This window comes from Hippoglossus stenolepis, chromosome 13 (assembly GCF_022539355.2).
Source record: "Hippoglossus stenolepis isolate QCI-W04-F060 chromosome 13, HSTE1.2, whole genome shotgun sequence".
NCBI lineage: Eukaryota > Metazoa > Chordata > Actinopteri > Pleuronectiformes > Pleuronectidae > Hippoglossus > Hippoglossus stenolepis.
The window spans coordinates 23,114,435-23,186,523 of record NC_061495.1 but is presented as its reverse complement, the minus strand read 5'-3'; positions in this window follow the sequence as shown (position 1 = coordinate 23,186,523).

Genomic DNA, 72,089 nt, shown 5'->3' with positions numbered 1-72,089 from the left:
TTTGACAGTAGGTTAACACTGCAGTACATTGGCTCTGTGTTGGTGAGTGGTGATGGATTGAGAGCCATAGCTTTGCAGTGCTTAAAGGATACAATATTTAAAGAATAAAGATCAGCAAGCTAACGTTTAAAAGATTACAATGTCTTTAGTTTTAGTCTCTGTCAGACTCAATGCCCACTTGACCTAGTGGCCATTTGCAGTATTGCAACACAAACAATCCACTGCTGCCTATAAAACTACTTTGTCCTGTGTACTGACATTATAAAAGGGATGCTCCTGAAACTGTTGACAGGACACCTCACAATGCATCTGTTATTACTGTAGGAAAAATTGTGACCATAAAATTATACTGAAGCGACTGCTGTCGTGTTGTGGCTGCTGGCTGAGACGATCTACTGGACAAGTATCATTAATTTACACAGTCACATTTATAAACACAGCACCCAGGAAATACCATGATTCCCCTTTAACAATATGAGGTATAAGCACATTTGGAAAGGGGGGGCCTCCGCCACGACCGTGGACCACGGAATTCCCATTCTCTTTGCGCTGCGCTTACACACGTCGTGCACATCCACGCTGGGCTGAGGCGGAACCGTCCAGCGAAGGAGGTGCCTGATCCAGTCTATGGACAGTAGCTAGTTAGCATCGTCGCAGGTCAGAATAGCATGCTGCAGGAGTATTTAAGGTGCGGGACCCTGGTGCAGACATCACGACTGCGAGCCGCTCAGGGCTGGCGAATTGGTACGAAGTGTTTCTGTGAATACGCGAGGGAGCATATCCCATAGTGAGACATCAAAACGAATGCTAAGAAAGAGAACCTTAGGGAAGCTGTATCGACTCACCACTTATTGGGAGTAATTGTTATGGGATCATAAATGTCTATACAAATTAAAATGGTGTTGACTTCACCCAGTTGTTGTTCAGACGAACTCCAATGCCTCAAGGGTAGAATGGGTAAAGAGAGAAATCACAACACTCCATTGTTTTTAATACATGCATCTCCGGATTTAAATTGTAAAGTGACCTAGAGACTTTCATCATGCATATGGATTATTATTTTCATACTGTTATTTTGCTCAATGCATTTAATTATTTTTGTTTATCCTCCATAGTTACCCACATTCATGAAAAGCCAGTGAAAATATGAAGTGGTTTTATCAAGATTTAAATGAACCTTGCTTACCTGTTTCTTTGAGTGAGGACGACGCATCAAATATTGTGTAGATGGCTGGATTTAAGATTGGATTCCAAAGAGTTATAACTCAATAATACCTAACACAATTTAAAGCACGTTCAATTTTTATGTCAGTTAGTCTGGGGTACATTGAATATTCTCTTTGCATTGACTGGATTCCCCTCTGCTTGCAGAACTGTGTGGGAAGGCAGGTGCAGCTCTGAAGAGAAAGAAGGATACCTCTCATAGAAGCCACCTGCACTGACCTCTGATTGTAGCTATTTCGCAACAGCATCTGTACTGCAGCTTCCTATTTCTATTCAATCTTGTCCCTCCTGTTTAAGAAGTAGAGAGCCAGGGGAACCAAGTGGCCTCCTCACATCAAAGCCTGTCTTAGGGTAATGAGACTCATCTTCCCCCAGTTTTCAGTTTGAGATGAACTTGTCCCACCACATCCATCATATCGCCGAGGTCTGCTGACATTTTATTCTGGATAGTAAAAAGAGGAAGGATAACAAAAACAATCACACACACGTACAATATCTCCATTTTATTTTCCATCCAAGTCAGAAAAACATCTAATACTCTCCTCCTATGATGGACCACAGTCTGTTGAGCTGAACCAGTGGCACTGGTTTCTGCTCTTTAATGCCTTGTTTTTATTTTAACATTACCACTGTAGCTTTATCTGTGGATGACAAAATACTCTGTTAGTGGCAGCTGTGAGAAAGTCTGTTGGTTATCAGTAATGTATGGTTAGGGGCTATAGTGGAGGCAGGTTTGATTTGAGGAGAGGGGAGTGTTGTAGCTTTAACTGTTTTTGTGAAAGGTTTTAAGGAATGTATGCATCCATTACAAATAAGCTGAACTCTATTGTAAACAAAAGCATTTAGCCTATATATTGTCGACTTGTGGTAGATTTAATTGATTGGACATATGCTACGTTCCATTATTCCTCAGAGCTCAGAATTGCCCTCCCATGAGTTTGAATTTGCAAGTGTAATGCTCGAAAGGTTGGAGGAACCTCACCAGCCCCACTTTGAAATCCAACATGGCTGCTCCGTGTATCAACAGTAAGTAAATGGTCTGGTAAATGGTCTGTATTTATAAAGTGCCTTTCCAGTCTTGATGACTACTCAAAGCACTTTACAGTACAGTTCCCATTCACACACATTCATACAGTGCATCTATGAGAATTAAGGGGCAATTTGTTCAGTATCTTGCCCCAGCACAATGGTGAAGCTGTAGTTATTACATTTCAGATGCTTCCCATCCAGTCTGAGGGAGCTTGAGGAGATCTGCCTGGAAGAAGGATATACACTGTTTTTTTTATAGCTGATATTCAAATCAAATATTGACAGCACTATTTTATTTATGTGTTCCAGCTCCTTCCTTTGATAAGTCGAAATGTCTTCCATGAAGATTCATACCAACTACCACAATATTATTCCTGATTTACATCTATTGTGTCTTAATATTGACAACTAAATAATGACAGTAACTCCTATACATAATGAGGGAGGAGAAAATGAGTCAATATGCCAGTTGTAAAGCATATGCTATTGATCAACCTGTTTTGTCCTTGATCAGGTTTAACAATTTGCTTTTTTACAGTTTTTCAAGGTTTCCTATTCATTGATATTTTATTTTTGTGGCCACTACTGCAATGTTAAATGATACATATAGATTTTTTATTTATTCCATTGTAGAGCTGCACATAGTACATTGCTTTGCCCCTTGTACTACGCTTTCTCTCTCTCGCACGCACGCACGCACGCACGCACACACACACACACACACACACACAGGTCTGTCTTACTTACATTGACTAACAATGACATCACTTTTGGTTTTTGTATTTAAGTATGAAGGGAAGGAAAGTAAGACCCAATCACAAGTGGTCAATTGTCTTGGTCGAATGTGAAGTGACGTTCTTAGAGCCGTCCACCATCAACCAAGACACATGGTGACGCCAGATATGGACAAGGCCTAAGAGAGTGCAGAATAACAAAGTCCGGGCATCAAAGGACAAACAAATGCAACCAAAGGACATGTTGAGGGCAGACTGAGTGAGAGAAGAGAAAAAAAGAAACAATGGAGAGAACAATTGAAAGGTCTGCGGGAGTTGGAGGTTTGAGAGACTGTAATAAAAAGTAAGTGGGTTAAAAGTGGGTCCTCTATGGAGACAGAGATATACAGACTGTGAAAGAGAAGGAGGGAGAGAGACAGGCTGAAGGAGCACGGGGTTCAACAGAGAGGGCCCAGGAGAGACTATCAAAAGGCATAAGTGGGCCCACTACAGAGAGCGAGGGAGAGACATAGAAAAACAGTGAGAGGGGCAGCATGAGAGAGCTAGAGCGTGAGACACAGAGAGTGTCGTGCAATGACACTAAAGAGAATAGGGAAGTCCTCACTGGAAAGACTTGTAACCTCACGACAGCCACGATCCATTGAGCAGAGCAGCCATTCTCTCCCTCTATGGCACCTTTGAGGCCCAAAAACAACCACCATCCTCACTATTTACAGCTTGTTTGTCTGTCTCAGCCCAAGAGAAAGTTAAATAATGGTGTTTTTATTATCAAATGTATTGCATTTGTCAGGCCTGATGATAGTGGTTGATTAGAAGCATGAAAAAGAGCAGTATAGGGTGAAAAGTTACATGTATGCATTGACTGTTTGTCAGCAGACAGCTTGTGGATGCTGGCAGCGTTTGTATGTGGCTGTCGGTCGTCTCTGTGGTAAGGTTGTAGCCCAACAGGTTTAGCACTGTATGGATATAGTTACCAAGCTCTCAAAGTTAGGCTACAAATTGAGTCCCTGTTGCAACAGATGTATCTGTACTGAAAGTATTGACTGGGAACTTAAGCTTTTTCTGAATTTGAACTGTAGTTGCTCATCTCGCTTCATCGCAGATCTGAGTGTAGGGAGTTCACAAGTTTGTCTGTCTGTGACAAAGGAGACCGGGGGTTGTCCTCAGTCCTCAAGGCCCATTGACATGCTGTGTTTGAGGACATGGAGGTCAGCGCTCATTAAAGTAATTAACACTTATCTATAAAGCATGATCGGTATTTAGAAGAGACTTGTTTCTTCCTATGAAAGAGGAAAAACTTTGTCTGTGGTCATGTCAGAGATTAAGTCCAGCAATGGAAAATCACAGCAGTGAGGAGTGAAAGATGACATATGATTTACGGAAGGTGATTATTTAAAAAAGGTGAAAAAATAGTAAAAGATGAGGAGACGAAAAGACATGATGTACTGGGAGAAAAACAGTATACGCTCTCTTAAGACAAAGCTGTGTAGATATTGCTGCAAGCGGCATCTATTGCACTTCTGTCCGTTCTGGAAGAGGGATCCCTCACATGTGGCTCTCTCTGAGGGTTCTACGTTTTTTTCCCCTGTCAATAAGGTTTAACTTGGTAGTTTTTCCTTACTCTTGTTGAGGGTTGAGAACAGAGGATGTCGTACCTTGTTAAACCCTATGAGACAAATTGTGATTTGTGAATATGGGCTATAAAAATAAAATTGTATTGATTGATTGATGAAAAATTCTTAGATTACCTGCTTAATGTACTTTTCCGTCACATTTCTTGAAAGTAGTAGATCCATCCTTTATTTTTAGAAAATTTGATGGAAAAGAAAGACACAAAATATAAACCTTAAGTAATACCCAAGAATTTAGGTATATAAACACAGACATTTTCTCTATAGTAAATTATTCACTCATGTTATTTGAACTCCAATTCTAGGCACAGGTTTCTAGTGATGTTGCTTCAAAGTCATTTATTTGCTCAGGAGTTGACAACAAAGCCCTCATCATGCAGCCTGATAGAATCCCGGCACTTGCAATATAATCGTTGAGAAAAAACGTTGTCAGATTCTATATTTAACCAGCTGATGGCTGAGTGCTTGAAGACAGGTTGTAGATAGATACAGTATGTGAAGACAGCAAAATACACAATATATATATATATATTTTTTTATTATTAGTATCACAGTTGAATGTAAAATTATGTAGGCCTATATGTACTTTTATTTACACCTGACATTGGCTCGCTGCCTTTATCATAAATTTGGGGTAGATCATTTTAAAACACAAACTCAATTTAAATTTATGTGATTGTTGAGAAGCTGCAAATAATGGAAATAGAATGAGAGAACAAAGTGGATGTTGTGTATATATAATTGTTCTTGTTCATTTCCCTCTTGTTTCATGCTACATATGTACTATTTTGTATCCAAATTATTTTCCTTTCTAATATATTGTATTTGCTCAGCTTTTTCTGTCATTTTTCTGATTTAAATCCCAGTCCCCGCCCAGATAAAACTGTTTCACATTTAAATATACAACAACGGTGAAGCTTAACCCTTAGGGCTCCTTTTAAAGAAAACTTCCTCTTAGCACCTCTCATGCAAAAAATATCCCCATCCCTGGAAATAGGCGCCAGGTTCTTCCCTATAGCTGCAACAATTCCTGATTCCCTCAGGAATCACATTCAAGGAGGTAATCTGTTGAGTCATTCTGCAGATATTCATAGATATGGGGGAAAAAAAGAGGGGGTTGAACGTAGTAAGTAAATGATTTTGCTCTAATTTTGACAAGCCGTGATGTTGATCTTATGAAGATTCTATTATGTGGTTCGGAAACTGCCGATAAAAGATTCATGGATTGCTGGGACTTTTCCGTTGTTCTCAAAGACAGCCACCCCAGACTGTCTAAAACACTAAGTGTGGCAGAATTCAACATCACCTTTGGTGTCTTCAGAGACACCATATGTGAAGCTTATCCACAACTTGACACTTCAATTCAGCCCTTGCACTCTCATATGGTGGATCACTGTTCTACAAAATATCATAATACTTTAAAGCCGCAATGTACATCCAGAAATTTAATCAGAGATTAAATTGGTCTGTAGTCGACCTGGCCCTAATCAGCCGTCATTTAACTGGCAATAAAGCCCTAGCCTGCTCCATCTGCAGTTATCCTTCCCATACCACCTCACTCTGTCCAAGAACTGCACTGCAAGAACTGTAACTCTCTCCTCAGGCTGTAAGTCATCAGTCTGCATTCATTGAAAAAGTTATAGCCAATCAGCTGTGCGAGTTTCTCCAGGAAAATAATATATATGAAGACTTTCAGTCGGGGTTTAGAGCTAATCATAGCACAGAGACAGCCTTGGCAAAAGTCACTAATGACCTTCTAATAGCTTCAGATCAGGGGTTTGTGTCTGTCCTCGTTCTGTTAGATCTTAGTGCAGCATTCGTCACAATTGACCATCAAATTTTATTACAGAGGCTAGAACAGTTAATTAGCATTAAAGGAACCGCCCTGAACTGGTTTAAATCATATTTTTCAGATCGATTCCAATTCGTGCCAATTAATGATGAATCATCTGTGCGCACCAAAGTTAACCACGGTGTTCCACAGGGCTCTGTGCTCGGCCCAATTTTATTCTCATTATATATGCTTCCACTAGGAAACATTATCAGGACACACTGGTAAATTTCCACTGCTATGCGGATGACACCTATACTTGTCAATAAAACCTGAACAGTGTAATCAATTAACTAAACTCCAAGCATGTCTCAAGGACATAAAAACCTGGATGACCCGCAATTTTCTCTTGTTAAACTCAGATAAAACAGAGGTTCTAATACTTGGCCCTAAACACCTTAGAGATACATTATCTAACGATATAGCTGCGCTAGACGACATTGCCCTTGCTTCCAATGAAACAGTCAGGAACTTGGGAGTGATCTTCGATCCTGATTTGTCCTTTAATTCACACTTAAAACAAATTTCTAGGACCGCCTTTTTCCACTTGCGTAATATCTCAAAAATCAGACATGTCCTTTCTCAAAAAGATGCAGAAAAACTAGTCCACGCCTTTGTTACATCCAGACTTGATTATTCTGACTAGTCCTGACAAGAACCAGGAAAAGAGACCACATTTCTCCTGTATTAACTTCACTACACTGGCTTCCGGTTAAATCTAGAATAGAATTTAAAATTCTCCTCCTCACCTTCAAGGCCCTTAATAATATGGCACCATTATACCTTAAAGAGTTGATAGTACCTTATCAACCCACTAGAGCACTGCGCTCCCAGAATTCAGGCTTACTTGTCGTCCCTAAAGTCTCTAAAAGTAGAGTAGGAGCCAGAGCTTTCAGCTATCAAGCTCCTCTCCTACGGAATCATCTCCCATTTTCAGTTCGGGAGGCAGACACCATCTGTACGTTTAAGAGTAGGCTTAAAACCTTCCTTTTTGATAAAGCTTATAGTTAGAGCTGGTCCAGGCTTGTCTTAGACCTGCTCCCAGTTGTGCTGCTATAGGTCTAGAAGGTCGGGGGACACATGACACTCGGAGCTTCTCTTTCCAGCTTCTCCTTCCTCTTCTCAATCGTTATCATATCAAAGAAATTCATATCTTGTCAATGCATATTACTGACTTGACTTCTTCCCCCGGAGTCCCTTTGCCTTATCGTCCGCAGATCCAGGGCCGCAGCTGTGGCCACATCGTGGATTATGATCTGTGGATCACGTATCAGAGATCGTAATGGTGGATCCAGTATAATGGATTCTGTATCGTGCTGGCTGATCGTGATAATAATGGCAGAGCCTTTGTCGTGTTGGCATCTGATAATGGTGGTGGACCACGACCGAGGTGGCAGCTGATGATGGATCCTAATGGCGGCAGTGGACAATGACTGTGGACTATAGTGGCATCTGATCTTGATGGTGGATCATGATCGTGCTGGCAGCTGACCATAGACTATGATTGCAGCAGGACTGCTTGATATATAGTATTTCTCATCAGATACTCGACCATTACTGACAATAATCCGTCAATTCATTGACCTTCAGTTATGCTTCAAAATGTTTACCCTAATCAATGCTGCTAAAACCTTTATCTTGATGATGTTCTCCTTTACACTTGACATCTATTCCCTCACATGTGGCTCTCTCTGAGGTTTCTACGTTTTTACCCTGTTAAAAGGGTTTTTAAGTAGTTTTTCCACACCCTGTTAAAGCCCTATGAGACAAACTGTGATTTGTGAATATGGGCTATACAAATAAAATTTGATTGATTGATTGATTGATTTCAATGAGAATGTTTATACATATCCCAACTGAAAATGCATGACAGTACAATCTGGCCAGAATGAACCCAGCCGACTCTGAGACTCGGCTGGGAGAGAGATGGCGGCACAAGCTAGTGCTCTGCACCAACTCTGCACCAACAATAGCAACAACTTACCGCCGTGGCTTTCCAGGAAGCTTCTGCACGTCACGACCAACATTTGGAGGCTCTCAACGACCAGTTCCAGCGGTTAGCACTGGCCCGTCAACCGCCGGCTGTTTCATGGCTGGTCAGTCCTCCCGCTCGTGCTATCCCCGGTCCGGAACCTCGCCTTAACGCTCCGGAACGGTTCTCCGGAGCCCCAGGTACCTGCCGGTCCTTCCTTACTCTCTGGTCATTGACTTTTGAACTGCAGCCTCTCACATATCCCACCGAGAGGTCGAGAGTGGCTTTTATGATCACCGAGCTTTGGGGCGGGCACGGGATTGGGGAACTGCCGAGTGGGAGAAGCAGTCGGCTATCTGTTCATCTGTGTCAGCCTTCTCTGATGGTCTCCGGAGGGTTTTTGACCATATTAAAAGGTTGTTTTTTTTGTAGTTTTTCCTTACTCTTGTTGAGGGTTAGGGCAGAGGATGCCACACCTTGTTAAAGCCCTATGAGACAAATTGTGATTTGTGAATATGGGCTATACAAATAAAATTTGATTGATTGATTGATGTTACCCCCGGTCAAGAGGCTGCTCGTGGACTTTTCAACCTGGTCCAGGGGAGCTGGCGAGTGGTTGATTATTCCATTGATTTCCGGATGCTCGCTGCTGAGAGCGATTGGAATTCCTCCTCGCTGACTGACGCTTTCTACAATGGTCTCTCTGACGTCATCAAGGATGAGCTGGCGGCACGGGATCCTCTGGTTGATTTGGACACGCTCATAGCAACGGCTATCCGCATCAACGGACATCTGCAGGAACGGAGGCGAGAGAGGGCGGTGACCAGTAGTCACCGTAGTCTTCCACCTTCATTACCTCCAGACTCCTCGTTTGCATCAAACACGAGCGGTCCCAGCGAACCAGCAGAGCCCATGCAACTCGACAGGACCCGGCTTTCATCAGCTGAACGACAGCGCCACCGTAGGGAGAACTGCTGCATTTACTGTGGGCAGGGAGGCCACTATGTGTCATCCTGTCCAGTAAAAGACCGGGCTCACCAGGAATTCCGAGGGGCGCTGTTGAGCCACATCACAAGTTCTGAAATGCCCTCTCGGCCCCTTCTCCACGCCCAGCTCTTCTGCCAAGGACAATCTACTACAGTCTCGGTTTTTATTGACTCTGGGGCCGACACCAATCTCCTGGACTGTACTCTTGCCGTGCAGCTGGGTATTGATCAGGAACCTTTGATCCAGCCCATCAAGGCCACTGCTCTGGATGGGCGCCTGCTCTGCACAGTAACCCACCGCACCATCCCTCTCCATCTGGGCATGTCAGGTAACCACACAGTTTCTTATGTTTCACCTGATACATGCACCACAACAACCGGTTATTCTGGGGCACTCTTGGTTACGCAGACATAATCCACATGTCGACTGGGTTACTGGTTCCATTTTACAATGGAGTAACCACCCTCTCCTCCTAATGAGTTTCCAGATCTTTCAGGAGTTCCATCAGAGTACCAGGACTTAAAGGAGGTGTTTAACAAGGCACGGGCCACTTCGCTTCCCCCACACCGCCCGTATGACTGCGCTGTCGATCTCCTCCCTGGTACCTCACCACCCAGGGGCGACTCTTCTCCCTGTCTACTCCTGAGACCAAGGCCATGGAGAGATACATAAATGACTGGCTGCCGGCATTATCCGTCCTTCTTCATCCCCTGCTGGAGCTGGATTCTTTTTTGTGGACAAGAAGGACAAGACCCTCCGGCCCTGCATTGATTACCGTGGTCTGAACAACATCACCATTAAAAACAGGTACCCCCTCCCACTAATCTCTTCTGCATTTGAACTATTGCAAGGGGTTACGGTGTTCACCAAGCTTGACCTCCGCAACGCCTATCACCTTGTTCGCATCAGGGAGGGGGATGAATGGAAGACTGCATTCAACACCCCTAGTGGTCACTATGAGTACCTGGTTATGCCTTTTGGACTTACTAACGCTCCTGCTGTTTTCCAGGCTATGGTGATTGATGTGCTCCGGGATTTTCTCTTACCTTGATGATATCCTCATCTTCTCCAAGTCTGAACTGGAGCATGTTCAGCATGTTCGCAGTGTTCTCCAGAGACTCCTGGAGAATCAGCTATTCGTGAAGGCAGAGAAGTGTGAATTTCATGCCACAGAGGTGTCGTTTTTGGGGTTTATCATCAGGGCTGGACGTATTCTGATGGACCCCACCAAGGTCCAAGCAGTGGCAGATTGGCCTAACTCCACCACTCGGAAGAAGCTTCAGCAGTTCTTGGGGTTCGCCAATTTCCTTGTCTGCTATCCTGTTTTCTGCTTTGCCATATATTAACTCTCATGTCGTTTCAGAACTCAGCCACTCCCCCCTGCTCTGCATCACCTCTTCCCACCGATTCCAATTACCTGGCCTGCCCCACCCCCAGACTCACTTGCTTTCCATCAGTCAATCAGTCACTCAGTATATATACTGGCCCATTTCCTGTGTTCTGTGCCAGATTGTCTAGTGTGTTTTCCTAGCTTTCCAGCGTTATCCCCTGTTTCTCTGCTCTGCCTGATTCCTGTTTCTGAACTGCCTTCTTGGACCCTAGATTCCCTTTTTGCCTGCTCCCTATTGGATTTGTTTGCCCTCGTCGACTGTCTGCCTGGTTTTGACCCCTGCTCATTCATTAAACCTGAACTCTTGCTACAGCTAAACTGCTCAAGTGTCGTGCTATTGGGTTCTCGTTTGCCATTTTGTGTATCCTGACAAGTTCGCAAAATCTCTGCAGTTAAAAATCTTTTCAGTAAGTTAAGTGTTCCTCTTTCAGAAGAGAAAACAATAGGCCTGTCCACCTGTCTGGAATTTCTCGGCATAATCCTTGACAGCATACTTATGCAAGCATCTCTGCCACAAGACAAGTTGTCTTGCATTAGATCAGCTATTATAATAACGAGTGGTTAGCAGATGTCTGGCCAACTGAAATTCATTGCCTCAATGACAATTCCAAATCCATTGTCCTTAATCAGCTTCACCCCATTGTTGTTGCTTGCACCCTGTGTGGCAATAGTTGGGCTAGGAAACAAATTACCAAATACTCAAAAACATTGATAATTAAAAATCTCATGCAATGTTTAACTTGGTCAAGTGTTATGTACTTCATTTTGCGAGCTATTTTCCTGTGCACCAAAATCATGTAGCTGACGTTTTTTCTCGTTTTAAATTACAGGAGTTCAAAGCTATGTGTCCCCAGGCCAAGCCCTCCAGCATCCCATGCCCGCCATTCAGTCAGATGGTCCTCAATTATACACGTCCAAGCCCTTGCAGGATCTGTTGCACTCTGCCTCAAACTACATGAGACTAAGTTTAGCCAAAAGCACTATTAAAGCATATGATGCACCTTGGTTTTTCTACTTTTTGTGCCAGCCTCCTCATCAGTCCTCACCACAGCAAATATTTCTATAGTTTCTGGTTGTATCGTATATTCGGTCGAATCTCGTAATTTGCAAAGTATTAAAGCCATGCTAGGAGGCATTCAGTTTCAAATGAGATGTCAAGATCCAGCTTCCCAAAGCCTCCTCGAGAATCCTTCCATCCAGCTGCTCCTCAATGGCCTTATAAAGGCACGTCTTCCAGGCAATGAACAAAGACTACCTCTCACTATTGCACTGGTGAATAAGTTGGTGTTAGGGCTAAGGCAGGGTTGTTTTTCACCATACATCGATATTATGCTGGAAGCTGTTCTGCTAATGTCCTTCTTTGATTTTCTCAGGTGTGGTGAATATACTACCAGGTCTCTTGCCTTTGATCCCCAGCATGACCTCACCCTCTCTGATTTTACCTGAGAAAAGCACACGTAGTCATTATTTTTAAAACACCCCAAAACGAATAGATCTTTTCAAGGTTCTCAAATTTAAATTGCTAAGAATAATACTTCTTTCTGCCCCTTCTCTTCCATGACGTAATTTGTAATCACCACTTCCAAACTCAGCGATCTGCACCTCTTTTCACCATCGATGGACACAAACCCATGACGAGATCCTGGTTTTCTTCGAAGCTTCATGATCTCTTCCTGAGCTCTGGACTACCACCCGAGCGCTATTCTCCTCACTCCTTAAGAATCGGCGCTGCCACAACTGCAGCTCTACATCTTGCTACCTCTACTCTCAAATCTCTGGGCTGCTGGTCATCCTCTGCATACCGACGCTACATCAGATTCCACAAAAAGGACATTCTGCATGCTTACACGGACTGGTAGTTAAGTTTATGTTCTGGTTGACTGCTATGTGGTTGTTCTTATGACTTATGTTCAGCTAAGTTACAATATGTTAAATAAGTACTGAAATGTCCTGAGTGTCAGTGAACAGGTTGGGGTGGGGCACGTGACAGTTCTAGTCCAATGGCTGTGGGGTTGTGTGGGATGGCAGGCTGTCATTGGCTGGTTAGTTGGCGGGTCAGGGGTGAATGAGGAAGTAGAGGAAGAAGATGAGTGTTGATGTGAGGAGTGTCGGAGTGATAAACAAGTGCGACATTTTCTTTTGGCTTTAATAAAGTTGCAAATAAGGAGAGAAGTTCCGTGTCGTCTCTGAAGCGAGGATGCTAAAAAATGTTAAATTTTATTTGTTGCATATCTGGTGGTCGCTGGGTTTAGAGCATTCAATCAGCTTGGTTATTCCCTGCAACATGCTTGCGGGAGATACACATTCACTAGGTAGCATATTTCCCCCATTGAGCTAATGTGACTCTGGGGGGGGGATGTCCTCACGGCAGCTGGAGCCAAGGCCCACATATAGCAGTTGCACTAGGTAGTATGTTCCCCTACGGCCGTGGCTATGGGGAACAGCTCACTGAGGCTGGTCCTAGGCCCAAACATAGCGGCTTCACTAGGTAGTATATCCTCCTGTAGGCCAATGCGCTTACGGAGAATGTTCACACTGCTGCGGTGCATGGCCCACACATAGAAGATACTCGATCAACGATGTCAGGCTCCAAACTTGTGCGGTTTTGAGATGGTTATAAGTAGTTTCTCATCACTCCCATCATATCTATGTAATCATATCTGGGGGAATGATGAACTTGAAGCCTAGACACCAAACACTAACATGTTCTACTGTTGCAATAAACATTTGCACGTGAGTTGGGTGACTGAAATACCAGATATTCATTCATTTTCATTATTACAAACCTTTGAATACTAGTATATAAAAACATAAATCCCTCCATCCCTTATCTATACCAAGGGTAAAGGGGGCTGGAGCCAATCGTAGCTGACACTGGGCGAGAGGTGGGGCACACTCTGGACAACTGCCAGGGTATTGCAGGGCCAGAATACAGAGATGAACAACCATTCACATCTGCAGTCAATTTAGAGTCTCCAATCAACCTGATCCTCAATCTGCATGTTTTTTGACTGTGGGAAGAAGCCAAAGTATCCAGAGAAAACCCACTCCGACACTGGGAGAACTTGAAAACTCCAAATATATGAAATAAACTCTTTCCTCTCAACACCTTCGTTGACGGTGTTACTGACACAATACAGTCATTGTTAGCATTAAGAAACAGCATTCTGCTTGCCAGCATAGTCTTTTTAGAAGCTGTGAATCAATGATGAAATGCATTCAGAATAAAAATTATGTGGGAAAGGTCAATTTTAGTCGTCCTCTCAGACGCCCTCATTTCAACCTGAGAGTTTAAAACCTCTGAGGAGATGTTGACCACATAGCCTGCAGCCATGCAGGACCTGCAGGTCAAGAAGATGGCGTGATTGTTTTCTCCTTCAGTAAACAAAACACAAATGTAAGCACACTGGGGCTCTCGGTGACCTTTTGATTAACACTTACCCTCCCTGTAATTATTTGGGATCTCTGGAAAAAAAATTCAAACATGAAACACTCATGTAGAGAGACTGTGTCAAAGAGAAAGCAAGTTCATTACTTGCTGACTTTGGATTCGCTAACACTAGTGCCCCTGAAGGTAGCACATGCACAGGCGAATTCCTCTCCCACTCAGTCCAGAGACAGGTCAAGTTGAGACTGAGAGCTTCTCTTAGGGAGGCGACATGGCGGTAGCAGCATCTGCCCATCAGCAAAGTAGGCGAGCACATGGACAGACAAACTTGGCTTGAAGGCAGCGATGAAGCTTACATGTTAAGAGTGTAAGAAAGCTAAGAGCTTGGTGGTCTCACTTCTATGAGGAATTGATAAATGAAGATGTCTTTCCTGATGCATGCAGGGAACCAAGGGAACATGTACACAAAGAAAAAAACGAGAAGAAGCAGAGCCTAGGCCTCTGTGCTCCATTGTTGTTTTCCAGGGAAGAGAGAATATATTTCAACCTATGTACAGTATGTTCACTGTGACAGAATTGTGATGGACCTACTGTGCATAAGGTGATTGTGTGTTTTTGGGTCTACATGTATGTATGTCAGGTTCCAGAGAGGGAGAGATATGAGTTTTCTGTGTGGACTGTAGCAGAGTTTTGTTGTTGTGTAAGCAGCCTTATTGTAACAATATTAGCCACCTGCATGAGTACAATGTGTGTAGCACAATTTGCATACGTGCATTGGCTTGAATCCATGTATTTTGCTTCAGCTTGACACTGGAGCACTAGGGGAACCCTCGATTTCCTCCCTGGTATTCCACACTGTCCTTGTGATCCTTTAAACAAAGTATCATGACCTGCCATTCATCATACTGGAACCATTTGCTCCTGGACTTTCAAAATAATATTTTCTGAAAGTGTTGTTACCAATCATTAAAACTGTGTGGTCATGAATGAGCCCATAACAAGGCTTAAAAGGACGTGTAAGAAAGCATGAAGTCTAATTTTTTTTATTACAATTGCTTTCAAATTGTAATCAACAGATTCACACTCCAGTATTATACCTTCCTTTGTAGGGATGAATTATGCCTAATGTGGCTACAGCAGTAAAAAGCAGTCAGTCCATTATTGTCTCTGAGAGCCATTGACTACGTTAGCAGTTTGCATGTTACAAGATGAACACATGTACTTACTGAACCCCAAAAACATGATTCATTTGTTTTTACTCTTTATGTTGCCTCATTTTTCAAAACCACTTTTGAACAAGCTACAACCATCAGGGTGAGTCGTAGCATATGCTCGACAAAATGCAGAAAGTGTTGCACATTCATAATTTGATAAACAAAGCTTTTATCCATTGTGCTGGCAGGGCTCTGGGATGGCGCTCACACACCACTGGACTTCAGGGCTTTCTTTTTTTTGAATAGTCCTAAATCTTTATGACAGAACAAAAAGAGTTGAGTTGTGAAGTACTAATAAGCCCTATTTTTTAAAATGGCAGCCACAAATATTTGTGTTAGCACTTAGCTAATAGTATTAGAATCACAGCTAACACAGAAGCTAACATCACTGTGTCATGTTCAGAATCTGAATGATGTTGAGCTAGTACGGTATAAACAGAACATTTTGCCGATGTGTGCTGTCACCAATGATTTCTTAATCATTTGATTAATTATTTGGGATTCTAAAAAGCCATGAGTTCATATCAACATCAATACATAGCTTATTGTATTCTACCCTTAATGGGGACAGTGTTTCTGCTGAACATGTCAGTGTCTTGTAGGGTTGAGCCAAATACTCGGATGAATACGAATACTATCCGAGTAAAATGTGTCAATATCCGTACTCGTGACAAATGAAAATCCTCATTGGATAGCTGTGTCCACATCATTCCTTGATAGGCCAGCCACACACAGAGCTCTTCCCCTCCACAGAGCCTATAAAAAGTGTAATGCTGCTGCGCCAGCAGCGCCAGACCTTACAATCTTGTCGTTGTCACAGCCACTCTGTCCACAGGGTTACTAATGTGTAAAATCGTGATCTATGATCATATATTCTAAGTTTATAAAAAACTTCTGAATAGTTATCTTACTATTGCGATCAAAAACTTGATCTGAAGCTCAATTCTAAGGCTGTTCTGTAAATAGTTTTCTAATAAACAATAAATATAGTCACTTATGATCAACCCATATCCATGTCAGGCTTAAAATACAAACTTCCGGTTGAAGCCCGCCCACTTCTGGTTTACGTCCGAGTAAGGAAACGGATAATTTAGTTGGTTGAACAGATACAGATACAGATAATGGTGTTGTCGCTCATCCCTTGTGTCTTGCATAGTTTCAAACAGATGATGAGGAAATGGGACAGATATACCAGATGTCTCGGGGATTGATGTTTGGAGACTGGAGCTACACAGTGTTCCATTTAAAGAAGAAGAGCGTTTGTGAACTAAAATCTTATTTTCTCTGAACGTCTAGAACATTCGTCATAGATTTGTTTACACGTTTCCCTTTAGCCAGAACAGGCTTTACTGAGATTAGCTAGACTTTATATTTGTCATTTGACAATGGAAAATTTGTATATTTTTACATTGGAGCTTTTAAGTAATCAAAGTCAAAATTTTACAATATCAGACTCTGAAGTCTAATGGGCTTGGCACACAGAATATACACATTTGACTTTTTTACACATGCTAGTCAAAATGCTCTCAGCAAGATGAGCCGTCGTGACTATTTTATTAGCATGTAAAAGGAGACCATGCCCCAGATACTGAATGTCAGGGAAAGATGGGTCAACTGATAAAAAAGGGAGAAAGTTTAAGGAAAGATGGGAAGAGAGAAATACCCCAGCTACTGTCTTTACATTGGCTGATGGTTAATTTTAATGTCATTTGTTTCATCTGTTGTCGTGAGGGGATGATGTTTTTTGATGGATTAAACTCTGAGTTCTTTGGGTTGCTATTGTGCTGTTGGTGATCGGGACTGAAATCAGGGCTGAGATTACATTGGAAATGGATTAGACAGGAAAGAAGGTGTAATGTCTCATTTGTGAATTTCCCCAAGTGCTTACCTTATGTTCCTCTCAACTCCTCCACTATCTGTTTTAACAGACATTGAGTGGTTAGAGCCAGTCTCAGACCTTAAGTGCTACTTTGTGATAGTTTCCTTTGGACTTTGGATTGAGTTGTTTCAGTCTTTGTGCAATTATCACTCTTTCTATCCACCCACAACACAATTATTACCCTGTCTGCTGACAGTAACCAGCTTCCTGGTTTACATGAAGTAAAAGATTTCAGTTTACTGCATAAGGTCAACTGTATCCATGTTACTTAACTGCATGTTAACACAAAGATTCTAAGCTTCCATAGGAAAACCTTTTCAACTAAATTTCATTGTACAGCCTCAACTTATTTATTTGTAGCAGAATATTCCTCCTGGGCACCACAAAGTCATAAACTCAAACCCAATGTATTTGCTCCATATCGTCTTTCCAAGGATGATATTGATGGCCAAGCTATCAACCTTAATGAAACAAAAGCAGCCCCACTGCACATCAGTACAGCCGTACTGCTATTTGTTCTGAGTGGTTTTCAAACCATCTTGTCTGCTGTCATTGGTGGGATGAGAGGCTACTGCTTCATGTTGTTGCAAGCACTGGCAATGAGCACAGACAAGGCCACTCGCTTCACCACAATAGCCAATCACTGTCAGCTCCTGTACCAGATATTCATGAGTCAGTGTGGACCTCCAAGGACACAAGGCCCTCTGCTGAAAATACAGGCTATCATCACTCCACCCCTGTGATCACACACATATTTTATTTCTATGAAATGAACAAACATCACTACTCTCCTTGTCCTTCTGTTGCTGAGAGCTGCAGCATCTGCCAGTTGTTTTGTCCCTTTTTTAGCGAGAAAGATGCAGGGAGAAATACAGAGATGGAAAGAAAAAAAAGAAAACACTTGTCTTTTATTTACCTGTCCCTCAAAGCTGCAGTATTTGAGAGAAAGATTCAGAAAAAGCTACCCAAGAAATAAGGCCTAGTGTAGTTTCATGATCAAAGGCAGCACTTGCAATCTTTGGGGAAAAGTTTGCTTATTTGTTCTTTATGCGTGACAGAGAGAATATTCAGGCATTAAATCAAGGCTTATTGTGTTCGAGGACCCCCCCACTCCACCCTCTTCAATCCACAAACAATATGAGTGATGGAACGGTAGTAAGGTTTGGTGCTGTTCTCGTTTCCTAACCTCTTCCTGCATCTTGTTTTCTAGTGTTCTCTTTTTCCTCTGTTGTCTCTATTTGAAGCAACATGAATGATATAAATGCAAGCTGTCTAACATGGTGATACAAGGGGGAAAGAAAGAGAATCGATCGGTTTCGGTGAATGGAATACAAAATCAGTTGAATATAACGGGGAGCAGAAAGGCCTCAGGGGAGGATGGGGGTAAGATCAGAGAAACCTGCTTTAATTAAATTACATTTGATTAGTGTTCTAGCCTGAAAAAAAGATTGGGACATATTTAATAGAACAGAAAAGCACATAAACAGATGGTTCAACCTTTTCACAGACTAAATGACTTATTAAAACTATAGCTCTCCAGTAGTAATTAATTAAAGTGTTGCATGGTTGATATAGTTTGCATTGAATAAATAAAGTATCCTGCTCCCTTTGCAGCAGAAATACATATACGAGCCCATTTTCTTTGCACACATATGCTCTCATAAATGCACATGCAACTAAGCACACGAGCACTGCCATGAAAAGGTTTTTACTAATGTCGACTATCACTGGCTTAGAGAAGCTTGACTTATTGATTTTGATTATCTGGTTTCATCGCTGTCACATGAAATCGACACTAATGGCATCAAGACTCATCAGCATTGTCTCGGGAGCTCTGGAATGAAGAAGAACTGCAGAAACAAGAAACAGACCACTCAGTGGTGTGTGTGCGCTGGGCTCAAAAGAGAAAAACACAAACTATTAGAGCTGAACATTTAAGATAATACAGAGGAAATTATCTAATTTCTTATTAACTTTTTAATAACAACAATTATTATTATTATAATTCAAATAATAACAATAATAATATGATGCTTTTCTTTCTTCGCTGCACATTTTTCAGGTAGTGTATCTGACCCCAAAGTAGGACGCTCCTCAGCTTAGTTTAATTAACACAAAGAGAAGAGGCGGGGGGGGGAAATCAAATTAATAAAGTTTTCAGTCTTTCCTCTGGGATTTTTTTTTGGTACCACTGGATCATGTGTGTGTCTGTGCTCATCTGTGCCGCTTTTCACACAAAATGACATTCACATTTATTTATTAATTCATTAATGATGACGGATCCTTGTGGTTACTTTAACCCTGATGTCCTGGCTGTGTGCGTCATGTTATGTCTTGTGTTGTGTGTGACAGTTAAACTGCTGGACATATTAATGCCCTTATGTTTGATATTACATGAAGTAGAGACAGGGAAGTGGAATGACATAATGTAAATGGTAATGCCGGCCAGGAGCCAAACCAGGGACCTGCTGCTCAAGGCACCTATGTGGTTACGCTTCCTAACCATTCAGACATTAGGTCACCTCACGCCAACAGAGCTGTTTCTTTAATGGTAACATTGGCATTCCTCCTTGCTGTCAGCAATGCCTACTTTATCTTGTGTTTCTTGCACTGCTGAACTGAGCTGCATCGCACCGCAGATCTGGAGTTAATTAAGTTCGGTCCTAATAATTCTGCATTCATAATCGAGTGTTAATTTTCAGCTGCCTACCTTCAGTTGTATCTGGGTTCATTAAGCCTGGGACATTCTTTTCTTATGCTGAAACTGTTGCATCAATTCAAAAAAAGCTTACCAGCCTACAGAAAAAATGCACCTCAGTGACCATATACTATGTCATCATGTATGATTGACACAGTGATGTGTCTCGAATAAAGATTTTATTCTCCCTTCCTCAGTTGTGGATAAAAGTCCACTATCAGAGAATTTATGGAATTACCTCACTAATAAAACATGGCTGTATTTGAACCTTTAGATTCACGGGCAGCACAGACTGATGTCATAAATCCTCCTCAGTTCATGTTTAACCCTGTGGCATTAACCAAGATGTCCTGACGTTTAACACTGGATGTGTTCTTCACAGGGATATCTGTACTCTCTTCTTCTGCCTCCCCACCACCTGCCCGCCCCTAGGGACAACCCGTGACACTACAGGTGGTGGAGAATGTGGGAACCGGGGCCGAAGTGCTGATGATTAGAGTGAAGATTTGGAGGACTTGACACAACTTTTTTCAGGACTTCTAACACCAGGCCACCAATCCCAAATGGAGCCACTGATGCAGATGCTGTTGGAGAGCCAGAGGGCCCAGCAAGAAATCAGTGGTGCCCTGTTGCAACAGCAAGTAAGGGCTAATGACCTGAAGGAGCAGGAGCTCCAGCAGGTGCCAAAATCGAGACCCAGGGCAGCTGATTTCATCCCTAAACTAGGGGTGACAGACGATGTGGAAGCATACCTTCATGCCTTTGAAGCTACTGCAGCTCGAGAAGAGTGGCCGAGGAGACAGTGGGTTGGGCCCAACATTTTCATAACTGGTCTTTCCTAAGTGGAGAGACGCCCCGGTCCCAAATGCATGAGTTGATAAGAGTGACGAAAAGTTGGCTAGAACCGGACAAACACAGCCCCGCAGACATTATAGAGACCCTGGTTATGGACAGGTATCTACGGGGTCTGCCTTATGAGTCCAAACGGGTAATCAGCCACCAAAAGTTAACGACGGCCACAGAGTTGGTAGAAGCGGTAGAGCAGTACCAGGCGGCCGAGGACATGCTCCGCCCACCCCGTAAAGACCCCGTGGCTTCCCTCCCTGTCCGGCCACGTGTGCATCGCACAAAGTGGTCTTACACCGGCCAACCCTCACTCTAACCCACCCTTCAGAGGCAGTAGTCAACCTGGGCAGCACCGGGTGGTTCAGAACCCGGAGGTCCGCCAGTGCTATCGCTGTGGCGAATTGGGCCACATCTCGTGGCAGTGCGAAAGGCTAGACGAGCCCATGCCCACAGCCGAGTCCGCCAGTGGACCCCATGTCCACTTTGCTGCCCTGCTGGGGGAAAGTAGGGACAGGCGACCCACGTGCCCCGTAAAAGTGAATCAGCGGGATGTAGAAGCCTTGCTCGACTCTGGAAGTGCCAGGACCCTGATCCAGGAGGCTGTCTTGGAGGCATCTTCCCCGGCTCAAGGCAACCTTGTCCCGGTGGTTTGTGTCCACGGAGACACCCATGAGTACCCAACCACCGTAGTGAAACTCACCACAACTAAGGGCACGTTTAATGTTGAGGTGGGAGTAATCCGGTCCCTTCCAGTCCCCGTCCTGATTGGGCGGGACTGCCCGGCCTTCCAGATGCTGTGGAGGGAAGCACTAAAGAAGCTCATTCGAGAGCCACGGAAACGTAAGTCAAACAATTCTGAAATAAATAAATCATGGGTTAACGTTGTCAATCCCTGCCTTTACACCCCAGGGTCAGTCCAAGCCTTGGCAGAAGCCTCTAGTGGAGCTGAATCGGACGACTCCGAGCCACCACCTGGGCCAAGTGAAGATGTATCTGATGGCCCTCAGGAACTGCCGCCCCTTAAAGGACAGTATGGAACAGCGCAGTTACAGGACCCAACCCTGGGAAATGCCTTAAGAAATGTCCAGGTCCTAGAGGGAACGTTGGTGGGAACCCGGTTGACTCCTTCCTACCCTCATTTTTCAGTGAAAAATGGCATCTTGTATCAGGTAACAAGAAGTAAGGACCTAGTTGTTGAGCAACTACTTGTACCCCGACCTCACCGCCCCACCGTTCTGCAGTTAGCCCACACACACTTGCTGGGAAACTAAAGAGAGGGTGTTAGAGGTTTTTTTGGCCAGTAGTACACAAGGAGGTAGAGAACTACTGCCGCAGTTGCCCAGATTGCCAGCTAACCGCACCAAAACCAACTTCCCTTTACCCATCATAGAAACCCCTTTGAACGGGTGGGCATGGATATTGTGGGTCCACTGCCCAAGAGTGCCCGTGGACACCAGTACATCTTGGTCATAGTAGACTACGCCACCCGTTATCTGGAAGCGGTCCCCTTAAGAAAGGCAAATGCTAAACAAATAGCAAAGGAACTGTTCCTCTTCAGCAGCCGGGTAGGGATTCCAAAGGAGATTCTTACCGACCAAGGGACCCCCTTTATGTCCAGAGTCACCAAGGAGTTGTGTGCGCTTTTGCACGTGAAACAGGTGAGAACCTCGGTGTACCACCCCCAGACGGATGGGTTAGTGGAGAGGTTTAACAAGACCCTGAAAGCCATGCTGAGGAAGGCCATCGACAAAGACGGAAGAAACTGGGACCAGCTGCTACCCTACCTGTTGTTTGCGGTAAGTGAAGTTCCTCAGGCTTCCACTGGTTTCTCACCCTTTGACCTGTTGTATTCTCACAAACCCAGGGGCCTTCTAGACATAGCCAAGGAGACGTGGGAGGAGCAACCCTGTCCCCATCGTACCATGATTGAACACGTGGGGGCGATGCGAGACAGGATGGCAGCTGTGTTTCCCATTGTGAAGGAGCACATGGAGAAAGCTCAGAGGGATCAGAGGGCAGCTTATAACCGAGCAGCCCAACCCCGGGAATTCAACCCTGGAGACAGAGTCCTGGTCCCCACCGTGGAATGTAAGTTCTTGGCCACTTGGCAGAGACCATATGAAGTAATTGAAAAGGTTGGGGAAGTCAATTATAAAGTACGGCAACCGGGGAAGAGGAAAGGTGAGCAAATCTACCATATTAACCTCTTAAAGAAATGGCATGATCGAGAGGCGTTGTTCAATTGTCTTCCCCCCAGAGAGTTGAAAGATCCTGCCCGGGACGTAGTGCAGTTTGGCCCGGACCTCTCCTCTCAACAGCTGCAGCAGGCAAAGGAGCTTGTGGAAGCTAATCAGGATGTCTTTTCATGCCTCCCAGGCTGCACCCACCTGGTGCAACATGAAGTACATACGGTCTCTACCTCAACACGGATTTATTTGCAGTTACACTTTTTATCTTTAATTATTTATGAACAACAATGTTAACTTGGTTTTCTTTCTGTGTGTATTTTATTTTGTTTTATTGTGTAATCTTACCAGAGATTTTAGGTCTAATCCGGCCAGTTTTTATACATTTTTAACCAAATTACATTCATCTTGCTACAGAGCACCGGTGACTGTGTGCTAACATTTAGATTTTTATCTATTTTAAGGACTGTTATTTATACTAGACCAAAAATATTTTGTGGCTAATCATTGAGAACAAACTGACTATTCATTTAACTTAAATCATTTTTTATTTGTGATTTAAAGTAACTGCCAGTGGGACGGACCAATAAACCTTTATTTTTCATTTATACTGTCTGATGGTGCCTGTTTTACGCTCTCTTTTGCACTGCCCCCCCCACCCCTAGGGACAACCCGTGACACTACAATATCTATTTAAAAGTAAAATATACACACCATTCAAATCTACAGTATGTGCCTCATACAGCAGAATATCTGTACTTACATCTGTATGAGTTTGTGTACATGCATGGCTCGGGGGGCCTTTTATTTCCTTTATCTCCGCAACTAAAACACTATTATTATAGTGTATTTAATGCAACCTACTGCACATTAATGCATACAAATACACACAACCTTGGAGAGGACGGAGCTACAGTATTTCATAATTACATGTCGTGCAGCTTTAATCTCTGACCATAACTGACTGCTCTCAGGTCTGTGTTCCCACAAGTCTGGCCCTGGTTTAGTTGGCTACAATACAGCCAACATTGATCTGAACTTACATCAAGAAAACAACAGATTCTGGAGTTTCTCAAAAAACTATTCTGAACACATTAGGAACCCAAGTTTGTCTGTGGGATCTATAGGGAGTTGGTCAAGTAGACAATACATGATTGTTTTCTTTTCCTGCCAGGACACTGCAATTACAAAAGACAAACTTTTAAACAAACCAATGATCCTGTGAATAAACAAGTATTCACGTTTACTGAACTTTGCCTCTGAAAATATCAAATTCTCTTGATATCCACTATACGATGACATGGGTAAGACATGTTGCATCTCAGTAGCCTTGAAGATATGTTTTTGTGGAAGGATAGTTTGTTCAGTTGAGAGAACTGATAAATACAGAACATTTATACCCTTTTCCAAGATACTGCAGCAGTGTTTTAGCACTAGCAGAGAATGCATTTGTTTTAGTAACATCAATCTCCTGAAATTTAAAAAAAGAAGATGGCTCACAATACAATTACACTTTCAAAAATAGGTTTTGTGATTTGAAAAAACAACTAAGGACAGCCAGACTGGTTGGAACTGGTGTTAACCCTCCAGGGTGGCGTTGTGGGAAGGTTTTTCTTGGTACACTGTGGGGCCCTTAATACCAGTCAGTCATTTTCCAAATGCCACAGCCTGTGGACATCCCTTTGTGACCACATTTAACCATCTTCCAATGGCCCATGAAGCTATATCCTCCCTTACTGTTTTCTCCACCATGAAAGCCTTGCATCAAAAAAGATGTCACCAGAGTTCCATGAAGTGATGGATGTGGTTGTGAAAACCGTCAACTTCATTAAACAGAATGCTGTGAACTCCAGATGTTTTTCTCAGTTGTGTGAGCACATGGAGGCAGACCATGTCAAGCTGCTGTATCACAGTGAGGTGAGACGGCTCTCAACATGACTGGTCCTCAGTCGCCTGTTTGAACTGAGGAATGCAGTTTTCTCTTTTTCTCACAGAGAAAACATCCCCACTCGCACACTACTCTGCAGATCTGAGGTTTCAGGCTAAACTTGCCAACCTCTGACATCTTTTCACAACTGAACCAGCTTAACCTCTCACTCCAAGGGAGAAATAGCAACATCTTATTGGTTGCTGACAAAGTCCACTCTTTCAGACGGAGACTTACACTGTGGACAAAGAGGGCCGAGGAGAAGAGGACGGACATGTTTCCACTTGTGAGTGAAACATTGGAGAGCTCCCCACATGTGAACATAATCGATTCAGGAAGTTGCAGCAGACAGAAGCCTAAAGTTGCAGTGGGACAAACTGGAAATTCCTTCTCCCGTTTACAACTACATATCTGTGTGAATCAGGATTCTCCATTGTGGCCACAACCAAGACCGAGGCACGAAGCAGACTGAGAACAAGCCTGAAGGCCGCCCACAGTGGGCCTCGCCCCCATCCCACCCAGAGTGGACCTTCTGGGGTCTGAGAAGCAACTCAAGTGTCTCATTCACTACTGAACATAGAAAGTAAGTATTAAATCGCTAAAATAAATAGAATTATACTGCTCTCTTATGAAAACATTTTAATGTGAATATTGAAATTGGTACATGCTATGTGTTTGTTTGTCATAGATATGAAGAATAACTACAGGTTTTGACGCTTCGGCATGCAGATGGGGAAGACTGGAATCAAGCCACCCTGTTACTGTTGTCTGAATCCATTCATTTGTTTTTACAAAGTTTGTATTGCTCTTGCAGGACCAGAAGATGCACAGCTTTATAGCGTAGTGTCATGGCATTTAGTTTGGTGCATGGTCCAACTTTTTTAAAGGAAATACAGTAGTCATTCTAGAATCCTAACATTGCAGCTCAGCTGCAGGCCCACAGCAGACACGCTGCCTGTGTGAACAACAGATGCAGCAGAGCCGCGGCACATCCATTACGCACTGCTCACGCAGCCAGTGTGGCCCAGGTGCTAATATCATAATATCATGCACCAGCCCCTCACATTAATGTTTAGTCAGTGTGCAATCTGTGTGTTATTCATTTATCCATTTTATTTGTCTGTGCATGGTATTTTGTTGTATGCATCTTTAACACATGGCAATGAACCACAGCATTTCCCAGAGGCAAGTAAGGGATAAATAAACCATGAAGGGAACTAAAAGATTTACCATTTCCATTTTTCCCCCTAAAATTAGTGCACTCACTAATAGTCAATTTTTAAATCAATAAATTCAAGTCTCTGAGATGATTCACTTGCAGATCTATGGAGCTACATTAATGCCGAAATTTAACAAACAAAACATGTTTTACAAGTTCTCCACCATTCACTTGCAAACACAAAACACCATTAACAAACTAATGCACTTTGTTTCGCATATACAAAACACACCTCACAGACAAATACACTACATATTTCAAAATATAAAAAGGGTTAGGGTTAGTAATAGAAATAATAGAAAAAATAATCCAATAATAGAAAAAAATATATTTTACTAGTGCAAAAATAAGGTATTCTACATGTAAGACACCTTTTGTTTTACTTGTGCAGAATGTTATTTGTTTCTGAAGCATCATTTATTAGAAATATGTGGTGTATCTGTTTGCTAGGTGCATTTTGTATTTGCGAAACAAAATGCATCAGTTTGCTAATGGTGTTTTGTATTTGCAAACCACATTGTGTTTGCAAGTGAATGGTGGGGAGGTTTTGGCATGAAATTAGCTCCATACTGATCCCTTAAGCATGCAGAACACTAGCAGTGATGAGTGTTTCATATTCTGCACACTCACACGGGCATAGATTTATGTACAGATGTAGAGACATAGGCTACACATGCACATTCCAGCATACATAAAGGCACATGTGTCTGTTTCCTGTTTAGAAATGGATATCATGGCCCTTCGTGGGAGACAGAGGGAGGTGGTGGTTGGTCCTGACGTAAGATGAAATACTGCGTCTCCCGTGAAGCTTGAGCCTGCCATGTAATCACAAATGGGCTGCTATGAGAGGTAAAGAAGTGTGTGTGTATGTTTGTGAGTGTGTCTGTTTGTGGCAGGCCTACCTCTGGCAACATTTATAGGGTCCCAAGAGGGGCATGGGAAATTAAAGAAATATGATATTTTTAAGATGAACAAACTCTTAGACACCACAGGTAAATATAAATAAAACAAAAGATTTGTTTCTATATATATTGATTTCCTTGTCTATTTTATTTCAGTATTTACACTTCCTAATTTATTTCAGCATCTCTGGGGGGGAATCCTCAAGGGAGGGTGGCTGTTTATTTTGTCACATTCCCATGTCTGTCATTAGCTAATCAGTGTCAAAGTGCATTCGGCTGCATTTTAATGGCCAGGTCAGCTGTGGGCCGAGAATGGTGAGACTAACGTGACTCGAGTTCAGGCAGCATGAGAGGCAGGTGTAATGTTGAATCTCTATCAGCTGATAATCAAAGAGCAGTAGCTTGTGATAGGCTGCGACAAACTTAGACTTGATCAATTTCTTCAGTTTAAGTGCTGATTTAAACAGCGATGTACCTTCTCTATTTGCATTCAGTCATGACGGGTCGAGTGAAATAGGAGTTTTAAATTGAAATGTGGTCCCGCAGATACTTTTGGTTGTATTTGTCCTGGTTTGAGATAATGTCTGTCTCTGATATTTTGTATGTGGTGAAAGCAGCATTGAAAAAAATGACATTAAAAGAAAATGTCTAGATACCTCGGTAATTCACAAGACACACTGTAAAAAAGTTTTAATGTCCCCTGTTCCTTTTTGTAAGAAAGTAAGCCTAGTTACAATGAAAACCTTTTATAGAGTAATCTGTGAATTTTCTGACTGAAAGGCCGGATTAACTAGCTTGGGAGCCCCTCGTAAAGAAATAAACTGAGGGCCCCTACTGACCTCCATTCCTCCTACTCTCTTTGCTTGTACCCTGTTAGTACTCATCAGGCACACATGGAAGCCTTACTCTATTTTTGCCAGAAGCCAACCAGAGCAGACTTAACATAATGCTTGTGGTCCAATGAAAATATGCTGTGTAACCTGTGTTCATAGGCCAATTTCAGCAAGCCCAACCTCCCAACTAAGATCAGGAGGACCTCCAATGACAGAGGGCATGTCATTGAGCCACTTCAGAAAACCAATGAGGTGATGTTCTTTTCTCTTCTGTCAAAATATCGCTTTAGCTATAATTATACAAAACTTTATAACCTGCTGTATCTAATAAACTCTGTTTTAGGAAGCTATGACAAAACAGAACACAGTCTTGGGATGCTTCCCATTATGCCTGGCACAACAGAAACCACTGGTCGGAGAACCAGCAGGTTCACCGTAGAGTCAACTGATGGAAAACCCCACCTGTTGCTGCCCACACTCATTGAGTGCAATCTCAATTTCCAACAGGGAGGAAATTCCTACACCTGAAGCTGCAAGCCATCACATTCATCTGAAAGCAGTAGCTACCAAATTTCCACGGCTTGACCCCTCAACTGAAATCCTCCTGTTGTTCATGCTTCATGTTCCATATTTTAGTGTTGTCGCAGGACCGCAAGACGCTCGGTTTCATAGCGTTTCCTTGCGTATACAGCTGTACGCGTATTCTTATTTCTAGAAGTACATTTTTGTCATCATAATACCCACAATTGACATGCAATGCAGTTCTCTCACATGCAGGAGCTTTCTAGTCTACACTCTAGTCTGTGTACCTGCCACTTGGGCTTTGTTGGGCATAAGAGTGAACTGCATGTGCACCAGTGCTACTTTCACAGAATTCGTGTGAAATGCTGGTCATCAGTATGTTTTAGTTGGAAGCAAAAAGGCTCTTAAAGTTTAAATGATGTGGTGGTAGGCTTCTCTAAAAAAGTGAATTGTCAAGTGTAAAATCATGTTCTGTCATTCACCATATCAGTTCCACCATCCTCCATTTCCCTGTTCTCCAGCACTCGGTATGAGTCTCGTTTACCACATCCAGCACGTTGCTCGGAGCTTTCCAGGAAAGGAACAAAAGCCACAATATGGTACCATATCAAGTGTGTTTATGCAAAATAATTCCAGCTGGTTGCTGAGCCTGGATTCAATTTGTAATCCCAGGTCTTTACCTTCAGATCGACTTCCATTATGCTTTCACATGTTAGCACATTCATCCCTGCTTTACTGCTTCTCCATTATTTTTTTTTTATGCTTTCTGATTGAGTAGGAGGAGAAGTGAAATAGAGCCTAGGGTGGGCCACCTGTGCTGTTGTGTAGTTGGTTGTGTAAATCAGTAATCAGAGGAATAAACTTTTCTTTGTGTACGAGTGAAACAGACGGTAGAAAATGATGTGGGTGTGGTATGTTTGTTATCATGCCACTGGTTGTAACATTTCATCTCTCTACATTGTTACACATCGCTTGCCTCTACATATTCAGGTTCTTTAAAAAAAAATCATTAAAATTAATTATAAATATTTACATATAAACTAATTTGCACTTGCTCATGGGGTCTCATTAAAGTATGGGTTCACATGTGCCATATTGTCTTCTTCCTATATTGTCTATATAAAAGCCCACAGAACATGCAAGTTTAGTGACAAATTGGAATTATAGGACTCATGCCATAAAGACTAGTTTTCATCAACATTTATTCAAATAAAAAAATCCTCAACAATAACAAAAAATCTGAACTTGAAATGCACTTGTTTTCCATTTACAATTGATTTGGGATAAAAGCCAAAGAATTCATCTCTGAGATTGTTTTTTTTTATTTCATGTTGCTATCGACTTCAAAGGCTGAGTAATCTGTAATTCTTCAGGAGATTTTTTTCAAATATTGCTTTAAATTTAGGCGGGGGGGTCAGGGCACCTTATGGTGAGGCTACTTGTTCCATCATAAGGTGCCTTGTACATTTGTTTATAGATTGTGAAATTTAGCTGGTGTTGTCCCTGCTGCATACCTCTTAAGACCTCTATTGGAGGAAATTCTGCCACAACTATACAATCTTCCATGGTCCAAGAAAAATGGAGAATGTCTGAAGATGTAAAAACTCCAGCAACACTTGTAGGTACACCCACTCGGGTGTTTCAGGTATGCGGTCATTAAGCTCTTTATTAGGTATGCAACACTATTAGTGGGCAGTTCCTCCCTTTGCTCTCAAACAGTTCTTCATGTCATTGATTCCACATCATTTCTGAAATTTTGTCTGCTGCAACTTCATGCTGCCAATCTCCGGTTCTACCACATCCCAAAGGTTCGACTGGATTTTCATCTGGGTCACTGAACTCGCTGTCATGTTCATGAAAGTAGTTTCTAACACCAACAATCATGTCACAGTCAAAGTAATTTAGATCACATTTCCCCCCCATTATTGATGTTTGACGGGAACATTTCAAAGTAGGCTATGCATTGGCCCTGTAATTTGTCTCATTGATGATGTGCTGCTACTTTGGAATTATATAACACACTTTGTTTCCCTCCCTTTACACCATATGTACAGATTGGCCAACTAACTGAACACTGAGAAACTTGATGATCAAGAGAATTATGGGAAAAGTTAATAAGAGATGCTGTAAAACAATTAGAGAGAATAAAAAGCCAAAACAGGACATAACTCTAAAAAGCTGGCATATCCTCCAAAGTGACATGGCTATTTCAATGGCATCCACCCAGCGAAACCCCTACCAAGCAGCTAATTGAGCTCAATAATCTCCCAGTAGTTTATCAAGTATCACATTATTACATAATTATGAAAAGCCCCAGTTTCACTGTAAGCAATTTGGATAAATACTTTGCTAACACTAGCAACCACTAAGTGAAGTCTAAAGACTTCAGTGTTCTGCACCAGGCTTTGTTCACTACTAAACTGTGCTGTTTGGTTTAATTAGCCCACATCTGATCAGTGCAGCTGATCTGAGAACAGCATTGTTAGTCATGTTGTTGCTATCACAGAGGCATATGCTGTGGGTTTTTAGCAGCACCTTCGAGAGTCTGTTATGCATTTCCTATGTGAAGTGGTGCATACATTATAGAACATTGATCAGGGAATCACATAAAATTTACCATTTCCCCTTTTTGGATTGTATAAAAAATGGATATGCTCTTGCCTGTGGCTGCCCGATTCATTGTTTAATGCCACCCCATGCACCTTACAGTGGGAAGTTCCTAAGCTTTACAGATACTTTAAATTCAATGTCCATAGTTGGCATGACTAACACTGCAGTACAGGGCAACAGTGGCCCAGGAGACAGAGCTGCTCTGATCTCCAGCTCTTAGGGTTTATACAGACACTGAACCCCAAATACTAGAAAAGTCTAATATAAATGCAGTCCATTCACTATTCACAGTTACCTGGGCATTATAAGAAACACTGGTAGCGTGTAACATGAGTCACATGACAGTACCTTAAGCAATCAATCTGATGACTTTGGAAACCATTTGACACAATGAATTATATGTTACAGCAAAAAGGTTCTGGATTAGCCCCACTGGCCAACTGTGGCCTTTCTGTGTGGAGTTTGTTTTACCTGTGTGTTCTGCTTGGGTGTCTACCACAGCTTCCATAGTCCAAAAACATGAGAATTAGGTAAACTAGAAACTTTAAATTGCCCATAGTTGTGTATGCTAAGGGTGTACCTCACCTCACGCAACATGTCAGCTGGGAGCTCTATATCTGTATTTCTTGTCAGTCTGACCTATTTCGTCTTCCCCCGCTGGTTCACCCTAAGCAACATGTTGTCTGCTGTCCTCCTCCTCCTCTTCACCTACATCCCTGTCTTCATCACCTGCTGTCTCTTCTTGACCCTCCCTTGCTGCTTTAGCTACCACAGCAGTGATGGTTAAAGCCTGGAAATATTCCCCAAAAAATGTATTCGATAACTAATCACACGTCAGACTGTTCAGCTTTTCCTCGCGTTTTCTTTGTTTCTAAGTTTCTAGGTCCACAGATCTGGTCCAGACTGTGTTGTGCCTTCTCAGGAAGAATTCTTTTGAGTCAGAAAATATTTTTCAACATCATCTAGATTAAAATTAAGTGTCTGAGTAAAAAAGTTAAGATATTAACATTATTCCCTCAGCTGGCAGCTGTCTTCTCTACAGGGAAAAGCCAACAATCCTTCCTCTGGTGTGTGATCATGTTTTGATTCAGATATAATTAATATTCTGCTGGCTGGATGCATTCAAAGCTGTGGTGAGCCAGATGTGGCCCATAGGCTGCCAGTGTACAGTTAATGGTCTGCAGCCATGCTGGCTGTTGGTTACAGCTAGCTGGTTACAGTTAGTGCTTTGAGCTCAATGTTAACATGCTCACATGCTGATTGAAAGGTGTAATGTCTGCCATGGTCACCCTTTTGGTTTCACACGGTAGCAATGCAGCCAAGGTCTAAACGTCTAATTAGATCAGCAAATACATTATGGCATTATACATATTCAAATTATGATAAGTTGACCTGATGATGATTCAACATGAAAAGTTAGGAAGTCCATGCAGTGAGTCTTTGGGTACGAAGATATTTGTATATTTATGGCAGTCTATTCAGTCCAACCAAAGTAGTCCGCATATTAACAGACATTGACATCCCCTCCAGGCCTCTATCATGGCTAATAATCATCATGACAACATAAGGAGGTGTAATGAAGATAAGGACAGACAGACAACAGAAGGTTTTTATAATCTGACATTAGAGCAACTGTCTGTTTCTTGTGAAAATTGGTGACATTTTCAGAATGCAGTGCAGTGCCTGCTCAAAACCTGCCTGCTTGGAATGTACTTTTCTCTTGGTCTGTGGCAATTCTCTGGAGCTACAGAATTAATACTTGTCATTAGTGAGTCCTCCTCAAACAGATCTGCCATATACTGTCAATTTTGGATTGTTTGCATGATGGACACTGTGTGCAGGGCTTTTTAAATTAAGTCTTTGGTGCAGAGTGAAGATAACTTTAACATACCTGATTCATCAGCAATAGAAAAAATATAGTCAATGCTTTCCATAAATTGAAACTAATTATCAAAATGAACTGGTTTGGCCCAGTTGCTGACCACACGATGAAGAAGATTAAACTGGGTCTGTGGGCTGACTGTTCTGATATTGCTATCAGAGGGAATGAGCAAGTTTCATGATTCATGTCGACAGTCATCCATCCAAATCTTCCCCTCTAGTTGTTTGCTAAGAAAATGTCACGACATTATTGGAGATTTTGGCATTTCCTCTCAAACAAAACCCCAAAAGTGAACAGTGTATTAGTGATTGAGTGAGCGAATCCACCTCCTGAATGATTTACTATGCAGTGGAGCCTTGTATCCTATTTTCATAGGACTTACATCTGTAACCATGGCAACTGCACAACAAAGATGGCAAAATTTCAACCTCACTGAGGATATAATAATTTATAATCCATTCAAAAAATGAAAAGAAAATGACAGTAACCTACAACTATATTAAAACTTATTAAATCCACCAATCAAATGAGAAGTTGTCATCTATTTTAAAACAAAAACATGGCATTTATATTTGTGTTAAATGTACAAAATGACTTGACTCCAAACAAAGTTTAGGGTTTACATGTGAATTGGTCATTCTAGACTTGTAACTTTCAAAAAAATCTCTTTGTCCACACTCTGGTCTATTGGGCTACCGTTTTATTGAGTTTAAACAACCATTACATATATAAAACCACATTTGATTTAGTATTGCCTCAGATTTGCGGAAATATCTTCTCTGGCTAACCGCTGATCGTGTTGTGTTCCTGAGGAGTGATGTTTGCTGTGGGAACTCAAGTAGTCAGAGCCCAGGCACACAGGCTTTTTTTTGTTGGGACTAAAGCAGCGTGTCCCTTCCAGCATGGTTGACAGTGGGGATTACCTCCATTTCATCCACCTTGATCCACTGCTGAGAGGCGCCAGATAAGGATTCAATCAGTTCAGTCTCTGTCCTTCGGGAGAAGGATAAGTAGGTAGACGGTGGACGGAAATCACACATGTACACAGGCCTACACATCTAATTGAATCCCATTTGTCTTATCCCAGAACATCCATGAGGGGAAATGACAGCTAGAAATCTGTGGTAAATTGCTCCAATGGTAGTCACTCATTTAACACCATCATCTTTATCCTTGGTTTTGTAGGGGGGCTCACATCTAATGGGATGTGAATTATCAGTGTGAAATCACTCTCGGTTCTGGTTAAATTAAAGTTATATGTGCTGGCAAGTTAAACATCTGCAGCATCCAGATCATTTCAACAAAAGTCTGTTTATTGTGTGTCTCTACCCCCTCTCGCTGATCTGACCAAATTATCTGTCTCACTGTCATCTATTATGCATTAAAACAGAGACAACAAAACTTGCAATGGATTTTCTCTGTGTTAAAGCTTACTGCATCTCTCCTGCCACTGCTGCATCCAAATGATGCAAATTCCTTACGAGAAAATCATACATGGGCTGCATGGTACCGACAGTGCCTCTCACCTTGTATCCCTTGTTTATCTCTTGGTTCTCTTCCTCTCTCCCTGGAAGAGGACGTGACAATCCTTTACCTTCCTCCTGTCAATCCACCTGCACTCATGTTACTCATTCACTCATTCACCTGCAGTATATTTTTTCCAATTTAACACTAGTTTTAGCCGGATTATTCCTTTCGCCAAACGTGGTTAATCATCCTCGGCTGATCTCAGTCTGGCTGTCTCACCCAGGACATTGCCAGGCGGCCTTCCAGCCAACAGACCTGCTCCCTCTCTGCCCGCCTGACTCCACTGTTAATTCTGGCTCAGCCTCCCAAAGCCTCACCTAATCTACTTCTCAATAAAGCCGCTTTTGAACTGTTGCGAGTGTCTCGTGCGAGTTCTGGTTTTGAGCCCAAATTTAACATAACACAACCCAAAGAAAAGGACACGAAGTCACTCTGTAATACTGATTTACCAATCCCAGAATCATTCAGACCAGAGCAACAAGGTGAACAGGCTAATCAGGGATTTTAGAACATCAGAATGAGCTCCTACTGACAAAAAAAACCCAATTCCAAGTTTTGTGGTTTTAGGAATTGGATGTACCCCCCACTCTAATTTGAATAAGATACGATAAAAGCAAACATATGCTTATGTGATGTTTTCCCGGTTCTGTTTTAAATTGTCTGTTATATTTTCAAGCAAAAAAAAAAAAATCCACTGAGCGTCTTTTCCTACAGCTCTACCACTGGCATTATGCCTGCTCAAATCTTTTTGTCAGACATCAGAGCTGAATGTTTGAGAAATATCATAGCAGTAGATTGGAAAGGCAGAACTAAATATACTGAGCATATGCACTGAGAATCATAATTCTTGCTTAGTGACAGCTCTTTGGAAGTCGGTGTCCAGATGGGGAGAGCTACTTGCTCATTTAATGGTCAGTTTAACTATTGCTGTAATAGCTGCAGAGAGGAGCTGTGTAATGACCACCTCGCTGGGCTTATTTCGGTGAGCTGAGCCTTTCCAGTCTGGACCTAATGAGAAATCTCAAGGCCATGGCATATACTGGGCAGGCAATTGAACATTTTGCAGACATCTCAGTACAACACATTGTAAGAGTTAAAAAAAAAGAGAAATAAAATAGAATAGGGAGGAGAGAGTGTTATTTAAAGAATGAATAGATTTTGCCTTAACGTAGCATGCCTGAGATGGAAGAGATGATATTGTTTTGTTTGACATTTGATTCTTTTGAATGCAATTATATATATATGACTTGTTGCTGGAATTTGTGTGGATGCACAAGCACACTGACTGGGTTTCTGGAGTGCTAAGGTGCTGGAGTGGCTTGGGAGGAGGTGGTGTTTGTTAGGGGTCATAAGATCCACATCTGGTGAGACACAGGAGGGGCCTGGTCCAGTCCAGAGACATAGCCCAGAGCTCAGAACCTCCAAGCACTTAGCTCTCTGAATCCCCTTGAAGTAGCCTGTCAGGATTGGACCAAATGACCTCCATTAAGCCGGAGTGGCGCCAATTTCGTGAAGATGCAGCCAGAATCATTGAATCAACAGAGAGTGTCCGTAAGCCCCGACATTGAAATTCGACTCGAAACACCGCACACACTGCACGCAAGCTCTCCTTCATAGGAGGGAAGTAACAAAGTACAAATACTTTGTTAAGTAGATTTTTCAGTTATCTGTACTTGACTTGAGTATTTATTTTCACTACAACTTTTTACTTTTACTCCCCACATTTGAACACAAATATCTGTACTTTCTACTCCTTACATTCTCAAAACTGGCTTGTTACTTGTTTCAACCTCCACGGATGACAACACGGCGTAGAAGACGTAACAACACAAAGAGGGAAAGTCAACCGTGGAGAGAAGGTACAGTTTGTGATACAGAGAAAAATACCAGCAGCGACATTGATGAAGAAAGTGAACCAGGAAACATTGCCGACGACGACACAACAGATTCGGAGAAGCCAGACATTCCCCATCCATTGCCCGGGCAGCGGAGGTTGGCTCACCACGCGCTTTTTTACGCACAACGCACCTCTCGCTCACTCGCTTGCCCTCGTGTGTGCCGTCGGGGGGCAGCCCGAGACCCTAAGCGTCCGGAGGTTGTTCGGGCTGCAGCGGTCGACCAGGGTCGAGCGGCTGTACCGCTAATGATCCTTCCGAAATTTAAAACTAAACTAAACAAAACTACTTGGGAAAACTATATTTTCTAACAAATGCTCCATTGTGTCATCTGTATCATATTCCCTTCCACTGTTATTACTTCGCTGGGTATGTCAACCTTTTTTAATTAGACTTAATGTAAATCATTTTAGCAAGGCCCTCTACCTTATCTTTTCCCTTTTCCTATCTCTTATAGCCTCTTTTCTTCTTCAACTCTGAAAGGTTGGGAGACACACCCCATTCTCTCTCGAACAGACGCTCTGGAAACTGGCTAATTTCAGCTTGCTGAACGTCTTGTCATTTGAAGCTAATTGCATGGTTTAGCCCAGCTATAGCAATTACAGCTCCCTTTCCTTTGTGTAAGTGTGAAAGCTTTCAGGGGTCTGGTGGTAAAAAAGATGGGCTGCCGCTTTCCTCATATGGTACGAGTCAGTGTTTTACTTGGCCAGTGAATGGAGATATCTTATAAAAGAAAAAGAACAAGGAGCTCTGTGGAAGTGAAGCTTGAAAGCTACTGACTCTTAATATTGAAAACAAAGCAGTTTCAACTAATGAGTTGATATTCTTGATCTTTTCATTGATTACAGCAGCTACAATAGCAGTGTTGTGCCAGGGCCATAGACAAATAAGACATTTTACACTTCCAGTATTATTAAGTGATGAGGGGGAAGTTGAATCTGTTTTTCTTTTACCTTATAGTGTAAGATTAGCAATTTGGTATCTGAACACACTCCCAGTGACACACAAAACCACACATGTATGCACACCAGCAAAGACGGAGCATTTGGGGTAAGGCCTGTCTCTTGAAAAGGTCAAATGTCTGGTCTGTCTGTTATTTAGCAGACATGTGAAATTGGGAATACTAAATGTGTGTGTGTGTGTGTGTTTGCTCACATTAGTATTTTTGTACTCTTTCAGTGATTAATATCAATGGAGGTGCCTTTGGTCTGATGCTTTCTGTGAAAATACTCACATAATGTCTACTTCAGCCACTCAAACACACCAACCTGTGCACACGCGCACTCACACACACACAAATACTTGCGTACAAACAGAGTAGCAGGGCTAAAGTGCCAGAGGCATTTGCCTGAAGGCGCCTCAGATAATTTCACACTCTAAACAGAAATCAGGAACTGCTGACAGACCATGAGCATGCACACCAGAGCACTGTCGGCAAACCTTGCCACCCCTGTGGCTGCAAGCTGTTGGAAGTGGTTTGAAGCTCACTCAAACAAGACTAAAGCTAATGAGTCCTCCGTTGGACGAACCAGAGCAGGATTTGGGCTGTTGTTACTTTCTGAAAACCAAATGTAGAGGAATTACAAGGGAATGTAGCAATAAAAAGAGAAGATAGTAACACTAATTATGATGATAGTAAACTTTATTATACAGCACTTTTCTTGACAATGTTACATACAGATAAAATTACGAATGAAAAGATGGAACATGAGCTGAGAAAATGGAACAATAAGATTAATTAAATCATGTGAATGAATAGTCTGTGCAAATCAATCAGTTGTAAAAGCTTTCACAAAAAGAAAAGTTTGAAGAAGGGATTTCGGTCTAATGCTGCATTCACACCAAACATGAAGTGGATTTTGCGTTATTTTACTTGTGCCATTACAATTGCTGCATTGTACCTGTTGTGGAAATGCTAGATTAGCATTAGGATGACTGCTGTTACCTACCTGAGTCTGTTTGATGACCTGATAGCTTGGGATATGTATCTGGTGAGTTTCATTCTCTAATCGTATTGGCTTTTGGGACTTCAAGCATATCTTTTGCTGGAGTTTAAATATCTCAACTCAAGTGGGTGATGTGAATGGCGCCACGTGAAGCTGACGTTTGTTGTGGGCGCTGCGTGACTTCGATGGACAGCAAATAACATAATGTGGGGCCTCCAGCTTGGTTACATGTTATGAGGTGAAACATGGGAAAACATAGTAAAACATATGTATATTTCAAAGTATAATGTGTCTTTGTAGTCTTTACAGTCCCTCACAATTGCCATCTGTAATAGTTTGATTGATTGTTTAAGAAGATTGAGTGGTTTACGAATTTTATACTTATAGTCAGAGTTTGCATTGAGGTACACTGAAGCTTCAACATCTATATCATTTTATTTTGTATTTAAATTTATGATCCTTGTTGAAAAAATACATGCGCAAACATAATAGATATCATTCATAATAATACAATTAGCAGATCAGTATTTACAGGAAAGAAATACATATATAAACATTGTACAGCTACACCCACATCATATGTGAATCTGAACACGGCAGGACACCACTTTGTGACACTTTGGAACCTTTTCGGCTTCTGATGTCCACACACAGCAGTGTGTAGTTCTGATGTCAGATCAAATATCTATGAGTTGTTTTAACAAATACAGTATTTTTGCTTCCAAACTTCTCACATGGTTTAAATTCAGTACTTCATAAAGAGAGAAAAAGGCCAACTAGAAAATATCGCCCTGCAGTTATGTGCCTCTGCCAAGCAGTGAATTTCAGGCTCATTTTCCCCCCAAGACTCGTAAGGTCTCTGTGACCTTCACCTTTGACCACTGAAACCAAAACAGTCACTACAGGCATATTTTGACCACTTACAACTGGTCAAAATATGACCTTTCCTAAAATAGACATTTCCTAAAGCCTGATATGAGATATATCGTAGATCTCAAGATGTCCTTAAGATAACTAACTAAGAAACAGTGTTTTATAAGGTCCCAGTGACATTAATTTCAAAAAGTTATCTTCAAGCATTCTTAAGCTATTGTGTTCACAACAATAGGATGGACAGATATACAGACCTATTTGTGGACATACAGATGGACGGAGGAACTGAATATATATAATACCTCTGGCTGTAACCAACATGGGAGCTTAAAAACTGAATATTACTCTAAGACTCTGAAATCTCACTGCAAAAATTCGAACAAATTCTACAGGTACAAAAACCTTTGTGCAAATCATTTCTCTCTGCATAAAAGAGGCTCGCAATATTTCTACAATAATAAAGGAGATGGCTCTCCTTTATTATTGATGGCTCGGGTGGCTCTTCTTTCATTCGTGCTGTCCTGGTGAGGCAACACCAACAGACTGGGTTGTATTGGTACATCCGTGCATCAACCTTTACGATGGCTGAATTCAAGAGCCGCTTTCGTGCTTTAGAATCTGAAATTACATTTGACAGATTAACACACTAAGGAAGGTGGGTGACACCTGCGGAAATCCACCACCAGTTCTTCAGTGTTCCCCTGTTGGTCAGGTAGTCCAACATCCAGGATGTGAGGTGGAGGTCCACTCCAGTTTGTCCCTCAGAAGTGCCGGTTGAATGGTGTTGAAAGCGCTGGAGAAATCAAAGAACATGATCCTCACAGTGCTCCCAGGCTTCTCCAGATGGGAAAGAGAGCGTAAGCACTCAACATATTTGAATAAGCCTTTAATATTCGTAAAAGTACGTAAAAGTGGGGAAGCCCATCCTGTTTATGAGGCTACTAAATACACAATTTACTTCCAGCACAGCTGTGAGCATAATCATTGGTCTTAAATAATCAAAATCCAGCTGTCACATTCGCACCAAAATGGGTTGGAAGTTTAAAAGCTGCAAAGTTAATGTAGGACAAGTTGCTGTCTTAGTAACAAACCACCATCTTTGTGATCTTGATTATGCACTTATTGTGTTTGATTGTGCTGCTTTTTCCAACACAATCAAAACAAATGCCTGTGCATCAAACACAGTATTGTTAAGAAATAAATGAGCAGGGAATAGTTGGTTTATGAAGTGGGGTGTTGTTGGTCACGCTGTTACAGATGCTGAGAAGTAATATCCACTGACACATGTAGGGGTTGGCCCTTGCCTTGAAATTGCTTCCATAACTTATTCTAAATATCAAAGGACTTTGTCTCTCATTGTTAACGTTTGTTGAACTTGATCTCTTGAAGTGTTTGAGTCCACAAAACACTTCTGGAGTCTCAGTGGGTAAACTTTGTCAGAGCAAATACAACTGAAGTCAATGGTGAGTTCTTCCTCAGTCGAATAAAACAACAGAAATAACATAACATGCCTCCATACTGCTCCTGTGGTGCCATCCAAGTGTCCATGAGCAGTATGGAGGCATGTTATGTTATTCCTGTTTTATTACGTCTGAAGATATGTCACTGATTAGCTATACTGTCTACCCCTGAAACCCCAAAAGGGTTTTGTGGACTCAAACACTTCACCCGCCCGTCCACCGGCATAGTGTCGAGTAAATAATGAGTGTGAATTTTCATTTCTGCGTGAACTATCCCTTTAAACTTTTCCATCACGTCAACTCGACAGACAAAACATGATTTCTCAGAAACAGAGTTGATAGAATTAAATGTGGTGGTCATAACAAACCTTGTGGATCGTAACATTATCTGGGAGAGTCTTGTTTCTACAGGCTAGAGACAAGTAATAGTGAGGATATAGTTTAAACATAAACATGAAATGGGACTACAGAAAAAGAGAGAATAATTCCCCTCCACTTCACAACACTACCTTAGGAGAGATGAAAATGCCTTGCAGTTACCCATGGGGTGAAACACGAGCTGTTACACCACCCGCGTACTCAGGTGTTTGTTGAAACTGAGACCGTCCACTGTCTAAAGAGTCATAAGACAGCACACTCATGTTGCAATATCTGGGAATTATTAGATTTGTAAAGGAAATTCATTAGTTGGATTGCATGTCTTCATTAAGATCAGTGGACGGAAAAGCCTCAGGCCAGGGAACAATTGTTTTGGTAATGGGAAGAAATGTGTACGAGGGATTTCCACTTGTAAATTGTAATTGCTGTTTTGTTGTAGGCATAACTCTAAGATTACCAGAGATGAAGACATGTTTCCACTGGGTCAGCAGAATCGATGAACACATTACATTCCAGTGGTAGGAATGTGCTTTAATTTGTGGAGGTTTTCACATACACACTTGATCTTTGTCCAAACTATGTCACAGCTCACAGTTTAATTTAGAATGTCATAACTCCCGGGTCAGCAAGTCCACACTGTAACTGTATCAACCCACACCACAGACCATCTTTTTCGTTTTTAACTGGAAAATACATCACAGTGGGAAGACAAAGGCTGTTTTCTTGTGACCTGGAACTCTTATTTTATGCCTTGTCATTTTCATTTCTCTTTCTCAAAAGATCCTCTCTCCCACTGCCTCTAGCCAATTCTTTTTTGTCTAGGGTAGTGCCCAGCAATTCTGAATTCAGCTCCAAGCTTTCTGTTGAATTGCTGGATTCCTTTTTAGACCCCCACAACACATCATTATCCACCTGGGATTGAGTGGAGATCATGGCCTCTTATGCCCTGCATGACCTAATCCTGCTTCGACCCCACACCCTAAGAGATGAGACAAAAAACCCTCTTCCGGTGCAATGTTAAAAAAAATGATTATGGTGTGAGCCAAATACCTTTGCCATCCATGTTAGGCTTAGCAATATTGTGATTGCATCTCTTTACATTTCATATTTTACTTTGTTTTGGTGAGTTGTTATATTGCTTTATTCCAAGTGTTAAGTTTAAGTAATGGGTCACATCCCATCATGACAACACCATCTTATTGTGTGGTTCAGAATGGGATATAATTTGTCCAGACATATGGGCTGGCCAAGTGGTTCAAGTAAAGTGTCATTTGTTTTGCAACTTGAGTTGAGTTAACATTCTTTAACATATTATTTATACATATTGAACAGATTTAACAATTTAGTCACAACCACTTATCTTGAGAAAAACATGACCAAAAGCTGGACGTGTGAACATACTTTTAATGTCATTCACTTTCTAATTTGAAATAGGTAAGGTATATGGACAAGTCAATTATCTTAAATCACCAGGCCTCTACACATTGTGTTTATTCAGGACTCAAAAGAAGGTTCGGAGCTTTTAGATCCTTGGATAGAGTCTTCTGTAAAGTTGTGGCTCCACTCAGCTCGATTAATTGGAGTAATGATCTTATAGAAATAATGGAAAAACTAGACTAAAGCTGAGGTTAACTGTGTATGCAAGTGGAGTGGAGACCAAGCACCAAGCACAGCAAGGAGTGGAGTGGGATGATACAAAAATAAAATAAAAACAAATAATCTCTTTAAGGGAGATGATGACTTACAGCCTATAGATGGATGCAGTTGTGGAGTCTGCAATTTTGAAATACTATGCAATCATATCATACAAACCAGTCAATGGTTTTTATAAGGAGACAACCACCACTCAACTCTATCGAACTAAGCTCTCTAAATCCATCACTGCAAAGTGAGCTTAAAGCCCACATCTACAGATGAGTTAAAGCACAGTAATCTATGGGATTTCTCCTGAACCTCACTTCTTTTTTTATCATCTGGTTCAAATATACATAATGATCTAAATTGATGCTATTAAATCATTGTAGTTTCTATGGTCTGGTCATTTTATGTGACCTGTAATTGGAAAATGTCACACCTACTGTTACCTACAGTCACATTAAATCAATTCACACAATAAATCATAAATGCAGCATTAATATTTACAAGAAGAACATCACGGCCCAAAAGAAACAGCTGTTGGTTGACTCGTGAATGTGGAATAAAAACCTCACTCTGCATGTTTGCACAGAATAGATGTCCAGCTGTTCTCATTTCAGCATCTGTAAGTGTCTTGTCATTACTGGTTGAGTCACATCCCTCAATTTCCACTGCACAAAAATTATTAATATTAAGAACGAGCACAAGTAACCAGTATATAGAAATATAATTCCCAACCACAACCAGGGATGTCATTCTATGATGAGTCTTGGAAATTCAGGGGTAGGTCACTGCCAACCCATCATTTCTTCCCATTACCTCGACCAGACTCTGTCTGCACTTTATTAGGGACAACTGTGTAGCTACTTATTCACACAATTATTCAGTCAGTCAGTCTTAAGGAAGTGGTGCAATGTATAAAAGATGCAAGTCTAGAGCTAGAGTTAATATTCAGAATAGGATAGAATGTGACAGGGATGGTCCTAGGCTGGGTTGAATATTTCTGGAACTGATGATCTTCTGACACTGAGTTAATGGTGTGAAAAAAAACAAATCCTATGTTAAATGTCTTGAAATAATGTACTGCTGTGATTTCTATACAAATTCAAGTGAATTGATTGAATTCCTGCTGATGGCGCACTGTCAATCTCTCGCTCCATCACCCCTTACTTGTAAACAAGCCCTTTCTGTCCTTTCCAGTGGAGAACCACGGCCTCGGACACGGAGGAGAAGACTCATCCTGGCCGCTTCACACTGGGCTGCAAACTGCCCCAGTTCACACTGCAGCCTCTTGGGTAAGGGTTAGGGTTATCCATACCAGGCGCCTTGCCACCAATGAGCTTCTTGACTATAGCTCTGTGACCTCTGCCAGAGATATGAGTGAGGCTTTCCTGTGTCTGTGAACATTGTCCTCATCTACAGCGGATTCCACCAACTAACCAATAATATTCCCAGTTGGTCCGCATCTCTCCTCTCTGAATAAACATTCTGGGGAGCTTTTCCTTTCCCAGTGCATCAAACGGTTTTGCTAGAACTTCTTGAGACTGACCCAAATTCTGTCTCCATAGCCTCCCTGAACTGCTCCCACACCTTCTACTACTTTTGAAGCTGCCCTCTTTTAGTCTCATGTGCAATAAAATATGAATCATTTTTGTTTCAAGAATAGAAATATATAGTTATAACATGAACGGTTACCTGTTATACATGTCTAGTACATGGAGAATTTATTTTGACATGATCAACAACAATATGCTGCTGTGACCACAACACAGAGGAAGTCAGACCTTTATTGGTAAGATGGCATTCACAGTCATTGAGGTACATATTGTTCAGTGATTACTGTTGATGATTATACTTTTACTTTTTCGGGATGACTTTGTAACATCTGTCCAAGAAGTGCAGATGAAAAACAGCCTCTGAGCCATTTACGTGTTTATTGATTTTTGTTAATTAATGTTTTAATTAATCAACCTATTTAATTTAGTTTATTAATGTGCACTGTCCCTGTTAAATATATCAGTATATTAATGGCTTAGTCTACAAATATTTTAACTAAATTATAGATACAAAATCCTTTTGAAATCCTTTTGTCATAATTAATTTACTGTTTATTGAGAACTTTAAAAACAAAAAAACTGCTCCACCCTTTATTAAAATTACTTTGTCTTTTCATCCTTTTCCATTCATACAAGGATAAAGATAATCATTATTCTGACAGCACTGTTGTGTTACAGAAATTATGTCATATGTTTGTCATTTATTTTCAGTGAGGCTCTGTTTGAATTTCAGCCCCCTGGACAGTTCTGTCAATTCCAGTGAGAGTAAGACATAAAGAGAGAAATGACAGAAACGTGTTTTTCTGTCCAGAAAAATGACAAATCCTTTCAGCAATATCACAAATAACAGTTCAGCCCCCTACACTAAAAGCTTGTGGGGGACAGAGCCTGTGTAACTTCTGCCAATGTGCAGGGGAAGATGATATATACTGGGTAAAGAAATCCAGAAAAGGTAGTGAAAAGTATGAAATGAGGCTGAAATGTGCTGATAAGCCCAAGTTGTGACATTGGTGTCATGGAGCCCTCCAGGACACCCTTTTGGTGAATCTAGAATACAAAGCAGCCATCTGATTTAACACCCACAGAAGAAACCATCTTTGTGGACCAGACATCCATCATCATACTTTGGTCCAGCGCATGCTGGCTGAGCAGTTTATATTTGGTTTCACTGGGCTGTGTGTGTGTATGTGTGTGTGTGTGTGTGTGTGTTGCACAGAGGTTTCTCTCCTCTTGTTGAGCCTTTATCAATAAATATTATTATAAAGATTTAAAACTCCAGTTTATTGGTTTGGATGATGTGGTTAAAGTCAACATAATTTGTTATTACCACTGGTTACTGGTCATATTGTATATACATTTTACATGTCTGATTTTATGTTGAAACCTACTTTTATTCAGATAGTGTAGGTGATAGATGCTCTGAGGTAAGATTATCATTATTTGTAATGATCAAACTAATTATCTGGTATGTTATTTATATTAATGAAATGGTCCGTAATTTGTTATCTTGTAATTTATCCAGTGTTTTATCTTGTGTTGTCCTGTTAATCTTCTACATTTACGAAAATAGATAAAATCTCTGTTATTCCTCTGTAAATAAAAATATGAAGCATATTCTTCAGGTTAGGTTCATAAAGAGTAAAGTTTGCACTGGGCCCCTTCTCTTCCCACTGGACAGATTAATTAACGGATAAGTAGTATCATGTTTTTAAGGAATATGTGGTAAAATGTCACAGTCATCAGAAGGGAAATACAAAACTATTGAAATAACAAAAAAATCTGCACCCACTGCAAAAGCACAAATGTTCATGTTTACAGTGTCATTCCTCTCTTGATCTATCAGCCGTTCTTCAGAGAGGTGCATATTACCTTAAGAGTAAGTGCAGGAACATTATGCCCCCCGAGACTTTCCAAATCTAGTCTGCTGTTTCTGGCACTTTAACTCTGTGTGTGTGTGTGTGTCATGTAACCTTCGTGCAAAAATTACTCGTACTTTGGGATTCTATAGTTTCATTTCTCCTGTTGGGATTGTAGGCCCCCAATCTTTTGCTTAGATTTGACAGATCACCTGTTCTCCATCGCTGTTTTCAGCATGAGTCAGTCTTTGTGCTCCAAATTCCTGGAACCTTTTGGATTCCATTTCATCCTCGGCCTCTGAATCGGACGAGGTGTGCTGTTCCTGCGTGTTTTGAGTCCTGACATTTATGCTTTGCAGCTTGCTGTAAAGATTCTTTTTATTTTTGCTAACTCGTCCTTTGCCCTTTCTTCTTCTTTCATCCCCCCTTCTCTTTTAAACCACAGAAATGTCCTCTGCTTAAAATCGGCTTTATATTCTTCTCTGCATGTAATTTTTTGAAAGAGCTGGATCAAATGTATTGACCGATGTGGTTGCAAGCTCAAGAGACATGGTGTGACATGACTGATATTCTGGAAAACTTAAGTTATAGTTCAATAAATAGGGCACAACGGTTGGTCTGGTGTTACAGACACATACAGTTCCATGTAGTAAGATTTCTTTCTTTCGTAATTCCAAAAACTTAGAAAAGACAACTTGTGTATCCCTGATGTCAAGGCAGCCTCAGAAGATAGGGTAGTTTGTGTTTTAATTTCCACAGTTTCTCCATCAAACTGAAAGGTTCTTTTCATAGTGGGATTTCTGAGAGGTGTAATGTAATGTAATGTGATTACATTTACACATTTCAAAATCAAAAAAACAAACATTGTAGGATTACAAATCTGAATATGCACATACATATAACACAACTCTGGTTGCACATCTTGCACCAAGTGGTTTCTTGTATGCCATGGTTCCAAAACATCTAATCATACCAGTGTATTTCTCCTTCCATTCGTGTATTTTGATGCCAAGTGCTTCATTCTCTCCTTCTGAAAAAACTAAAAACAGACAGCAGACATGCCTGCATCTGTGCTGGCTAATGTGTTGCTTTGCAGGAGGTGACATGTCTGTACTGTGCTAAACCTTGAATGGACAGTGCTTATTTTTATAGCATGGATAATGTCATCTGTAGGCGGCTGGCTGTGGCCATTTCTTCCTCGTCAGCCCTGGATCGCTTGGTGAGCAGACATGGAGGCCTTCATCAGTCACGGGGCGTTAGTTTGATCTTCCTCACTGTAATGAGGTCACTGTCACCTCGGCCCTTCGTAATTCTCTAATTACTCTGTGTCTACAGGCGGACTGTCATTAGAAAGAACCAAAGGGATGACGCGTGTTACACAGTGTGATGAATGTATACACAGACACAGTGATATTTACTGAATTTGTAACTACAGCGAGATTGCAATGCCACTGCTCTGAAATGATTCTTCAAAGAACACTGGTGAACATGAGGAAAGCTCTGTATGATGATTTGTGTGGGTCTGGGAGAGCTATGTTAACTTTAAGAATAAAGTGCCTACTGACGCCATAGTGGTGTCATCAGGTTAGCGCAGCTTGGTAGCTAACAGCACCGCAGAACGGCTTGCTTTGCCCATGTTAACAGATGAGAGGGGAGATTCAAGGTCACCCCTGTTTTCTCTTTGTACAGCTCATCCAAATACACAGTGAAAATGATATTTCATTTAGTTTCAGTGTTTGCAACACTTCCTGCACGCGTTTAAAAATTAAAGCCCTCCAGCGTTTCTGTTGACTGAATCCATTCATTTGTTTTAACAAGGCTTTGATTGTTATTGCAAGATCGGCAGATGCGCGGCTTTATACCATAGTGTCCTGGCATTTAGTTGAGTGCATAACCCGACTTTTATTCAAGGAAATACAGCAGATTTACCAGCAGCTCCACTGCTGAACCCCAAAGGTCTGGGTGCCAGTGTGAACAACAGACGACTGCGACACACAGCAGAACCGTGGTGCAGCCGTTCCACATCACAACTGTAGCCAGTGCGACCCCCTTTGAAAGGCTGTTTTGCTTTATTGGAAACAGGTTCAAAAGCTGTTTTGGACCTCACTCATATGAGGGACTACACATTGTCTGCTGCTTCCTGCTTCCATTTGTAACATATTATTTGATCTCACTCTGCAGGTCTCCCTATTTTATGGAAGTGCAATACTAAATCACGCCTTTTAGCTTTGTATTCTTTCTTCAGCCTTGACTTGTCCTCTCTCATTATTTTGTCTGCAAATTGTTAGTTAATCTTGTATTCTGTATCTTGCTTGTTCATGTCAGGAACAATGTAAATCAAATTGGCTGCGCGCTTACAGTATTCAGGTAAGGCTAAAAAAATATATTTTGATTCCATTATATATGTAAACAGGTGGATTACACTAGTATATTTTAAAACTTGGTGTGTAGCAGTGTGTGTGTGTATAAATGTATAAATTAGAAACATGCTTCTTTTTTGGGGTGTGCATGTGTACATGTGTGTGGGTCTCACAAACAATTTGGATTGTTTTATGTCTGGCTTTCTCTCATTCAGTAAAACATCCACCTATGATATCAAGGCAATAAAAATAAATCAATCAAATAAATTTTCATTTCAGTGACATGCCATGTATTGATGCCAGGTGTCTAATCGATATGATGACTGAATATCTATTTGTATTGCACCAAATCTCAACATACAAAATCCAAGACACTTTACATAGTCAAGTTGAGACCCTATCAAGGAGACACATGGGCGACTGAGGAGAGAGAAAAAAGTCCCTCATTAACTGGAGAAGACTCAATATGGCCATGTGACAGAGAGAGAGCGAGAGAGAGAGAGAAAATTGGAGTTCACCTGAGCCAGCCCTGAGATATTTGTTACATTTCTGTATGAGTAATTAACTGTAATCATTATATCTTTACATGGATGTTCCAAGAGGGAGAATGAAACTCATTTAAAGTTATGTTCTACTCAACTGACTATTGGTCATTAAATGCTCAATGACAAATCCGTAGCATTGAGATTTAATGTATTTAAAAACAACTGGACTTTGTACACTATCACTTCTATTGTCATTATAACTGGTTTAACTGTTGCTGGTCTCACCTATTTTAGTTTTTTTCAAGTTTAAGCCTCTAGACTTTCTCTGGCCAGTTTGCAGAACACAGCAGGAGATCCTCGACAGGATTCAACGCAAGCTGGTGGGTGTGTAGCAGAAGTTTCTAGCATCAGACAGATGCAAAAATGCAAAAAAGAGAATACAAATATCAAAGGATGAAAGAGGTGTCATACACGAAGAAGACACAGACGAAGATGTCAAAAGAGTTTTGCCTGCTGCGCCCCCTATCACCTGAACACTCTTGAGATTTCTGTGTTGTTGTGAACGCGTCTGAGAGGATGTCCCGCTGCTTTGTTCATGTGTGAAAGGCAAATTTCGGAGTAAGTCCGGACCCAAACCTATGAACATCCTCCCGGAGTTCATGTCTGAAAAGAGCTTAGAGTGTACGTTGTGAAATGAAATACCTCAATGAAATCAATTGAGGTATGTTTTAAAAATATGCACACAGGACACTGGACTCAGTGGGACCAAAGCATTACACATCTTTACTTGAACACCTTTGCACACATGCTGATAAAGAGGCATCTTACCATGCTGACAGAGCAAGGTTACATAATTTGTTTCTATCAACCAGTTTAATAAAAAACCTAAATAAAATGCCAGACATTTCACAACAAGCCAATGTTGTTTAACGTTTGAAACAATTCCTCTGCAACAAATCATTCACTTAATCTTGCAGTTAATCTAACTTGATCTCTAGACAAATATGAAAACTAAACAAAAAAAAGAATCAGATAGTCATTGTGCCATAATTTTCCTGTCTTTCACTTGCATCAGAGGAGACACAATAACAAATATTGCCATGTCCTCTCAAATATTTTTGATATGAAGCTAGTTGAAGGAAATGCATCGATTCACTTCAACGCAGATGATACAAAGTAGACCAGGTGTAGGTAAAAAGTAAACGTCTTTTTATTACATGTCATGTGGCAGATGCTTTTATCCAAAGCAACTCACAATTAGTGCAGATGGAGAAGACTGAGGATTGAACCACCAACCTTCTGGTTGGAGGACGACCACTCTACCCCTCAGCCAAAGCCACCTGCCTGCCCCTCCTCCCTTTGCAGGAGATGTAAACATGAACACATGATTAGTCTGAGGCAGGAACAAATAAATCAATCCAAGTAATCAGGGTAATGTCCTCACAAAAAGGGTACTATAGTGAAACAAGTGAAAGCATGCACAAGACAAATATACACTGGTGGGAAACATCACAGACAGGAAGTAGGTGACAAGAAGGTAAGTAAGGTCAACAACACCATTTACATATACATAGATGCTACCAAAGAAAAAAAAAAGTTGGTCTTCAGTTAATATTGAGTTAATTAACCCTAACCCATCGGTATTTAGGCTACAATCACTGATAGATATATGAAATATATATATAAAATATATGACAACAATATTTCATGTAGGGACATCTCCACAAGTCTTAAAATAAGCCAATAAAACGTAAGTTATTAAGCTCATGTCGACGATGATGAGCCACATTCCTCTGGGGATCTAGCGTGATCATAACGTAAATATTGATTCCAAGTAATTGGAGAATTTTGTGATTCCCCTTCAATTATAAACCGTTAAATATAAAAACGTCTCTCTGAAATGTATACATTATGGGGCTTTTTAAACCAGACAACAATAATTAACAAGATTTGATTTTCACACATCAAAACAAACATGAGTTTGCTGGTTTGCACATAGTAAACTTATGATGCTATGTTAATATTGGGTAGTATAACTAAAAATAGTCAAAAATATGAAGGCCTTTGACCAGTCCCTCCGACTTGAGGCACATCAAGTACAACAGAGCAAGGCTATTACAGAACAACCTCCAGAAAGAAAAGAAAAAACAAATAAGTGACAAGACATCACACTGTGAAACACAGTTGGCCACGCAGTAATCCAGAAAATGATACTGTTGGGACGGTGGAACAGTCCCTCTCCGTCAGCTGAGATTCAGGGACAAAGCTGCGCCAGGAGTTTGAAACCACACAAGTCCAATTGAACCTTAATGTAAATTGTTTGATATTTTCCTGCAAAAGACACATGTCAGCCCCCCCACTTCCACTTAATACCCACCCCCTCCACCTCCTCTTTTTCTGTGCCTCCATTTGTCTGGAAGTCCAGAATGTCTACACTCATTCCTTCACACATTGCTGAAATGTAAAGCATATTGTTCAGGCACGAGAATAAAGAGGGAAAACAGGATAAGGATAAACAACTTTGGATAAGGTGTGATACCTAGAAGAAGGTTTGGACAAGGCACCATTTTACACCTTTTGTCTCTACAAAGAAGGCAGATTTTTTCTGTATCAGGCATTAAAAAGACGGTGCTCAGCATATTGTCCCAAAGTCAAATGCTTCTAGATGACAAACTCTTCTTGCTGTTAATTCTCACTGTTCACATTAGCTGTATTGACTGAATGAGGACACTTGAAGTGTTTTAATAGAGTTGTGGTTATTTGAGACAACAGTAAGACTTTACAACCAGCTCTGCTCCATGTAAAACTACATGCACCACCACTATGGACTGTCACTTTAATATTCTCAACTGTGCAATACTCACTATACTCATTAAATTTCTGTGCAATATAAACCATTATGTGCAATCCATTTACTGTACATATTCTGAAACAATATATTTCTTTACACTGTATATACCGGTTTAATCACACACACACACACACACACACACACACACACACACACACACCTTCACCCAAGTACTGCATGCTACTTATGTGTTGTCTGCTGCTGCTGTAAAATTGCAAATTTCCCCATTGCGGGACGAATAAAGGACTTCTTATCTTATCGTAACTATAACTTTGCACATCAAATTTATATAAACTTGAAGGAAATTTGTCATTTGAGGGTTGGTGTGGGTGTTGTTTTTCCTCTGCAGTTTAATTGCCAGATTATACAGTTCTACTACTCGGTAGTATCATTTTGCAGGCCCCTAAATTTTGTATCCAGTTCTCGCATTTTTTAAGCCCTCTGACATCCTGTATCTTTGCCTGTGTCTGGTAACTAGCTGTCTCCCAGTTAGTTTGCCTGTCTGTCCTTCCTGCCTGAATCCTGCCTGTCTGTTGCCTGTCTGTCTGTTGCCTGCCTGTAATCCTGTTACCTGCCAGATCATTGGTTTGTTCCGCGGATTCTTAGTTCATAATCTGGTTCATGTTCTCAGCCAATCACCGGCTGAATCCTCAGCAAGCACGCACACTCATCTTCGAAATAATTTCGTATCAGATTTGGGTAATTACAGCTAACATGTGCCACAATTACAGAGTAAGCTTCATATAATGTGACAAACCAGCAACAGTGCAGAACAAAGTCCCAAAAAATACACAAACACAGAAACACTGAGAACCAGAAAAGAACAAGGTGTCAGGATCAAAAGGAAACACAAGGAACTACGAAGATGTGTGAAGGTGAATGAAGAGGAAGGGAAGCACAGAGACTTATATACACAGGGGAGGTCGGGTTAATTGAACACAGGTGAAACACATGAGGAACAGGAGCAGAAAATCACAGGGTCGGGGAAACAGGACAAAGGGAGGAAATAAAGCTACAGACAGACAAGGAGCCGAATTTCAAAATAAAACAGGAAACACAGAACTCAGGGGGAAGTAAAACTGAACACAAGGGAAACACAGGTAATAGTCAATAAACCAAACACAAGCAAAATGTCCACAAAGAAAAGTGTCCAACAAAAACCCCAAACTCTTTATCTAAGAGTCCAAATTCATGACACCTTTGTGGACAGCTGTGATGGTCTGATGGCCTTGCAGTCAAACAACCCCGTGCTTTGCAATGTATGTCAATGTTTTTGGAAAAATACTATACTAAACTATACTACTATAATTTGCTCTCGGCTATACTCGGGAGAGTTTTGGGCGTCTAGCAGTAAATGTTTGCTAACACAGCAAGCTGACGCATCTTTCTATGTCCAAGCATGATGTGTTTTGAATCATATTGAATTGTTTGACTTACTTGCCGAATCTCCATTGAAATGCTTTTACTTGGCTTCTGGTTATAAACAAGTAAGTTGACTACTTCACTTAAACAGCCCAGCGTCAAGCAATCAGAACAGAAATAGGAAAATCTAAAGTTATGACTTATTTGTCCCAAGACAACAATACCAGGACAGCATCTGATATACATATTGATATTGATTCACTCAAACTTGACTGTGACAGCTCTAGTGATTGTGACCAACACCTGCTATGTACTGTACCAGTAACGCCCGGGCCACACTGGCTGCAGAATGGCTTGCTTCTCATTTACGTACCCATGTTAACAGAATAGAGCTGGGACTCTGACCGCTGTTCAGGAAATACAGTAGTTATACCAGAAACCTCAGAAAGGCTGTAGTTATATTAAAAGTTAACGTAAAGAATTTCAGGTGATGGTTTGTACTCTCTCTCTCTCTCTCTCGCTCACTCACTCTCTCTCTCTATCACACACACTCACATTTATGGCCGTTTTCAAGGCAAACCCTGTGTAAAAACCTAGCACTGGCAGTAGCAGCTCTGCTGCAGAACCACAGCCGGTGTGAACAACCGACAGCCGCGACACAAAGCCTTTCCGTGGTGCAACAGCAGGCATAAGGCTAAACTGATTTTGCTAACAAGCTCCACTGGAGCTGCCTGAATGTCATTGACAATTCCTGGCTTGTTATTCTCCCGAATTTGAAAAACATACAAAAAAAATTAAAAAAAGGAATTAGAGGTAAACATTCCTTATAGTGATCAGTAGAGTTTGTTATCTCTTTAAAAAACAGGAAAGTGAGCAGAGGATAAAAACTGAAAGAAAAGAGGAATGAGGGACAGAAGCTTAGAGGGGGCAGGCCATATTGTAACATCTGGAAAACCATGTTGAAACAATGCATACCCCCCACACCACCCCCCTCACCCTCCAGACCATTAGGAGACTGATGAGTGAACCGTTGGCTGGATCAACTCAGCATGTCTGACTTTCCTGCTAGCTCTTTAATCATTCGTTATCAACACCGACAATACCACATCTCACTCTGTCTCCCCCTCTCCCCCTTCCTCTCTAATTCTGTCTGCCTCCCTCTCATTTCCATCTCGTCCCTCCCCCCCGCTCTTCCCCACGACCTGAATGTTGTTCATGGGTGGTGCTCTGTTTTGTTTCGGGGCACAGAACAACAAGGTTTGTGGTGCCATTTGTCTCCGCTTCTGTCTGAAAACAGAGGAACGCCAAAATGCCAAGGAATGATGAATGCTTGGTGACTATAGGGGCTGATTACTGATTGGCTGGATCTGCATGACGGACTGAGAATGGTGGAGCCTATGCCACAATCCTCTCATTATAAGTTGAGTTTCATGCTTCGATGTGGTCTTAATGTTACACATTAATTAGAAGTTGTAAACACTAAATGATAAAACCAAACAAAGCACATTCAATCTATCACATTTGCAAGATTTACAAATTGGAGTAGCAGAGATTTGTGTTGTCGTCTCTGCACAGCCACTATGGTAACACACCTGGCATTCTCACTTTGACAACACTTTCAGATGCTGCACATAGTCACTGCAGCACTGCTTGCCAGGAAATGACTACATTTATTAAAACCTGCCACAAACCACAAATTTTACTTTTAGATTTTGCACTGGGTAAGTTAACGCAACCTTATTGAGTTGTTTGTTATGGTTATAAAATTCACCAAATGATGATGAAATTTGTTATAGGCCTAAAAGTCATCGACAATTGAGTCAGCAGCTTGATTTTACTTGAATTCACTTGATACATTTTCGATAAATTTATCAACATCTGTGATTTGGGTTTTGAATCATGGGTAGCTCTGTATCGCAGCTGCATCTGTCTGGTGGCTGGTGTTTTACAGTATTTAGTACAATCTGCAGAAAAAAATGTTTTTATAAATAAGTCATTCATACTGACGGCCATAACCTAATTCTAAATTGTACATTTTCCAGAAGCCTCCTGTGTTTCCATGTTGAGTGGCTGCTACTCAGCTTTAGGGATGTTGGCTGGTTTTTCAGTCATCTCATTATCTCCCTCTCTCTCAAATATTTAACTGTTACCTTAATAATTGTCATCCTACAGGAAGAAACATAGAGCGTCAATACATAGAGAATGAACATTGAAGAAATCAATGTTCATATGGGACTTTTATAAAAAGAAACAATTCTTGGAATGTTTTCCTGTCACCAGCACATATTGGTAATTTCATTGATTCAATGCAGAGCTGGTCGAATGTCAACATTGACAAGCTTCATCCCTGTTTATGCCAGGAGAGCTTATGACGTAGGCATTTCTTGAAGAAACTGTCAATATCAATACAAACCTAATCCTCTTGAATTTCAATACTTCATTATTCCACATCATCCAGACAACACTGATTTATCTCATTTGCTTCATGCAGTCTCCCCCTCCTTTTGGAGGCGTGTTTTTGTCTTTGATTGCCTTTGAACATGTTTCATGGAATCAATCTCTCCCTCTCACTTTCTCCCTCTCGCTCACTTTCCACCAGTGTCTCCCTCCCTCGGGAGTGATGTCATGAGTTTAATTGCTGCCAGGTGACAAGGAGCTAGGAAAAACAGAATTAACCTTGTCAGCCCAAAGCCATCCCTCTCTCTCCTCCACTTCCTCTCTTCTATCCGATGCATCAATTAGAGTTAAGCCTCCGTAGCCCTGGGTTTCAACGGGCTCAGAGTCAGGTACACAAAGAAAGGGTAGAGGGAGATGTGAGAAGTACAGTAGAGAGGGGAACAGGGGGATTTACAGAGGGGGAAAAAAAAAGGAGAAACTGACAATCCGACAGGGCGGATGAGATGTGAGGACAAAGAAACAACACAATGAGCCAACGAAAGATAGACAGACAGACTTGGCAGATAGACTTGAGGAGGGATAAAGTGGGATTCAGTCGTAGTGGGAAGGGAGGGTGTTGGCATGTGGGCAGATACAGCCACAAAGAGAGAAGGGAAAGGAGAAAAATACAAGATGTGAGAAAGGAGATGCAAAAAAAAAACTATTTGGTAAAAGTGCTTCATAAAATAAAAATATTAAATAAATAATGTACCTTTGGTTTGGGTGGAAAAGCAGGCACTTAAAAAAAAATCATGCTGTGATAAAGATTTTTGCAAAAGTGTGGTATGAGACATCTGCAGTTTGAATCCAGACTGGGACTCTTTGTGCCTTCCTGTAATATAATAGCATAAAAAAACTAAATAAAAGTTGACTAAAAATTAATTTAATCTATCATTTGTTTCATTGAATTTATTTATCCAAGGTGATCAAACTACTAGTCTTGTTAACCGCAATGATTTAGCCTGTGGTCTATTTGCAAACAAAACTGCATTGAAAAAGGTCAATTAATAAGTGAAAAAGTTCTGTATAAAAGTTTATAACTGATCAACAACACAAAGACTTGTTTCCGTCTAGTCCCAGTGACAGTGGAGGCTGACTGAACAGAATGTCTTCACAAGCAGACTAACAAAGATTACTGTTTGAGTTTGGTTCACCTCACAGTAGTGTCTTTGTGTGGTCCTCTACACCCATGACGCCAGGCCTGTGCACCCTGACAGTGCGATAAAGGAACTCCAAACTTAACACACACACACACACACTAACCCTCTCTTTATCTCTGTCTCTCTCTCTCTCTCTCTCTCTCTCTCTCTCTCTCTCTCTCTCTCTCTCTCTCTCTCACACACACACGCACTTATTCACACACACACACACACACACACACACAACGAACCTCTGAGCCTCTAGTGCATCTCGGTTACAACCCTTTCACCATCTCCAATAGCATTCTTATCATCTGCCCTTTTGCTCAGTCACTTTCTTTTTCTTTGTTTCTGACCCACAGACACACAGCAAGCCTTCACTCTACAGGTGTGCATTTGGGTGAGGGTCACATATTAAATGTTCACTGTCAGATACTCTCAGTGATGATAGAACTGCTCTACGTGGCCAAGTAAATATTTCACAAGAGTAACAAATGAACCATTTATGCATTTTACTAGGGAACCGACCGGGACAGTCACACAAACTGTTTCAGCTTTTACACAACCCACAGTACCAACGTACCAGCACTAACTAAAGATCCTCTCTAAATAATAAGAAAGCTAATGGTTACAATCCACAAAACCATTTCACATCAAACAGACTGGCAGCGTTGAATGGTAACTATTTAGTCACCATGACATTTTATATGCATGTTAATGATCCCCAAAGAATGAGTCCTAATGACTTTGGTGATCCCCTGACTTGTATGTTCCCCCACTTCAATGTTGAAATGTTTGGTTCAGAGTGACTATCTCCAAGACTATGGTATGGGATGCCATTCAAATTACGATGTTCCAGTGTCGCATACAATATAGAGCCTACAGGTACATTCAGTATGCTCTCTGGCAATAATCCTCCTGAATGAAGGTTGTAGTGTTTTAACAGTTTGCTGACACAGTTTAAGAGGTTTGGTAGTTTGTGGGGCAGTTGTTGTATGATACAGAACCCACAGATCTATTACAACCTTTATTATGCTAGGATTGTCAACTGTCGTATTAGAATACATTAGCTAGTTATAGTTATAACCTGGCAAATTAGTCTTGTATATATTGTATATCTATATATTTGGATCTCACAGTTTATAGTTCAGGCTCAGGTCCTCAGGCCAATGAGGTTGAGAGGTTCTTAGCAGTATACACCTATTCCTATGACTGCCCTCTTCAGGACAGAGACCTCAGATACTGTACCCGATGAATGACTCTCCTTGTCTGGGGGGTTACAGACTCATGCTTCTGCTCGCGTAATGTCCCTATACGCCTAACGTCCCTTTAGGAGTTCACATTCCATATTCCTTTGTCCACTGATTTCCTGAGTAGCCTACTGCAATCATCCCTGTAGATGGTAAAAACCTCCAACATGCAGCCCTCCCCCATCTGAGGAACAAGAGTCTCTGTTTGATGAAACTAAAGTTAAACTGTTGTTGTCATTTCAGAGGGAAATCAGACAGGATGATAAGTTGCTCAGTTTGGCCGGTTTGGCCAACTCTCAGAAGACAGGAGCCTTTACAAATCATGTCCAAAAAAATGAATTTATCACTGGTGGACTCCAGTCAAGGTGCACACGCAGGATGAACCTGAGGGTCACAACAAAGTGTCTGAATACTTATCTCAATGGGATTTTTGTTCCTTATATATATATTTTTTATATTTATTTTTCCCTGTGATCTTTGGTAATGATGTTGATTGAAGAGGGTAATTGGATTTTTTTTTTTTATCAGCAACATAAAATGGAATACTTTCTGAATGCACTGCTAGTAACGTTTTGTGGTGTTTTGTATCATTATCTGTCTCAAAAAGCAGCTAGAAAAGCACCAAACTTCTTCACACAAATCTGAAATTAAAGTCAATCTTATATTAATTGGATGTGTCTTTGTTTTTGCCACAACCTCAAAATCGCATGCCCTTTACTTCGTCTCGATAGTTTATATTTTATTAAATGTATATAAAATCTTTCTTTTTACCTGCTCCAATACTGTTCTCCATCTGTGTAAATTAAAAAATAACATGACACTGTAAGCTGCAGTTTTTGACACAAATTTCTATTTGCCATTTCCCTGCAGGCCCAGCTGTCAGACAAAATGCAAAACTGGGTTTCAACATGTTGAGTTATATGATATCTATTTACGAGACAATAACACAAGTTGTAGTTTTTATAAGTCTGATTTGCTTGGCTCTACCAATTATTCGTTGTGTTGCTATCTGCTCAAAAATACTAAATAAAAACAAGATAATGAGAGGTGGAGTAGGTCATAATATCATGACAGCTTAACTGTCAAATGTACTGTTAATTAGCTTAATATGCTTACAACTGCATACATTACACCGCTTAGCTTGTTAAAATATGTGAATGGGGATGACTGATCAAGCATTTACTGACACGCAGCCATATGTGCTCACAGCAACCTCACCAGACGATGCAAACAGCAGGGGGTGGCTGGGTGTGCAAGTTCAGAGCAGAGCTAATTAAATAAAGAAGCTAGTATGTCTGCTATCTTATCATTGTGTCTCTCCCAATTACCCCCTCTTCCCTTTCCTGCCCCTCCTCCCCACCTGTCCCTGTTTCCAATATAGCTTAATTTGTTTCCAACTCCCCCCCTCAGTCACTCTCTAACTCTGGGAAAATATTTCAACAACAACAGCGCATGCATCCTTGATGTTTGGTGTGTAGCTCTGGCACACACTAGGGGTGGGTTACTTGTCTGCTGGAGAAACTGGAGGCAAGATTTAGTCTGCTCAACCATTACCCCCTCCTGTGTCACCCTCAGTCTGTAGCACTTAACTAACTTTCACAGGCTGATAAAAATATAATTGCTGCCCCAAGGGTGGGGGACTACAAATACATTAGCACCACAAAGAGAAGAGCTAGGATCACATTACCCATAGCACAGACACTATAGTCTCCAGCCTGGAAAAAATAAATATATATATCAGGTCAGACACCAGATAGAAAGAGAAGAAAGAGAAAAGGCTGCACGCTTATGTGCATACATTGAACTGTGAGTAGAACATGTCGCAAAGTAGTATTGTCAGAGACCCAGAGAAAGGAATATGCTCAATTTCTTTTATTTGTATATCTTGTATTTTGTCAAAGGACCTCATCTGCTGCCGTGCTCCATTGCAGACCAATAACACAGGCCAGGAGGAGTGGGGGAGTGTGGGATGCAGAGGGAATCAGGCAAGCATGACTCATGTCGCAGAAAAGCTTTTCTCGTGAAAGAGGAGAAGTGGAGGCGATGAAGGAGTGGGAAGGACTCACGCAAAGGCCTTTAGCTTGTGCCATGGTCTCAGTCTTTGTATTAACTTTACACACTGAAGACACTTTTTGTACGTAGCATTTCCCTTTGTTTTCTGAAATGTCTTGCTCAGACCTATGGGGCCATTACTGTGGCTCACAGATTCAGTAGCTTCTGCCATAGCAGAATCTATCAAAATCCACGTGGTAAATGAAACAAAGTCTCACCCGAATTGTAACTGATGACTTAGCGTATACATCCATCCATCCAAGAGCTCTATCTGGGCAGTTGTGACTCAGGAGTAGGAGCCTCTGATGGGTCTTCATGGGTCCATCCAAACATTAGGACCTGAGACCCGACCTGGGACCCATACAGTTTTGGATTTCTTTGGTTTTATACAGTGGGTCAGGTCCCGTAAATTTTGTGTAATAACGTAAAAGACCCGAGAAGAGTTTGCCCCATCAGCAGCAGACATTAACGATGTGAGTCCTGTGTGTGTGTGTGTGTTTGTGTGTGTGTGTTGCCTTTGACATCCGTCACTTTGACAATAAATGGACTTTTAATCTGATATCACAGGTAGATGAAGTTAGCCATGCTGCTAGTTTAATTAGCAAAAGAGGAATACCAGAAGAGCTGGATGTATTTCACGGAGGATGGATTATATGCATAAAGAACAGGCACAGGGCAGAAGGCTGCTAACATTACATTAGGTAACACACAAAGTTCGGGTCAGACACCTTGTGAATTAATGTTAACTTATTAAGCAATCAGATGTGACATCGGTGTCGATGTGTCTCCGAGCCGGGTACGGGTCCAGCATTTTTCAGTTCTGCACAGGTCGGGGTCCCAGCTTTAAAATGATAGACGGCTCCAGGTCAGGTTGGGTTGAACATATCCGGGTCTTTGTTGTTTTTTTTGGGACGTGGGAAAAACTCTACCTCTGATGAACCCTTCCTAGTAATGACAGTAAGACTTTATAGAGGACAGTCTGTGCGAATTCTGAGTTACTACTGATGCATCATGTGGAACTGCATGTTGATGGAGTCTGATCAATCAACTGACCAGTCAATTTTCAGTGGGAAGGAAATACTGTAGCCTTCCGTTGTTGAACTCAGCAAGACTGCAGTCAAAACCATTTTAGGTTTAGCTAAAGCATGCTGTGCTTTTAACAGTTATTACCAGTTTCATAGCAACAGCCGGAGCCTTGACTGTTGCCTGTCTGTAACATCTGCTGAGTGCTGCTGGCTACGAACGACAGAGGTGCTCTGCAGACTGAAAGGCCCAGGGAGGCAAGGCAAATCAAATAGCTAAGCCTCAGAGCTGCTTTTAGTAACACACAAGAGGACACACACTGTTTTTTTAGTTGCTTTCCCACTTTTTATTGTTCAACTTTATATCTTCAGATAAACTTTGTGAATGCTTGCGGCAAACGTAAACTCTGTGCCAATCACTGGAAGGTCCTCGTTTACTCTACACAAATGTTTAAGTGTTTCTTTAGTTTCTCTTCAAATTACTGAAATGTACTTTGACAGAAACGAGCCAGAAATCAAGCGATGAAACTGCTGCACCTCAACAATAGACCTCTTTAGTTCTTTAATCTGTTTGTAGGTCAACTACAACCAATCTGAGGGAATTCAAGGTCACCATATGTGGTCTCCAGATAAAGATCTATGTCACTACAAGAAAAAACTAAAAAGGAGGGAATTGCCAATGCAGTGAAATTACTCTTCCATTAAGTTTGACCTCTACAGGTTTTGGCAAAAAGATTGTGTTTCTCTGTCACATCTCCAAGACAGCTGCAATTTCATAAGTATGGGTTCTAAAAATAGACATGAAGGCAATTGTTGAAGTTTGCATTTGGACCATTGGAAATGACAATGGCCGAGTTTTTCTCAGTTGTATTCATTTCTTTCTAGTGCTTCCTCTGTGCTTTGTGGGTCCCATTCCAGTGTGAGCTGACTCCACATTAATGCCAGGAACATGGTGAAATTGATTTGTAGCTAACAGCAAAACCAGGTCTTACCCTGTTGTCACTTCAACCAAATATGAAGTTCAAGAGGGGAAATGGCTGCCACACTGGCTGCATGTGTAGCATGTGACTGCGTCTGTAGTTCACACAGGGATTGTGTCTTCTGCATGTCTGCAGTGGAGCACCTACAGGAGGCTACTGGTATCAATACTGTATTTCCTCGAATAAAAGTAGAGCAATGTTTGTGACATATTCGACATAAAAACAATGAAACTGTTTTGAAAGAAAATTTCCACTGTTCTAGTCTGATAACATGGGCGCCGAAATAAACAGAAACGCACCGCTCCCGCACCCAGTGTGGCCCAGGCGTTGGGTAATAAGGGTACAAAGACACAAATTATCTTTGTGAGTTGAGTTCACAAGAAACTAAACATGAAAAGATGTGACATTGCTTTTTAGGCTGAAATGTGGGTACATAAGGACATTTAGATTGTGGCCCACTTACAACAGCGACTTCAATGGTAGGTCAAACCAAGGTCAGCTGCAGAAGGGAGAGACTGGGGGTGTGGTTGGGGGAACAGTGCCAGGTAATATGCCCTTTATCTATGAATGTAAGTGGGATAAATGGCTCGACTCTCTGCAAGAGGTGCCCAAGGCTCCCACTGGATTGTCTCCCTTTGAACAATGGTGTGTGAGAGAAATTAGTTGGGGCCTGAGGTGCCAAATTCCATCAATCCGGCTTCGTTCCCCTGGATGACCATTTCCTCTCAGCCCAGAGAGCAAATGTTGCCATGTCGCAACAACGTTTTGCTGAAGTGTTCTCCCCCTGACAGGATGTCCAAACCTCATACAACATCATGTGGAGATTTTCTCAGGGATGATGCTGCAATCACGGCCCCATCGAATCGAAGGAAATCAAAACAAAGAATTATTTCCCAAAAACTGGATTATTACCTTGGGGAAACTTCCGGGGATTACCGTGAGATCTGGTCTGTTTTTCTTTTCTTTTAGTCAGAGGTGGAGAGAATGGGGTGGTTTGTTGTTAGTTTTTTTAATTGGGGACTACATTAAACAGACGATTTCATTTGATGAACTGGGGAATTATATGAACGTGGGGTTTGGAGGAAACATATTGTATGTGAATTTTTTGGGGTTGAGATGTTTTGCACACATTACATATTATTATATATATTTTTTTTTTTCATAATTTAGGGGGACAAAGAGTATGGTATCTGATCTTATTTCGTCTAGTTTGTTTGTTGTAAGAAGGTCAGCTGGCGGCGTCCGTACACAGCGTGACAGATCCACCCGTTCTCCTTCAGAATAGCGTGTGTGGTTTCTTTCTTCCTATTTATCCTGGGCCGGAACCTGAGCCCACGGACCAGCGTGTGTTGAATGCACTGTCAGTGTCTGTAAAGATTTTGTTCATGTTGACAGCTAAACTAAGCTCAGTGATGTTTGCTCTACAATAAACAGCAGAGGAGAATGAGCTAATGCAATGCAATCTCTGTAAAATAGGTATAATTAAAAACAAAACAGAATAATTTATTTTAATTATTTCAGTTAGTAGGCTCCAAAATATGGAAGAAGGAAATGCAATGGTGACCAGCAAGTTCAGCCTGGGTCTAGATGTAAGGGACAAGTGGTTTAGCTGTTTCTCCTTCACTGCAGCAGAGACGAGAACCTGTGGCAACTGAAAAACATAATGAACACACACCAGCCTCAGATTAATATCAGTGCTATCTGCTCAGACAGCAGATATTGACCAAACATGGAAGTGTGTGAACAGTATGACAAGTACCCATGTTTGGGCTGATGGTAGGAATGTTGACCATTATCATCATTATCTGTCAATCCTAATCTAATTTCCCATGTCAGTGCTCATTTTTCACATCAGTAAAATCATTTTTTAATCATATTTCCTCTTGCCTAAAATCAGTACGTGGCTTGGGGGTATTTTAAAAATTTTAATTTGTTTTACAGAGCAAAAATGTATTATTTACAATGCTAATGTGATGTTTTGTAGCATTAAACATTTTTATAAACTAATAACTAAAAACTAATTTAATAATAATCCACAATGACAAATACACTGGTTTTAGTATTGAAACATCACAGATTCAATCAAGGTTATCTTTTCAATTTACCTTTGAGGAACAGAAGACATAGATTCAGAGCCAGGTGTTATTGCCTAACTTTTGGAGATTTTGTATTATGGTTTACATGGATAGGGGAAGTGTGCTGGAGAGTCCAATTTCAAAGCTGGCGGAGTCCTGCCTGCCCTCTGCTGTGCCTGTAGCTGGGAGAGAGTTGGCTCTGTGGCTGCTGCTGTAATTACATTAATGCAAACATCAGTGTTACACACCCCCCTTGCACGGCCCTATAGGGTGTACATCAAACCACCACTGACCCAAATCAATCGAAAAGAACACATAATAAACAACAGAATGCAGGGGACATATTGACATTGTTATTAATTAAAAGACAAAGACAGAACCATGACAGCACAACAAAACTAAATCCCAGGCTGAGAGGCAGAAGGAGCAGTAGTCCCTGCTGCGGGCCTCTCTTCAGCATTTCATCCCCAGGTTTTAAACCTCATTAAAGACTGATCAGCAGCTTTGAAATATGGCCAGCAATGTCAAATCAACTATCAACTCCTTTGTTCTGTAGGAGCATTGTTGATGTGACAAGAGACCCTGAGTGCTCTTATGTTACAAACAGTGTAGCTATACGCAAATCTGATCTGATAGGCTTCATGATAACTTTACCTTTTCAAAATTCCCGGCCCCTTCTGTTTACTCTTGTCAAAACAAACGCAACGTAGTGCTGACTGGAGCAAGTGGATAATTACCCAGTTGGATTAATCACATCCCAGCTAATGCTGACATCATCAGCTCACTCTCTCTTGGACGGATGGAGACAGGAAGGGGTGGGGGCGGGGAGACAAAGGGAGACCAGGAACAAGCCATCTCTTTTTTCCTTGCTGAGCTTTGATTTAGTTACTGATAGGGAAAATAGGGAAGTCGGAGGGTCCAGGGGGAGTTGGACAGGTTAACGTCACCTCCTTTTGCCTAGAACCCTGTTTCTCCTTTTTTCTTCTTCGTTTGTCTGGGGATACTTGTTCACATAAGGTTTCTTTTTTTTTCACATCTGGCACTAAATTCAAAGTAAAGTGAAAAAAATAAGTCAGTACATCAGTTTTTAAAGAAGCCTCTAAGGATGTGTTAGAAATTCCATCACTCTGTGAATAAACCGGCAGGGCAGCTCTCATCAATCTCATCCGCCTAAGCTTCAGATATCAAGGTTTTGTCAACTATCTTAAAAGCTGATCATGCTGGATCCAATGTCACCACCTAATATAGAGCAGTACCTGTCTAACTACTCCCGCTTGTGTCTTCCTGTGTTATTTTGTATGTCTTCATCTGTCTCTTAGTTCCTTTGGACTTCCGTACCTTAAATGTGGCTCCAAGCCAACTAACTGGTTCCTACTGAAGACAGAGATCTTTGTAAAGTGGTCATAAATACTTAATCATTTTTGAAAAGGTTTGTGATGACCCGCTGAGCAGGCCTCATCTGCAGGAGCCCGATGGGAGGAGTTTGGTTGTCATGTGGATTCGTCTCATCTGGTCTGGCTGCAGCATATAAGCTGCTTCTTCATCATGCAGTAAGAAGGCATTAATTCACAGAAACTGTATTTTTTCTGCGTTAAGACTCTGCTCCTCTCAGACAATTTAAAAATCGAAAGCAATTAACCAGGTTGCAGAAAAGAAATGTGTAGCCCCAGATCCACAGCAACAATAGGTGCGTTCGACTTTATACAGCTCTGTGCTGCGCTGACTTAAAGGGCCCATATTGTGTAAAATACATTTTCTGGGCTTTTCTATCCGTAGTTACTTGAAGGGGGTCAGTAGGTACCCTCACAGTATGAAAACAGTCACTCCGTGGACTTATTGCTCCTCTCTGTGTGTCTATCATTCGCGCTGCGCACTGCCAACTGAACTGAGCCAAACCGAGGGCGGCCGGCCATCTCATCCGGCTCTCCATACATTGATCTTAGTTCACAATTTTTTTTTTGTTTGCATGAGATTGCACGTGTCCGAGGACCTTGTTTGTGTATGTGAGTGTGTGTGTGTGTGTTTGCAGCACGAGAGACAAGCTGCTGCTATGAAGAAAGATTTTACTCATTTGACAAAAGTATCGATCATTGGTGATCAGTGTTGATATTGTGGTGTCATTTCAAACAATTCTATGTTTAAACTTTAGATCAACCTAATGAGTGTGTATATGCGTCTGTGTGTGGCTGCCAATCAGCGTGCACGAGAGAGAGGAGTGTGTGTGTGTGTGTGTGTGTGTGTGTCAATGAGATGTCACACTTATATGAACACACCGTAAAGAGACTTTACTAGTTTGTTAAATAAAATACAATTATTGCGATGATTTTCGTTTTCTTCAATCCAATCCAGTCAATCCAAGCATTGCTCAGATTGGTCTATCTGGTTTTATAGCCCAGAGTGACTGCTCTGTCAACCAGTAGGTTGTGTTTGGCTCCTCTGGTATTTCTACCAATTCCTTTTTGCTCATGTATTGAGCCATGGGGCTACTCATTTTAGCCACTATGGTGCCTTCCAGGCAGGTTATTGGCCGGTAGTTGGATGGGACTGCTCCCTTTTGGGGGTCCTTGGGGGCCGTTGTCCGTTGACCCAAGGGGGTTGTTGTTCTTGCCACACTGACGCTACGAGAAGTATAAAGTGTCAGACTTGACGTCTGTGTTTTGAACTCCACCCCTGCAGCTGCCGGCAAATCACGTCAGTGGATCACGTCAGTGGATCACGTCAGTGGATCATGTAGCTGCAGTCAGACCAAGGTGTTACGTGAAGTCCAAACGGCATCAAACTTACACCTTCATGTCTTCAGTGATCATACAACCTGAACCTAACAGCCCTTCTCAGCCTCAATAGATAATTCCTGTAGAAGACAGAACTTGAAGACAGGAGCTGGGACTGAAGTTGCCTTCAGGGACAGTGAGTCTTGGTCTCTTGGATTTGAAAATCACGCTTTGGACTCTTTCTCTATCCATCCCTGTCCTTTGGTTTCTCCTCCTTTCCCTTTATCCCACTGCTCTTCCTGAAAATCACTCCCCAGCTGTCCGTCTGTCAGCTCCTCTCAGGAGAGCTCACTAGGCCAGAGTCACGGATGCTCCCTTTGAACCGTCAGGGACGTGCTTACCTTGTCCTCAATGCGTGTTGGCTCCCTCAGCACACGCCCCTCACATCTCTCTTTTTTTTGTCTCTCTCCCTGTGTCACCTCTCATCATGTCATCTGCTTGCCCTCCTCTTTGCTCATCTACCTTCATCAGTTTTCATCTCTAGCCCTCCATCCCCTCGCTGTGAACCTCACTTTTTACCATAATTCTATGATACAAATATGATAACAGGAAACGGGTAAAAAGGATGAGCACATTTATTGAGATCTCTTTTAGATGCGTATTCTCTTTGCAGTTGAATGTTGACCTTGGGACTTTGAGCTTTTGCTGCCTTCCTTATTGCTACTGCTGAGGGTTTCATTACATTGCCATTGCCAGCTAATAAGATACAAGAGGTGTTTTTTAATGGCGTGAGCCTCTCACTTGACACTGAAAGTATGGACCAGGATGGCCCCATTTGAAGGAACCTCAGATATAATAAAAGGTAATGAAGAAAATATGATGAAGCATCATCTCAGTAGTCCCTGTCTATTAAAGCTGTCTATTACGAGGCCAATGAGAGTTTTGTTTTTTTCGATTGTAACAATGCAGGGTTGAGCAGATTATTGGGCCTGTGGTTTTTATGAACATCAACTACAAATAGTCTCCCCACAAATCAGTTTTATGCTGTTTTGGGACGACTGCTGTGTTTAATGGAGAACAACAAGAGAAGGAATAGGGCCTAAGAAAGAGAATAAAGGACACAAATCTGTTTTAACCCTTAATAGCCACTGGTATTTAAGTAGTCCAAGAGAAGGTCATTAACTATCCAGTTGTATTGTAACTACATTTTTGTAAAGCATTTTACTTTTGAATTGCTACATACATTGTCCGCTAACTAATAAAATTAACAACATTTTTTGACTAATGACTTGTTATATTTTGTTAAAGTCAAACAAGACTACATGTGCTATTGTCCTGCAGGTGCAATGGCAGCTTTAGGTTATGAATCTGGAGTTTTTCAGAACACTGCTGTTTTATGGGTGAGTGAGCTGCCAACAACTTGTAGAATGTTGGATCATTTAACACTTGTCTTCATCGTACAGCAGCAGAAATGATGTTTCATCCACAGTTTCTGATTCAACAGAGGGACTGTGTGTAGCTGTATACGTGGACAGCACAACAGCCAGTTTTCATAAATGATTTACATCAGAGCGACAGGATTGGTCAGAACGTACCAGTAAATATTGCTCTGTTATTCAAACATCAGACTAGAAAGCTTTTACTCAGATTCCAGGTTTAGCAGAAAATCATCCATAGTAATGGAGCATTCATCTGCTCTCAAGAAAAGAGAGCACATTTCTCCAGTATTAGCTTCGCTACACTGGCTTCCGGTTAAATCTAGAATAGAATTTAACATTATCCTCCTCACCTTCAAGGCCCTTAACAATATGGCACCATTATACCTCAAAGAGCTGATAGTACCTTACCAACCCACTAGAGCACTGCGCTCCCAGAATTCAGGCTTACTTGTCGTCCCTAAAGTCTCTAAAAGTAGAGTAGGAGCCAGAGCTTTCAGCTATCAAGCTCCTCTCCTGTGGAATCATCTCCCACTTTCAGTTCGGGAGGCAGACACCATCTGTACGATTAAGAGTAGACTTAAAACCTTCCTTTTTGATAAAGCTTATAGTTAGAGCTGGTCCAGGCTTGTCTTAGACCCGCTCTTAGTTATGCTGCTATAGGTCTAGAAGGTCGGGGGACACATGACACACGGAGCTTCTCTTTCCAGCTTCTCCTTCCTCTTCTCAATCGTTATCACATCAAAGTAATTCATATCCCATCAATACATGTTACTGACGTGACTTCTTCCCCGGAGTCCCTTTGCCGTATCGGCTGCAGATCCAGGGCCGCAGCTGCAGCCACATCGCGGATTAGGATCTGTGGATCGCGTATCAGAGATCGTAATGGTGGATCCAGTATGGTGGATCCAGTATCGTGCTGGCTGATCATGATAATAATGGCGGATCCTTTATCGTGTTGGCATCAGATACTGGTGGTGGACCACGACCGAGGTGGCAGCTGATGATGGATCCTGATGGCGGCAGTGGACAATGACTGTGGACTATAGTGGCATCCGATCTTGATGGTGGATCATGATCTTGCTGGCTGCTGACCATAGACTATGATTGCAGCAGGACTGCTTGATACATAGTATTTCTCATCAGATACTCGACCATTAATGACATTAATCCACCAATTCACTGACCTTCAGTTATGCTTCAAAATGTTTACCCTTATCAATGCTGCTAAAACCTTTATCTTGATGTTCTCCTTTACACTTGACATCTATTGCACTTGTGTCCGTCCTGGGAGAGGGATCCCTCACATGTGGCTCTCTGAGGTTTCTACCTTCTTTTTACCCTGTTAAAAGGGTTTTTAGTAGTTTTTCCTTACTCTTGTTGAGGGTTAAGGGCAGAGGATGTCACACCTTGTTAAAGCCCTATGAGACAAATTGTGATTTGTGAATATGGGCTATACAAATAAAATTTGATTGATTGATTGATTGATCTGCGTGAGCTCCATCAAATCTGTCATGGCATTTATATAATGCTCTTAAATAAAGTTGACATTCTGCAGGCAGACAGGCAGGCAGACCAGCAGACAGACAGACAGACAGAGCTCCTCAGCAGCAACAACGCTCAGTAAAATTGTTTTGGAGTGTCATTATTTTGCCAAACAAATTATTAATATGGCACAAGGTAGCGAAAATGCAAAGAGGGACACTGCAAGAAGAAACACAGACCAATTAGCCTGTTTTTGAACTTTGATCATTGATATGAGGTAAAAATTACTCTTTAAAATCAATTCCATCAATCATTTTCAAATAATAAACACCTTAACGCTTCAGAATGAATAATTAGTTTGAACAACCATACATTTTTCATTAGTGTCAAAGACTTACTGTCTATTTGAGTCCAGTACTGGAACATTGAGTAGACTCCCTGAACCTGCCAGTCGTATTAACTTAACTTGTTGAGTTATACAAGAGGCATTCACACTCATCAGTATTAACGCTGAGCTGCTTGGGAAAGTCGGTGTCAATGAGATGCTGCAATGTAGGAGAATATAGTGGTAAAAGAGTAATAGTGTCAGGACAAGACACAGTAAGACAATGGACATAAAGGATTTGAGAAGAAACAAAGAAAGAAACAGAGAGGAAGGAGATGGGGGAACAAACGAGGAGGGGCGGGGTAGGGTGGGGCTTCATTTTTGAAACAATGAAAAATTCATAGCACCTTCACTGGCTGCCAGCCTGAATCAAAGGAGGATATGCATCGCTGATGGGCCTTGCAGAAATAAAATCAATTTATCTCTGATTTCACGCAGGGGGTTAAAAATATCCCCATCACTTATTTATGTCTGTGTCATCCCTTGACACCCCTGAGAGTGAGGTGACATCCCAACTGCAGGAAGCCATGCTGATTTCTCCACCCTTCAAGGATGCAAATTCACACAGATACCAGCTAAAGGGTCTGAACATGACATCTACATCACAACTAATACGTAGAGTTGCCTCTCAGAGGACAAACTCTGCACCTGTGGTGTTAAAAGAAATACAAATCATATCCTTTGCATGTCGACCAAATACTAAAGATTTTGTCATAATTTTGTGTAACAACACATAATATTACTGACTTTATATAATAAAATTATATTTCTTTATATATACTGTATATATATATATATATATATACACACATGATTATTTATAATTAAATAAAGTTCGTAAATAGAACATATTATTGGTACACTCTTCCCTATTGAGAAAAAAACCAGCCCATAGAGTATGGCGGTAAATTAGTTAATCCGCAGATCATTTGGGATTTTATCCACCCCCTCCACAAAATCCAATTCATGTGCCAAGGGCTTTTTGCTGGGATTATCAATTGCATCCGGAAAGCCAAAGACATCCTCAGTCTCTTACTCAAATAGCTCCTTCAACAGCTAGTGTTGCTGCTCTTCCATTTGCTTTGCAGTTGAGTACCAAGATTCCAAACTTTTATTTAAAATTGAAAAGTAATTATACTGCAAATAAGGGTGCCTGTTTTATCAGCAGATACAGAAAATGCAAATATTGAAATATTACTAAAATTAGTAGCAACATGTGCAAATATCCTGAAAAAAATACTCATCAATGAAGATAAGAAACTGGCACCAAGCTAATATTGACCAAAACATCCCAATTTAGAAAGACAGTTCCCCAGAGACCGTAGCAATCACAATAATCAAATATTACAAAAGTGGCTAAAATAATACACCTCACTGATAAAGCATAAAGATGAAAACAATATTACGTTACATTAACTTGCCCTTTAGACTGTTTTTCCTATTTTTGATTATTGTGTTACCTTAACTGATTAGTAATATAAATATCATTGTCAAACTAAAGTGTGAATTTTGATGAATTAATTATTATTATGCATAAAAGATAATGCCATTAATCAATCTTACCACATTACTCAACTCTTCATGCAGGAAGGGGACAGTTCTGTGTGGGATGTCGTCTATCTGTGTCTGGTCCATATAAGCTACTCTTGTTGTTTTTTGACAACTAAAAAACCCAAGCACAGTCCCACAATAATTAACCTTTGCTTTACACCCATGGCCACAAAGACATGCATTCTATCAACTAATGAAGTCCCCTTTTCCATCATTGTTCAGTAATTGCATAGTAATGGGCTTGCCCTTCCACCACAAGCTGTATGATATCCACCACATGTTAGATCATTAGAAAAAAGTGAGTCTCTCCACTGAGGGCATCAGATAACAAAGGTGATACTCCATCTGTTAGAGACACACAGGGACAGTGGAGTGTTGAGCACACACACACACTTATGCATACACTCAGTGCTGAGCTCAGTACCAGCATGTATTTATTGAAGAATACATTAAATGGGAGATACAATTGGCCACCGTCT